The sequence below is a fragment of the Chlamydotis macqueenii genome, chromosome 3 (genome assembly GCF_036417535.1).
Source record: "Chlamydotis macqueenii isolate bChlMac1 chromosome 3, bChlMac1.mat, whole genome shotgun sequence".
NCBI lineage: Eukaryota > Metazoa > Chordata > Aves > Otidiformes > Otididae > Chlamydotis > Chlamydotis macqueenii.
In genome coordinates, this window is record NC_141558.1 from 12505138 (window position 1) to 12577226 (window position 72089).

The window sequence follows — 72089 nt, forward strand, 5'->3', positions numbered from 1 at the left end:
GAGGTTCAAAGTCATTGAAGCCCCACAGTGTTATTAAAATTTTACAACTCCTAAGACATCTGCCTTGTCATCATTAAAGATATTCTGTACTCACTGAACTATTTTCTTGTTCTATTTTGCTCAGAATAGCCCTTAAAGTCAACTTAATTTTCATATTTGAATGCCTTTATCCCCCAGGATAAACAATAGAACTGTTGTGTTTCTCATTTTGGATTATTCACAATCGCCTGAAACCTTCTTGAAAAAAACATTTTTCATTGGTAAAGATCAGTATGACATACTTCAGACTGATTTTTTTTTTCAGAAAGATTTTTAATTTCATTTCCATTAAGACCAGGTTCTTGTGAACGCTTTACTTTTTCAGGTCAAAATGAGAAAGTATCCTGTAGGTCAGTGAGTGGCATCATTGCCCACAATGTTCAGCAGTCGATGGTGAAATCCATTATCTGAAACCAACGCCAAATTAATGGTTACTTTGTGATGGCCCAATGCCTGATTTTGTTCTTTTGGGTTTTGTTTTCTTTTTTTTTTGTTTCCGTGAATACTCGTAGATTTTCCCAGTTGTTGAATTAGGTAATATTCTTTGTATATAGATCAGAAATTAGAGTACTTTACTAACCTAATTTCCATTCTCTCATTTTATCTAGTGATTCTTAAATGGCAAACACATGCATTATCCCCACAGTAGAGTCACAGGTGTGGACCAGCTCCCAGGGAAGACAATCAGTTATTGCTGTGCTAAAGGAAGATCTCCTTTCATCTTGTATGTTATTCAGTGTCCTATCCCTTCTTTCCCTTCTTAGTTGGTATTCTGAACCCTCAGTGGAGGGAAGCACGGACTTCATAACTTGAGAAATTTCCCTAAGGTAGGCAGAGTACGGCCATTGTTTTCTTTAGTTTTTATAGGTACAAGGGTAGCTATTTCTTCTTAAGTGTTTGAATTTGCATACATTAAGAGTTCAATGCTATTGAACTGTCAAGTTCTTGTCCTTGAGGTTAATTCCTTTATCTAATTGAAGCCACTCAGTCAGGACGAAAATGAGATTTGCCTTCTCTGAGATAGAATGCTGGTTCCAGTGTGGAAAAAGCTTTACAGACTTCAGCAGAACTATTATTTCACATCTGATTCATTGGAACAGGTTGCCCAGAGAGGTGATGGATGCCTCACCCCTGGAATCATTCAAGACCAGGTTGGATGGGGCTCTGAGCAACCTCATCTGGTTGGAGATGTTCCTCCTCCTTGAATTGGGGTTGGACTACATAACCTTTAAAGGTCCCTTCCAACCCAAACAATTCTATAATTCTATGATTAGAAAGTGCTATTTTAAAACTACATATTAAGTTTTTTGGTGATGGACAAGTGTAGGAACTTTCCCTAAACAGAATTACTATCCAGTAGCCAAACCAGCAAAGGTGTTTTTTTTTTCTCCTTGATTATTTCATGTTTTAATATAATATTATATATAATATATAATATGAAAATAATTTTTTTTTACTTTAGATTTTTCACAGTAATAAATATATTTCTCTACAGCTTTATATGCTAACTAGTCATCAATTGACAATCTGTTTACAAGATTTTCTGCCAATATGAATATTTAGTTCATATCATTTTTCCATTTTGTTCCTAGCATAAAAAATAAGGAAAAAAAACAGTAATGAAAAAGCATATTAAGGGAGCAAAGAAAGCATAAATGAGAGGTTCATACTAATTATCAGCAACGTGCTAGCAATATAGCAAATAGTCTCTGATTTATGTGGCTGAAGGTAACGTACAATTTCAATATTTCTCGTAGTATCATGAGGATGATAGATGACTTATTTGGCTGTTGCAATTTCAATAATTGCACAAAGCCAGGGTAAAATCCATTTCTCTGACTCACTCTGGAGATAAAGGTATGAATAACCGTGGCCATTTTGACATCACAAAAGAAGTGCTGTTGTACCCTTTCTTTATAAACAGGAACCCAAACTCATTTTTCTTCAAAGCCACCTGTCTTCTGTCTAAACCAGCCCAAGATTCTATACAACTTCCAAAATTAACATCTGAATAGCATGTAGTATGTAGACTACAATCTATGATGCAAGTAGCTAGTTTGCATATTTTTACTTTATTTATCTGAGAATACCAATATTTCATTATAAGCTTGGAAGTGACCTTTCAAAGGAGAAGAAGTGGGATTTATTTAAGCCATATTGTTTTATGCTGAACTGCTTCCTTATTTTTAAGTTTTGTTGATTTGAAGCTGAAAAATAGAATAAAAATATACTCTCCATTCTTTATAATAAAAATACACTTATTATAATACAAATTTGGGGAAAATTCAATAATGACATTATAAATGAAATCATATTAAAATTTGCAAGTTATTTTCTAGTATTTGACTGACATAAATGAAGCTCAGATGAAAAAAAATGTTTAACTAAAGAAAACCATGGAAAATAAGCATGCCACAATGATTTGTGATAGTGACATTTAAAAAGTTATAAGGAAGAAACTTAGTCAGTATTTCAAGTTTGTTGCTATTATGTTAAAGATGAAAATCTTTGATTTCATAAGAATGATAAAATAAATAATATTCTAAAGAATATGAGGCAAGCACCAATATTCACAAAAAAAAGAGATTTCTTATTAAATTCTATCTCAAAAATTGATTTGTTGAAAGTAAGTAAAACTCCAGTAAATGAGGATGTGACTCCAGCTAAAGTAAGAAAATGTTTATCTCAGATTGTTTCAAAGAGGCTGCTGGACAAAAGGGGTCAAAACCGTAAGTATCAGAACACAGATGACTTTTTAAAGGCAGATTAGACAAGCATTAAGGATACAAAGATCAACTTAGCGCTATTAATTACAGGATAGGTTATGTTGCCAGCCAGCTCCATCAGTTGGCCTCTGTATTGTTAGTGTGTATGCAGTGTGTGCAGCTTTTAAATATTTATTACATTGGAAGAAAAGTGGGCAAATTGCTCATAGTCCATAATCTGTGTAAATATATACACATTATTTTATACAGTATCATTTCTAATTACAGGTATTTTAAAGTTTTCGACCTGTTCTGTAGCTTAGAAGCAGCCAATGTGAGACAATTTGTTAGGATCAGTTCATCTTTAACAGAGGATGAAGAGTCATAGGTATCCTTGCCTGGTCTAAAGGTTCATTGACAAATGCTGAGCTTTTTAAAAAGCAAAGGGGAATTATTATGCATTAATGTCGTAGTTCAGCCCCAACTGGGACCAGATTACGCAGTCTCTCTCTCACTCCCCTAACCCTCCGAGAGAATAGGGGGAGATGATATAAGAAAACTGGCTCGAGGTTTGAGATAAGGATGGGGAGAAATCCTTAAAGTCACTGTTATGGGCAAAACAGACTCGACTTGGAGAAAACTATTCATTTATTTCTAAAAACAGCAGGACAATGAGATAGAGAACAAGATAACCTCCCCCCACCTCTCCCTCTTCCCGGGCTTAACATTATCTATACTACCTTCCCCCCGCAAGCGGCACAGGGGGGAAGAGGGACTGGGGGTTGAGGTCCGTTCATAGAATCATAGAATGGTTAGGGTTTGAAGGGACCTTCAAAGGTCGTCTAGTCCAACCTACACGTTGTTTCACACCGCTGTTTCATCGTCGGGGGAAGATCTCCTCGCCTTTCTCCTGTGCTCCTTTGTGAGGTCCCTCCCATGGGCCACAGTCCTCCGTGAAACTGTTCCGGCATGGGTCATCTCTTCCACGGGGTGCAGTCCCTCAAGAACAGCTGCCCCAGCAAGCCCCCCACAGGCCACGGCCTCCTTCAGGCCTCCACCTGCCCCGGTGTGGGGTCCTCCACAGGCTGCAGGTGGATCTCTGCTCCTCCGTGGACCTCCATGGGCTGCAGGGGGACAGCCTGCTCCTCCGTGGGCTGCTCCATGGGCTGCAGGGGGACAACCTGCTCCACCATGGGCTGCACCATGGGCTGTAGGGTAATCTTGGCCAGGAACTGCATTACTCCTCCCCCTCCTTCTTCACTGGCCTTGGCATCTGCAGCTGTTCCTCTCACAAGAAAAATTCTTCACAACAGGCTGGCAGATTCCTCTCAGAATCCCTTCACATCATCCATCTCATCTCCTCTCCACTTCTTGCAGCCGTGCTGGCCAGAGTCAGGCCCAGTCGGCCGTCTGGTGGGAGGCCAGAGGGTGAGGCCTGCAAGGCCCACAAGGCTCGCGCCTCCCCCTCTCTGCCCCCACTCATCTCCTTCACATCTTCTCTCTTTTTTTTTTTTTTTTTCTGTTTTCCCCTTCTTAAATACATTATTGCAGAGGCGTTATCATGGGACATTCTGCTACCAATCAGCTTGGCCTTGGCCAGCAGTGGCTCTGCCCTAGGCCCGTCCGAGTCCACTGGACAAAGGGGAGTGACTTCTAGCAGTTTCCTACAGAAGCTACCACCTTAGGTCCCCCACTAAACAAAACCAGAACAATTAATCATGTCAATTTTTTTTCCTGAAAACTCTCCCAAATGTCAGGAGTCATTAGTATACTGTTAATTCACAGAGTTGTCTGTCATTATGTCGAATCCTGGCGACTTGAATGACATAGTAGGGTAGTCCAAAGAGTAGGAGCTCAGTTTTTCAGCATATGCAGACAAGGCTAACAAAGCACTGGAGCTACCCTGCTGATATTCACTGGAGTTCTCCAGTCGGTCCAAAGCTCCAGACCTATGAATCTCTGACTGCCTCTGAAATCAGTGAAACTCCTTCTGAAATGGTGAGTGATGGTGAATGGGAGGGGAAGAGGCAAGACTGACACAGAATTTAGGCTGTGTGAGTGTGACTTGTGCACACAAAGGCTTTTGTGAACCTGGGTTTTGATGAGTGTGAATAATGCTGCACCTTGCAAGTACAAATGGGCCCCGTTATTAGTTTTTTGTTGCAGTACAGTTCTGAATAGCCCAAGACAGTACCCAGTGGTGCTATGCTTGCTTCTAGTGTGGGAAAGGGGCAGCCAGCTCAGCTGTCTGTGTGACCGGTGCTCCAGAGACTCATCACTGAAATGGGCTCCTGTTGTCTCTTCTGAAGTCTGCTAAAGAGGTTGAAACTGTTGATGTGGGCCTAAGATTAAGCCCTAAACTTGAGGTAGTGTGAAAGCACTGGCTTAACAAGTTGTTGACATTTAAAACAGACTTTTTTCAATAAAAAATATGTCATAACTCTCTTGGCATTGTTGCTGCAATGAGCTTGGATGACTAGATGTTCCAAGTACTTTCAAAATCAAGTAACTCAAAAAGCGTTCAAGCTGTGTACTCTGATTTCTACTTCTTTTAATCTTAAATTTGGGTTTCTTAAAAAAAAAAAAATTGCTTCTAAACAGTTCCAATAGCCTAAATGATACTGATGCTACCAAATAAATTACAGTTGAACACAGAATGAAAAGCAGTGAATACTAGCAGGAGAAAGAATCAGCACAGAAATACAATGATGGAACTTCCCAGTCAGATCAGATACAAAAAGGAGAATGGGTGTAATTTTCTTCAGTAGCCAGGAAACAAACAATTGAGCTAAATTGATCCTGCAGGATTATTTTATTTTTTTTTTCAATCAGAACTGAATAGTTATTCTTTTACTTCTAATATCTGTTTTCTATGTCAAACAGTGCATGCCAGGCACTACAACTGAAAATATGGGGACTGTAGTCCCTTCGTTAGGACTGCCTGATGTGCCTTCTTCTCCTGGTAAGGTGGTGGGGAAGCCTCCAGTCTTCCTGGAGGCATGCAGGAATTGTGTCTAGCCCTGAAAAAAAAAAAGGTAAAAATAGATAGACAGACAGACAGACAAATAGATATGTACCATAGGCATATATGCATGTCTATTCATATATATATATGTAAATAAATTCAGATAGCTGAAGAGTTAACTGTAGAATGATTTCTTTTAGCTGTGGATATTTTTTTTGTATTTGAGCTCTAAAAGCCCCTAGAAATTGAGCTTCCTTGTTAGCTATTTAATTGAAGAAAAATAAATTTTCTCTAAAGAGTGTATAATATATGCTACTGAGGGAAAATCCTTCTGAAGAAAACATGATGGTTTTTTTGGAGTTCAATTGCAAACAAAGGGGATCAAATTCCAGTCAAGTGCAGATCAGTAAGTTATAGCAGAACATGACTAATTTTTTTTTTTCTGTAGATGGAAATCAGTTGCTGGATAATAATAATTATGAATAGATATGTGTTTAACAGCGCTATTAAGGAACTATTAATACTCTCAAGTCCTCTCCTCTGTGGTGGGTAAGCGCTGGTGGCAGATTACAGTGCAAAAAAAAAAGAGACAGAGAGCAGTGGATAACTAAGCCATGGCAGCACATGATTTTAGCATAAGGATTCAAACAGAAGATGTCTCAGCTTCAGATTGTTGGTCAATTTTGATTTCTTGTTCACCAAATATAGAATATGCAAACAGTAGTTGTCAGCTAAAATACAACAGGATGGAAATATCTTAAACAGAGGCCTGAATGTGGGTCTAAACTCTCTGTAACTTGTATGGGAGGAGATAATGACCTAAAAATGTCATAAATGACAGCCAACACAAATGATCATTGTCAGAAGTCTCCACAAGAGGCAGAAATGATGGTAAAAGGTCATAAGCCATTTTCAAATAGGCTCCTTTCCCTCTCTTTTAGGTGCTGTGGCCCTGTCTTTCGAAATCCTACACTCCCAGTTAGTGGAAATAGGAGGTAATAATGGTTGTCACTTTATCTAGTGACTCAGGAGTTAAAAGGTCCAGAGGGTTGAAGTACCTTTTCATATAAGAATATAAAATTAATACCACAATACCTGGTGGGGATAGCTCAGGAATTGCAGATTTTCTGTTTACTATTTCTAGCTATTTTCAAAAGCCATTGATCATCAGCTCTCTCTTCAGCTTAGTTGTCTATGTTTAAATAGACAAGATATTTTCAAAAGAACCTGATCTTCACTATAAATTATATAGGCATTTTAGGTGTTTTCTTTAAAATTCATACATTAGGATTCATACATTAGGAGTCCAAACTTTAAGCATATCCTGGCTTCCCAGAAATTTTACCTTCTCCAAAATAAGCAACAGCTGATTAGCTTTTACAAGAGAAACAGTTTTGACCCTAAGCTCCTAAAATGTGAGTTTTGAAAAAAAAAGAAAGGCAGTTTTGCACTGTCTTGTAGAAATGGATGGAGCTGATATTTTTAGCACTTATTTCAAAGAGCTATCTGAAGCTCTGCACTCCACACTAGTTGTAGACGTAACTGAGAGGAAATGAACAGAGCTGGAAGTTATTTCAATGATGACAATTGCCTTACAATCAGAGCAGTTTTCCTTCAGTTACTTAAATGCCTGCTCCAATATTAAATTTCAGTGGGAATTAGAGCAAATCTTAGGTTCATGATGTGATTCTAACCTAGAACCCTCCATTTTGATTATTTCTTTTCCACAATAATAGCACTTTCTGCTTTTTGCCTTTGTGCTGTATCTTTCTCCCAATCTGTTTGTCAGAAGTCTATAGCCATTTTCTCAGATGCTGACCTTGAATTACAGATGACCAGAACTGACTGTATCACTGGGCTTTATGTGAATTTATTCCTGCACAAAGCCCACAGATAAGCCATGGACAAATGGTTTCCCAACCCACTAATTCTGTGGCATTCAACAACCATGGATATGAGAAAGTAACATAGAGCTGACCCTAGGGGTAAGTAAAATGCTTATTTTTCTCTTTCTAAAACTTTCCAAAGTAAAAGTTTTTGGAAAGAAAAGATTTCAAAAATATCTTGGAATGGGATCTGAGAGGAAAGATGCTACTTCTACAGTCATAAGTTCCACAGACTGTATCACTCTGAAATGAGTCGTACAGCATCTGCTGTCCTGGCACAGGCTGTGAATCAGATGCTTTCAGTCAAGCATATACTGACAGAAAAACCCACACCTGCAAGATGACACTCATGATTATGTTTGGTTAGCCACAGGGACACCAAAAGAGGTGGTGAACTCTAGACAGATATTAACAAAGTCTTTCTAATGATCACCTAGAGCTTGAATAATGCTCTTTTGTCCTAAAAGTTCAGTTTGACAAGCTTTCCTTTATTTTGGCTGATTTGAGGACTGCAATGGGAACTCCTTATGTTCAACTAATGAAACAAAACAATTTTCAAGCCCATGTTGAATAGAAAAGTAGATTTTCATAAATGATAGCAAATTTTCACTTTTGCCTGTAGGCCTAATCTGACTGGATTCAGAATGTAATAAAATTATTTCAGAGCTCCAAAAAAATGTTCTCTGTTTCGTGGACTGTAAAACAAATTACAGGAAATTGGAAAAAAAAATCTTCCTAATGAGAAAAAATAAATCACAGCAATATTCAAGCAGACTCTAAGTTCGTGCATATGAGTAATTTGAAGGATTTGAGGATTTGAATCAATATGTCCAAGACAGATTCAGATGTCTGTCTTTGATATATGTTGTGCATTTCACAGTTTCACTGTTGCAGACATTCATTTTACTGTATGTGTAGTTTGCAGTCACTTTTATGATATACATATTTTATTGCAAACGTACATTCATAATTCACCTTTTTCACAGAATTACCTAGGACCATAAATTCTATTCCTGTTATAATTTTAATTGCTTGCTTATATTTTTGTCTGAATACTGATGTGTTTTGTAGTACTCAACTTAAGCAAGGCATGATGGTATTAGTTACCAAAATTTAGATAATTTTCTCTTATTCTGGCAATAAATTTAGGTCCAAATTCAGAAACTTTAGCTCATTTTGCTCCTCTAGTGGACCCCTTTTGACTACTCTCAGAGCCACTGAAGCCCCTAAGATTCAGGGATAAATATAGATTGCTTCCATATTTGGCAAAACACTGTGAAAGATGAGGCCGAGTCTGATTTCCATCAGTAATATAGCTTTACAGTGCATTTTTTCCTTAAATATAGGATAAGAATACTATTGTGTGCTAGGGTTTCAACATTGTACTGAAATTTTTGTGAGACTGACCAAGCAGCTTCCTCCTACATATCAACATGGCAGGCCAAATTGTGGTAAGATGCTTTTTTTAGCCCACTACTTTAAATTAATTTTCTATTCTTTTGTGTTACAGCTCAACATTGGGACTTTGCAGTTAAAATCTTAGCTTTTTACTTAGAATGTCATTCTAGTATTAAAATATATTTTGGCTTCTACCAATGTCTCTCAAATAACTTCTTATATTTATTTAATGACAGCCCAACAATGGGCACAGCTGCACTGCAGTTTGAAGCAGCACCTCAGGGGCTCATGTCACTGACTCACAGCAGAGTTAAGTCCAGAACACACCAGCCAAGGTGTTGTTCACAATCCAAATAAGTAAGTAATATGTAGCATACTATGCTGCAAACACTGGGTTTGTATTCATTCCACTGTTATCTCCTACTGAAAATTAACTTAGCTAGTAATAAGCTTGCCGTAACTCCTCTGTTCAGTCCTTGCAATGGAGAGCAAGGATTTTAGCTGGGACCTCTTCAATCTAAGGAAAAAAAAAAGACCTTCTGGCAGGACCCTTTCCACAAAGTTCCCATTGCTGTAACATTTTTTTTAAACTTTCCTCTGAAATAACTCTGCTTTTCGTGCTAATTGCAGCTTGCAGCTCATTATTTTCAGGGATGTTTAAAATAGGCTGCTGTTATACAAAAGGGTCATTTTGAAGGAGGAGATCTCTTCTACGCTCTCTGCCTCACTACTCCCAATTATTTTGTCATTCTAATTGGTTATTACTCAGAGATAGAAAATTTGTTGCTGTTTGATCTTTTGCTTGTTTGAGTTTATTCTAGTGTTTCAGGTGCTCTAAAAATGGTCGAAAACATCTAGAGATCAGGAGAGACATCCTGTTCTGTCTGTTGGTGCTTGCAGCTGTGCAAAACACAGCCAATCACATCCCAAGTTCAGAGACCACTTGTGCCTTCTCCACTGCAGCGGCAGCTGTCATTTCTCTCCAGTTCACTAAATCTGCTCGAGACTGGATTTTGACTCTCTCCAGCTTCTGAGATGAGGATATGAGGAGAAAACTCTTTTTACTTTACTCAGTTACCACATAAACTCTGTGTGCAGGACTATAGATGCTCCTTCATTCTCTGCCTTCCATGAGTGGCACGACATCCTTCTCTCTAAACTAGAGAGACATGGGTTTGATGGATGGACCACTCGGTGGATAAGGAGTTGGCTGGATGGCCGCACTCAGAGAGTGGTGGTCAACGGCTCAATGTCCATGTGGAGACCGGTCACAAGTGGCGTCCCTCAGGGGTCCGTGCTGGGCCCGGCCCTGTTCAACATCTTTGTCGGCGACATAGACAGTGGGATAGAGTGCACCCTCAGCAAGTTCGCCCATGACGCCAAGTTGTGTGGTGCCGTTGACACGCTGGAAGGGAGGGATGCCATCCAGAGGGACTTTGACATGCTGGAGAGGTGGGCCCGTGCCAACCTCATGAAGTTCAACCAGGCCAAGTGCAAGGTCCTGCACCTGGGTCATGGCAATCCCAGGCACAAATACAGGCTGGGCGGGGAATGGGTTGAGAGCAGCCCTGAGGAGAAGGACTTGGGAGTGCTGGTGGATGAGAAGCTTAACATGAGCAGGCAATGCGCCCTTGCGGCCCAGAAGGCCAACCGCATCCTGGGCTGCATCAAGAGAAGCGTGGCCAGCAGGTCGAGGGAGGTGATTCTCCCCCTCTACTCTGCCCTGGTGAGACCCCACCTGGAGTACTGTGTCCAGTTCTGGAGCCCCCAACATAAGAAGGACATGCACCAGTTGGAGAAGGTCCAGAGGAGGAGGGCCACAAAGATGATAAAAGGGCTGGAGCACCTCTCTTATGAGGACAGGCTGAGAGAGTTGGGGCTGTTCAGCCTGGAGAAGAGGAGGCTCTGGGGAGACCTGATAGCGGTCTTCCAGTACCTCAAGGGGGCCTACAAGAAAGATGGGGAAAGGCTGCTTAGTAGGGCCTGTTGCAATAGGACGAGAGGTAATGGTTTTAAAATAGAGGGGGGTAGATTTAGATTAGAAATTAGGAAAAAATTTTTTACGATGCGAGTTATAGAACACTGGAACAGGTTGCCCAGAGAGTTGGTGGAGGCCCCATCTCTGGAAACGTTCAAGGCCAGTCTGGATGAGGCTCTGAGCAACCTGATCTAGTCAGGGATGTCCCTGCTTCTTGCAGGGGGGTTGGACTAGATGACCTTTGAAGGTCCCTTCCAACTCTAACCATTCTATGATTCTATGATTCTATGAACAGTGAAAATGAGTGGGCATTTAGTGCCAGCGAAGAGAATGAGTCGAGCTTGGAGTTCAGCATTGGCGTTTTGGAGTAACACAGGGCCAGAGTAACTCTTTCCAGGAAAGGACCTTATAATAGGCTCTTTTAAGGAAATTTGCGTTTCCAGAGTTTACAGGAAGGTTGAATTTCTTTTTGTTGCTCTTTTCCACTCCTTACATTCTGTTTAAACTTTAGTGATGTGGACATGATGAAACAGCTTACAGTCATAGTCGTTTTTTATGTCATTAAGGTACGCATGGGCAGCAGGAGTACAAGAGTGGTGAGTAATACGAACAAGAAATGGGAGGAACTGTACCACTCAGTAGAGAGAGGGCTGCAAGATAGTGCCTACTTGTAAAGCATTACGGTACTAATTCTTGCAGCCCTCCCACGGACATAAGTGGACCTGGTTGCCAGTAGCCAATAATGAATGCACCTGTTAACACAGAGTGGGAGTGGGCCACCTCTGTGTCTTTGGTGGCACAGTAGTGACAATAACGTTAAGACTTCAAATATAGATTTATACCTTTTTGTTTAAAATTAGCTATATCATTCTCCACTAAGAAAGAAAATGGGTTCTTGTGGGGAAGGTAAGACAGTAGAGAGCTTTTTTAACAGGAAAATATTCTGGGTCATTTGTATCAGAATCAGAGGAATTCTGGATCAGGAAAAAGGATGGAGAAATCTGTGATCCCTATTCTCTTCAAAGGGGAGAAATATTGTGGAAGAAAGGAAGCAGTATCCAATGCCTTTCCTGAACAAAACCACCCCACCAAGCCTCCTTCCTGAGTGAAGCAACAAGGAGCTAGGAAGTGAGTATACAATCTTGGTCTTACTACTATCAAAACAATATGGCCATTTTTATGAAAATAAAGACAACAAATTTGCAAACATGGTTGGTCACCAAATGTTTAACTCGAGTTCATGACAACAAGTGATGCAGAATGCAATGGTAAATCCGAAAACCTGGGACTCATTCCTACCCTTGCAGGTATATGTGAAACAAACTCATCTTCTATTCAAATGCCTGACAGCTACCCAATGTCACCATATGTTTCAAAAAAATTTTTCCAAATGATTCCTCAGTAATGTGTTGTAAAAGTGTGTTGTAAATTAGAATGAAGAATTGCAAAAATAAAGAAATGCCTACTTTCAAGATTTCAAGGGATCTGAATTGCCAGGAAACAGACATTTCAAACAGGCTTCTTGGCACAATGTTTCTTAATCCTTGATCTTTCAGAGGTCTCTTCATATCTTTATCACAGATAGCATGCTCTTTCCTTTGGGAAGCGAAGCTATAAGGATGCCAAAGATTTTCTTTTGCCTGACCCAATATCAGTGTAATGCAATACCCTTAGAAATGGCTAGTTTCTCTTTAAAAAGCATGAAACCTGTTGTTCCTAAAGAACTTCTTTTGATGCAACCCAGGATGCGGTTGTCCTGGGCTGCAAGTGTACATTACCACCTCATGTCGAGCTTCTTGTCCACCAGCACTCTCAGGTCCTTCTCCTCAGGGCTGCTCTTGATCCATTCTCCACCCAGCCTGTATTTGTGCTTGGGATTGCCCCAACGCATGTGCAGGACCTTGCACTTGGCCTGTTTGATCTTCATGAGGTTGGCACAGGCCCACCTCTCCAGCCTATCAAGGTCCCTCTGGATGGCATCCCTCCCTTCCAGCGTGTCGACCGCACCACACAGCTTGGTGTTGTCGGTGAACCTGCTGAGGGTGCACTCTGTTCCACTGTCCACATTGCTGACAAAGATGTTAAACAAGGGCTGTCCCAATACAGACCCCTGAGGAACATGACTCGTCACTGGTCTTCACATGGACATTGAGCCATTGACCACCACTCTCTGAGTGTGGCCGTCCAGCCAATTCCTTATCCATGGAGTGGTCCATCCATCAAGCTCATGCCTCTCCAGTTTAGAGAGAAGGATGTTGTGCAGGACAGTGTCAAATGTCAAATGCCTTGCACAAGTCCAGGTATATGATGTCCATTGGTCATCCCTTGTCCACCGATGATGTAACCCTACCATAGAATACCACCAAATTGGTCAGGCATTATTTGCCCTTAGTGAAGCCATGTTGGCTGTCACCAATCGTCTCCTTGTATTCCATGTGCCTCAGCATGGTTTCCAGGAGAATCTGCTCCATGATCTTGACAGGCACAGAGGTGAGTCTGACTGGCCTGTAGTTCCTTGTTTCCCTGTTTAAAATGAGGGTTATGTTATCCCTTTTCCAGTCAGTGGGAACCTCACCAGACTGCCATGACTTCTTAAATGTAATGGACAGTGGCTTGGCAACTTTATCCCCCAGTTCCCTCAGGACCTGTGGATGCGTCTCATCAGGTCCCATGGACTTGTGCACCTTCAGGTTCTTTAGATGGTCTCAGACTTTCTGTTCCACTACAGTGGGCAGTTCTTCATTCTACCAGTCCCTGCTTATGCCTTCTGCGACTTGGGCAATGTGGCTAGAGCCCTCACCGATGAAGACCGAGGCAAAAAAGTAATTGAGTAGCTCAGCCTTCTCCATGTCCCAGGTAACCAAGTCTCCTGTTTCCTTCTGGAGAGGGCCCACATTCTCCCTGGTCTTATTTGCGATGTACCTAAAAAGCTTTTTTTTTTATTGTTCCTGATGTCCCTGGACAGATTTAATTCTGTCAGGGCTTTAGCCTTCCTTACCTGATCCCTGGCCACTCGGACAACCTCCCTGTAATTTTTCCATGCTACCTGTCCTTTCTTCCACCCTCTGTAGGCTTTCTTTTTGTTTTTCAGTGGTCCAGGAACTTCTTGTTCATCCACACAGGCCTCCTGGCATTTTTGCCCAACTTCTTTGTTGGGATATGTAGTTAGGGATATGCTTTCATATCTATTAGAAAAGTCATACTGTTCATTTTCTTGAGGAAGGATAGTACGACTTCAGAACAGACAGTGTAACTTCTAAGTATCACTCACATTCAGGAAATACCCACTGAGATTGAGTTTCAATGCAGGACTGTAAGGATCTTGCTGGATCCAGTCTCGTGCTTGTCACTGAAACCCTCATCCACATATGCCCGCTACTAATCTCCCTCCATACTGGTAGAAACCCATATCATCTCTGTTCCAGTAATTTTTTAACTGATCTCCCTCTTCTCCCATTTACATCATCTTAGGTCTCTTTGTAAGGTCCTGGTGAATTAAAAAGCATACTTATCCCCTTATGAAAAGACAGTTCTAAGTGAACAATATTGGATTAATTTAGCATGGTATATCTTTGCTAATGCAATAATATATCTTATTCCATTTACCTCCATCCCTTGAGTCCTTTTTCAATTTTTTTCCTGAAGTTTAATTTAGATAGGTAAACTACCTGTGTGACATGTTTTCTCTTTCGTGTATAAAGATACTTGCTGTTCTTTAGTCAGCTTTTTTATTCAAACTGGTTGGCTATGATCTTAGAGCTTTTGATATCTAATGAAGGCTTATTTGTAACATGTCCTTCTGTAAGGAAAATAAGAAAGTAAAAACCCCAATTAATCATCCTCAGTGTAATGTAATAAAGGTTTTTTAAATTTAATTGATGTTATTTGGTTCTCATAAAAATAAATATCTTCACTTCTATGGTGCACAAGACAAACCTCAATTTCTTTGGGAAAAAAAAAAAACAAACTATTTGGATTACTTAATTGCCAGGCTTAATGTCCTCTGACCTGAGCAATTTTGGTCAAATATCTTAAAATTTGATGGACTTAGACTTGGAGGAGGACCATTGATTTAAGGGTCAACCCTCCAAAACTGATTAAACACTGGTAGAATTGATCAAGATTTCAGAAGACTTAGTGAGGTTATTTCAAACAATGTGACTGGGCACATACAGCAGCTGTTTGTGACAAACCCAATATAAAAGAAAAAGCATTACAAAGATCTGACTGGCATCAGGTGAAAGTGCACTAATTCAATAGACATTTTCTTATTTCCTTAGGCCACAGTGCTGGTGTGCAAAATTTCATAAAAATGCCATATCTTTACTCATGTCTCTAACTGCAAACAATTTTCTAGGTAGCCAAGAGCACTACTGACATTTTTCATGTATCTGAAAAATTATTTGATTTAGAATTGGATACTTCTTATGAAAATGTAATAATAGCAATGGCACAAAAATATAGTATCAGCTGCTCTGAAATTGTTAGTGACTTTACGTCAAGCTGCTTTTGTGACTGTATTCCTGGAATTACAGAAGAAAGCAAGAGTCTGCGTTTTGAATACCACTGCTTTTGAACACCTCCACTGTGTCCTGCTTTTGTCCATTTAGAGAGACGTGAATTCACTTTTGACACTTTCCACAGCTATTCTGTGTTAGTTTAATAATGATTTGAACTTGTTTTATGGGTAAAGATCCAAATTGGAGCCTCCTACCCACGGAGAGAATGCTTTAGTAGTCACAGTATGGAGTACGTTGAGGTTTGTGTCCATGGATGCAATTTCTTCAAACTTTTTTAATATGTTTCTCATGCATGCTGTTCTTCTGTCTGAGTGGTTAACACTCCAAATTTTCAGTTTAAGCATTTTCAGTCCCAGCTTTAAACAATGTGGGATCTTTAGGCAATCCAGAACAACACCAAGAAAAAAGATGCTAGACCTTTAGGAGCTCAGTAGGACGTTGGGTCATTTTCCTCAGGCAGACAAGAGATTTTAGCTAAGACTTCTCATACAACTGCTTTAGACCCTAAGCTTTGTCAGCTCCATTCTTGGTGAAGCTAGCCCCTTCATCTGTTTAGCTATAAGTGAATTCACCCTTTCAATCAACAAAATGCCATTTGGGAATTTAATTCCATTAAAAATAACAAAGGGACTAAACAAATAACAAAAGGACTTTTTTTTGTTGTTTGCATATTTTCTTTCAGTTCTTGGCTCCCTGATTCCTTCTAACCAACCAACCCAAAAAAAACAGCTAACATTTAGTGCATAACACAGTAGATAGTATCATTTAAATAATTAATAAATACATACAAAATAATATACATGCACAAAAGCTTAGCAATCAGTCAGCATGCAGTCTGTGCCTGATTAAGCATACTTCAGACAACATTGATAAGATCACAAATACAAACAACTAACAGAAAATTTGAACAGATCAAGTGGAAAGTATATATTGCTATGGGAAAAGCATGACAAAAATTATCATTGTCATTATCTTCATCTTCTTCATGTGATGCAATGATAGCGCCTCACTCAGAGGAGAATGCTTGTCTGCAGACTCCATCACTGCTCTTTCTGCTTGGCCTTTCCTTCCACTCCCCCCCACCGCAACCTCTATGTTTATCGCCTAAGGTAGCTTTGAAGTCAACGTCAACCACTACCTGCAGACTCCACAAACAAACATTGTGCATATAAAACTTTCTCAAGATTCTTTGTGTAGCAGGCCTACTAATTAAACTTCTTAATTTTATCAAGAGGCCATCAACTATGGGAAGCTACTTGCTTCTTTTACCGTTCAGAGAGGAGCTCTGAAAATAGGATGCCTCATTCTCTAGTCTAATGCTGACTGGTGCCCATGGAGTAGTAAGCTGATGTCTACAACCAACGCTTTGTGCTTCTCCCATCTCTGAGTATGCTGAGTTTCACAAGACAGTTTACGCTGGAGGTAAGAATGAATTGAAACAAAATCTCTCTCCAAAGGAAGGGAGGGAGGAGTGAAAAAAATAAAGAAAAGGGGTTTTGTTTTTCAAGTAGCTCATTGACTTAATTTCTAGTGATACTCATTTTATGTTTTGGTGTCAATCTCATTGTTTTACGCCATGCAAATTCCAGATACTCCTGGGTACTTCAGATTACACTAGACACCTGCATTTAGACACTTTAACTTGAGTAGCTCTGTACTTTAGCTGGGACCGTGAGTCACTCCACAAGCCCCACCAGCTGTGCTGACTGCAATGTGAATGCAAACTCTCAACATGTTTGTAGACACCTTCGTATAGAAATCTGCAGGAGGCTTAAGTGTGAAGTGAATGCCACCTGCAGTACAGTATTCAATTACCTGAACACAGACATCTAGTGTCGCTGGGGCACAACAAAGTATCTGAAAAACCGGCAAGGAGTGACAATTAAGAAACAGTGCAGAAGAGGTGGCTGGAGGCTGCATGGGAGCCTTGCACAATTCTCATGAGATGCCTACACTTAAGCAACCAAACAGATTCTGCATTGTATATCCTTAAAACTGGAATTCAGCTTCTTCTTTTATGATGTGCTGGGCACTTCCTAACTGGTCAATTTGCCTGTCACTGGTTTCTATCAATATATCCCTTTCCTATGCCTTGCATATTTCCATTATCTTTTTATTAGTATGTCCCATAAACAATCCATCCTCTACCAGTTCTCTGCAGGGTTCCCCAGTACTCAGCCAAAGAAGACTTTTTGCTCCATGCCTTATCCTGTTGCTATCCCATTTGTAAATAAAAATAATTTGCTATCACTTACATGAACAACTTGCAGTTGTCTTTCAGTACCAGAAAACTGTCTTTCTACTCAAATTAAAATTGTAATGTCTTTGATGTTTTCTCATGGTGTAGCTAGGGGCTCAGATTCAACAACAACAACAAAATTGTTTCTTATTCCAAACTTCCTCCTACCTCATTTTCTTAAAAGTGTACCTGTTACTTTACTGAGTGATTATGCAGCTCAGTCATTTAATCATCCTGTTCAGCTCTGAATTTAATGTTTTTAGATTCAAATTGTGCTTGAATTTTGTGTATTTTCTATACAAAATATCTTTTAGGTACAGTTTCTAATCTCTGTCTATGCATACATCTATGCACTCTTACATTTTATTAGAGCAGCCTTTTCCCTGAACTTAGCAGATGCTACACTGTGGCTACAGGCATCCTCCTCATATCCCGCTCATTTGAGCTTGTTATTCCTTTCCTTAAATGCCGACTCTATATCCCTCTTACATTTCACATGCGCTTTCAGAAACTGCCTTTTCAAGGCCTCCCCGTCACATCCATCATCTCCGAATTACAATCGCAAAGTGGACTCTTGCCTCTGGAGCCCATGCTTTACATTTTCAGACAGGTGTCATCAGACTTTTTATCACTTTCACAGCTGGGAGGATGTCTCTTTAAGCATCAACATAGCTAGCTACCTTCAGAGATGCGGTTGAAAAACTATCCATTGCTGTGACGCTGACAAAAACATACAACAGTGAGGGGCTGCTGTGCTCCCGCTGCCAGGGCTGGCTGTGCCTACTGACATTATCTCGTGGTTTCTTTGTGCTCCTTGTCTGGGTCTGTGCTCACTTAGAGATGTAAGCTCTTTACAGCAGGCACCATCCCCTTGCCTTCTGCAACAAACCAAATCCTGTTCCACAGTAACCCTACGCTTATACAAATAATAATAATAATGATATGCGAGTCTGTGTCTCTTAGAGACATTCCAAAGCTTCCTCTGTCCTGATGGTGAACTGTAGCAGATTGCAATGTGTTTGCCTACTGCCAGGTAGTGGTGGTTGTGCTGGCATACGAGTAAAACGCTATTTAGAAGATCTCTGTTTCACCCAGGGATCTAGCAATGGAATGCTATCCAAGCAATTATTTTAATTGGAGATAATAACTTGGGAAATGGATGGATGAATTGATCAATTCCAGCTAATTGGGATAATGACATTATTTATGCTGGTCACCTTTTTTTTTTTTTTTTGCCACCATCTGTAGGAAGCTTTCCAGTTGCAAGGCCAAATTCTTCCATGATACAGATCCACTGAGGCTACTGCATTTAAAGCAGAAATTAATTTGGTGCATTGTAAGTATAGATTAAATTGACTCACTTACTTATTTTTGGAGAAACCATGTGTGCAGCTGACCTGAGAATACTACAAATTACTCTCTTTATTCCACTGTTGCTATCCTGTCATTAGTAGTGTTGCAACAGGAGGTGTTCTTGGCACTTGTTCTAACAGAAATATATAACTTTTGTTTTGTTTGCATACTTATGCAGCTCATTACTATGTGAAAAACAATCTGCAGCTTAGCATTTGTTAATGGGGTATGGAACAAGGAAACAGCAGATGGAGTATTGGGATACTGAATGCATAATAAATCTGATCCTGAAAGTCTTTGTGTGATTTTTCAGCTCAAGATGGTTGTTAAATTCCACTCCAAAGCTGAGCAGGTCCTATAATTGTGTTCAGGCAGTGAAGGCACAGCCCTCCACTCTAAACAAGCTTAAGGGTCAAGCATTCTCTGCACCTGATCATCCCTTAAAGGGAAGCAAAAGACAAGGTTTTGCTTTGTGATTAATTTTTTTTTTCTTTTACTGTTCAGAGAGGAGCCCTGAAAATAGGATGGCTCATTCTCCTTCAAGTGATTGAAGATAACCTTTGCTGTGATATTGCCCTACCTATTTCTGTCTTCAGCTGAAGTGAAATAGAGTTCTGAATGTCATCCTGTGCTCACTTGTATGTCTAATGCTGACTGGTGCCCATGGAGTTGGTCAATCTGCGGACAAGTAAGCAAGGCTATAACCACTTTGTACTGAGATGCATCTTAATGTAATGTGTTATATACAGCACCTTTACACTGCTCAGAATAAGGTTGTGGGGCAAAATGATCTCTGTATAATCTGTTTGTCCATCCTCATCTCTGTGTCAGACTGAGTGGCTCTTCAAGTCTGATAGAATAGACTCAAATCTTTTGTCTTGCAAAGATAAAGATCAAATGATTCTGTGATTCTTCTTGGATCAGGATATATTGAGCTGTGGGTACATCCGTGACCACAACGTGGACTAGACATACTTGCCAGGCTGCAGTTAGCTAGCTCAGATTTTAAGAGCCTTTTAGTGCAGCCGAATGACTTTCTGACTCATCTAACACACACTTGTTTAATAAATCACAACCTTTCAAACTTTTGGAAAGTGGTGAGGTGTGGCAAACAAGAGTTAACAGTCTTAGGATCACTACAACCAAATCCTGAGTAGCTACAGTACAGTTTACTGCAAATGTTACATGAGATGAGAACATGACAGATGAGAAATCTCCATGTTTTCAACAGCAAATGAAAGTACTGCTCCAGAAAACTGTGATTTTGGTGGGGAAAAAAAGTTGGGAAATGTTAGGGCCAGCATCAAACCTGGGATTTCTCACGGACCTTTGGTTCCTTCATTGCAGAAGCCCCCTCAATTCAAGTATGATGTCTTGTGTAAGAGGCCACCTGAGTCACTGCATGCAGGCCTTAACCTCTCTGCTAACAAGTAACAGCTAGGTCAGGGGGACGACACAACATTGTCCCACATGTCTGCAAACATTGTGGGCCAGGCAATGCTTCCTGACACCTACCAAAAAATTATGGTGTAGAAAGCAGGAGGAAGTGAGAGCATGGACCTTTGTCAATAATGTATCTGGTGATTGGTTTAACACGTTTAGGTGAGCAGTAGAACACCAGTAAGTATTTAATGTCACTAAGATTTAAATAGATTTAACTCTCACTTATGCTCATGGTTTGAAGTTATTTAATGTTCTTAAAGTTTTTATTTATAAAGAATCAGTATATCTCATCTTAACCTTTGCTTGACCAAACTAAACAAATCAAACTCATTCAAACATAACTCAATCATCTTAGTACTCTGTTGGCATCTTTTTCCAGTTTTAGTTCATTTCAGTGTTGGTGACTAGAAAAGTCTGAACCATTTGAAATGAAGATTCATTAGTATGTTCTACAGCAGTACTAATAATTTCCTGGTTTTCCTAAAAAAAAAAAAAAATCTGAAGAAGCTGAGATACAGTTTTAACACTGACTTTACTGAGGTCAGGATTTCACTCCCACATTCATTAAAAAAAAATCTTCTATTTTACCTCCCTGAAGTACGTGAAGCACATCCTAGAGTTTAATGCCAAAGCCTTTCTCCTAGGAGCATCTTGTTCCAACAAGTGTTGTGGAATGAGGGATGGTTTGGATACCACAGCCAAACAGAAAACTGAATACTTGCATCTTGAAATAAAATACATTTTGATTAGCTTTACTTTCTCTCAGCTCATTAAACTTGATGGAGCAAACACATACATTCAAATGAAAAAAAAAATACTGAAAAATTCAATTCAAATAAAACATACAAATTTTCTCAATCATGGTTACATGTTTCAAACACTACTCTGTGATTGAGAAACTAATTCACAAGTAAAAGTGCTTACATAAATCATCCACATTCTGATGTTCCACAAAGCATCATTTTTATTTTGAATGCAAAGGAGTGAATGAGTTGAAGTCATTTCATGCTGAAGATGACAGTATTTGTTTGATTTTAGATCTAGAAATAAATAAATCTGAAATGCAAATGAAGCCCAAACTCAAACCCCAGGATCTCAACTATACAGTGCTTTCAAGTTTCCTCAAGCATCACTGGAATATTGTGAAATTTGTGTGAAATTCTTACACATTTGTTTGTTTGTTTTCCCCTTGTATAGTTTACAGAGTTTTAAGTTTTCTTCAGGAAATCGCCATTTATTTTCTAGCAAAATGAGATTCCTAAAGAAGGGAGATGCCTTCACTGTGTGTTCCATCAGCTGCTCAAGCAAACACTGCACCCGTGGAAGGGCTGTTAACATCCATCTCATCTCGTGGCGGCTGCTGTGCTCGGCTATGCCCTGTCTCCATGGAAACATTTCAGCAGACGCGGTACCTACTGACAACCGAACAAAGATTTTCCTATTGCTTTGCAGAAGAGGCAAAATGTAAGTTGCATCGAGTATAGAATTTTTCTTTGACCCTGGATCTGTAAGCGTGGGCAGGCCAGAGGCATCATATCTGTCTGTTCCTTTTTCTCACATTGAAAAACAAGCAGCACTTGGGAAAGAAAGGGGATTGGTAGTTTTTTTGACAAAAATATATATATATATTTACAGCAGGATGCAAAATCTTGAAGTCAAATTCAAAGTCACAGCTCTTCCTTTAGAGTAACAAAGAGAAGCCCTCAAATCAGTCAGTCACAGAGTTCAGAGAAGGGTTTTTTAAATTGCAACAGCTTGTTGAAATTAAGATTGTAAGAGAAAGAAATAAGAATAGTGAATATACCATTATATGAAAGAACAGTAACCTCCACTTTAATTTAAGCTTCCTTAAAGTGACAGGAGTGGTTTGTGCTTTTGAACAGTGTTCAATTCGAGACAGCATAGAGCTGCGTTAGAAGAACAGGAGAAAACAATCTACATCAGATCGAGAAAAAATATAGGAAGAAAGAGGCCAGCCGAAATAATCTTGTCTTTTGTTCCAAGTTACAAAACAGAGAAGTCAGACTTACAGCATACTTAGTTTAGCCCTTGGGACTTTAGGGACTTCCAAGTTTGAATAAGGAGAAACTAATTAATAACTGGGATTTTCTGCACATTCCTTTCAAAGCCCTGTGCTGGTCATGTGGGAAGGAGCATTACTTCTCCTTTTCCCTATATCTTCTATTCATATATGAAAAATAAACACAACCATAAAAGGAATTCAAATTTTACATTGTAAATTAGACAGGGGAAAATATCTCTGCCTTCTTTTCGGTTTCCGAGTTTCATTTCAATAGGGAAATTGTGATAAAATAAAAACTTCCATAGTGTTCTCATGTTTCCATATAGGAAGGATATCAGTATCATCTGTATTCTGACACAGATGCCAGTAGTATGCCTACTGTGCTACCTTTAAGTTTTCACTAACACAAAATAAACCTTCCCAGTGGCAAGGACAAATCATTAGTTTGATTACCACTAACAGTCTGCAAGCCCTGCATATAAAAGACATCCCACAATTAAATTTTTCAAGCATGACAGAACTTCCCTTATTTATTTTAAAAAATAATTATCACACTGCTATTGTCAGCTTTGTTTACCACAACATTGGTATTTTAGCAATTTATGCTGATCATAGTTTCTTCTTATTGTAGTAGAGGTTTTATTTAGTGTTCTCTACTCAAATGATTTAGAGCAAAAGCTGATGTAGATTGTAGCTGATTGTTCTCATCAACAAACATAAAATTATAGTGCTGATATTCTTTCTGAAGAACTCGTGTTTCCTTAGGAGACCAGAACATTTTCGGACTTCCGGAACTAAATTATTATAATGGATGTATGATAATAAAAGCCAGGTGTGCCTGTGCTCCCTCCTGGGCAGACAGGAGCTGGCTCAGAGCTGCGCTGGTGGTGGTGGTACAGCTTGAACTGTCATGTCATGCTGAAGGTTCCTTAGCTGCAATTTAATGTCACAGATGCCATGACTTTCCATCAAACCTGTGTCCTATGTCTGGTTGTTTCAGGCAGCACAGATTTGTGAGCATCTGCTTGCAGAAGAGCATTTCGATGGAGCTGGGTACAAGAGCACAGTCTGCTGCTTCACTGACCTAAGCAGGAAAAGAAAATCCTTTAGAATTCAAATTCAAGGCATATTTTGTTAGTATACCTTACTTTACCTGGGATCCTGATGAAAATGAGATTTGGCTAAGGCCAGAACATAGTGAGAATGCTCACATTTGGCTTTTATTTAGAATTAATGATAATGTTCATAATTTTCATGTACAAAGATGCAATACTTTCATAAAAGACCTCCAGCTGTGTTGAGCTATTATCATGGTTTAACTCCAGCCAAAACCAATCATTTTTCCACCCAGCTAGCTCAGCCATTAGAACATGAGACTCTTAATCTCAGAGTCATGGGTTCGAGCCCCACACTGGGTGCCAAAAAGGACTGTCATGGTTTAAACCCAATCACCAACTAAATCTCACACAACAGCTCACTCACCCTCCCCAGGGGGGTGGGGGAGGGAATCAGAAAGAAAAGGAAAACTCGTGGGTTGAGATAAAGACAGTTTACTAGGACAGCAAAGGAGAAGATAATAATAATATTTATAACTTAATAATGGTAACAATAAGACTAATAAAATGTAGGAATAAAAAAAATGTACAAAGTGAACAATGCACAATTTCTGCCCACCCAATGAGCCAACGACTGATACAGCCCATCCTGAGCAGCCATGACGGAACAGAACCGAGAGCGATCTCAGAACGATCCTGAGCAGTGAGAGCGAGCTGCCCACTGTCCAGCCCCCACTTACACACTGAGCATGGTGTCTGTGCTATGGAATACTTCCTTTGTTCAGCTCACATCAGCTGTACTGGCTGTACCCCTCCCAACTTCTTGCACCTGCATATTGGCAAAACCTGGGAAGATGGAAAAAGTCCTTGCTCTCTTAGCAACGATTAATAACATCAGTGTATTATCAGCATTCTTCATATAGCAAATCCCATGCTAAATCTGAAACACAGCAGCTATTGTGAAGAAAATTAGCTCCATCACAGCTGAAACCAGTACTGTTAGGACTTTCTCTGTTAGGAAGGCATTTCCTTCAAGAATGACCTTGTTGTGCTTCCTGACATCGTTTTGGATTTTTTGCTGCCTTCATGACCTGGAAAATATATTGCATTAACTCTCTTCACCAAGAAAAATGGTCCCTAGTTTCTACCTTCTATAGACCATGAAAGGCAGGAATGGATAAGAAAACTTGCTGCTTAAAGCCATCTTGCAAATAATGCCTGTGGAGTATAATACTTATTTCTAAGAGAAGGATAACCAATTTCATTAATATTGCAGGAATTTTCCTTTTTGTGCCTACACCACAGTTACCAATTTCTTCTTTTGTTGCCTTCCCCTAGTTGAGTTTAATTCTTAAAAATACTGTGCTTCTTGTTACCACCATATGAATAATGTTAGATCCTTATATTTTGCCGCAATCCAATGGAGAGAAAGTGAGGAAAAAAGGATTGCCCTGCTCCCCCTTTTGGAATTCTCAAAGAAAACCAAAATGTTTGCCTTCATTTCTGAATAGGAAAATTATCTTCAAGCCATTCAAAACAGTATCAAAAGGAGGATATATTTGCAAACTATGCATCCAAAGGAAAATGTTAAAAAAAGTATTTTAATTTTTTTAGGGTTCCATGGTTAGTTCCGAAATTTGAAAATTAATTTCTTACTAGTACTCCATATAGTTTATCACAGACACAAGAAGATTCTTCTCTTGAAAATTGTTCATATATCAAAAATTGAGAGTTTCCATTTTAATAAGCAGCAATATTTTGAAAAAAAACCCATATAATTTTTCTTATGTTTTGGGAAAAAAAAAAGAAAATACATCCTTTTGCATTTCCATTTTGATATTTTAATTTTTTTTTTTTTTTAGTAGAATGGAAAAAATTTGCAAGACAAGGGGAGGGAAAAGTAAAAAATTGAATGTAAAGTGGAAATATAAATCAAAATTGTAGAACATTTAAATATATCTATGTGAAATATATAGATGTTTTAAATAAAATATATAGATATATATATTTTTTATGTAATTTAAATATAATACATAGACTATATATGTCTATAATATGAAATGCTTGTATGTTACTGAATTCATTTTGCCAATGAAATAAATTTGACAAAATTAAGTTTAAAGTGTTCTTTCCAAACATGTTAATTTTGATAGAAATAACTTTTTATAGAAATCTTTTAAAATCAAAATTCTTTGACAATTTCTAATTCTTCTGGAGTTTATCACATCCTGATACAATGAGGAAAAAATTTAAGTAGAATTATAAGAAATCGAGCAGGTTTTTTTAATATAAAAAACTTATTCATATCTATTTGGAGTATTGTCCCCTCTAAACTCAACAGTTTTTTAACCACTAAAGTAGAAATGTTCTTTCTACAGATTGTTGAAGGTGTTCTTTAGTTAGAATTTACATGAAGCTAGTCAACTCATTACGCTTTTCCAACTGTTTTTTTTTTAATTGTCATTCTTTACCTTTACCTCTAAAGGTATGCAGTCTGCTTGATAATCACATAGTCATTTAGAGAAGAGAATATGTTAAATGTTGGTCTTCTAAATAAAGATAATCACCAAAAGACACTAAGCTACTTAAATATTTAACTACTACTTCTTATTCAAAAAACTCCAGAACTTTAAAATAATAACTGACCTTAATGCATATATAAAAAGCATCTGGTCTGTTACAGGTCAAACAGTAAGAAGCACAGGCTTGAATTTGCATCAGGACACAACTATGTTTTAAGGTTCATACTTTAACCTTCCGACAGAAAGAAGGGGATTATGGCAGAATTGTGAGGAACATGATGTGGAGAAGATGTACAAGGCATTACTGGTTAATGCGAAGCTAGAATATGTATAAATATAAAACATGATACTTTGAACAATGTTTAAGTACCTAAACTAAGTTTAAAGCTTTTTTTTCCCTAAAAACGTATCAAACAGAAAATGATTAATTGATGCAATATGTTTCAAAGATGCTGTATCTGAGTTTGAAGGCAAGGGCTAGTCTAGATTCAAGACACCTGTTAGAACTCTAATGACTTCCAGAACACGTTAACTACATATCTTAGTGTTCTGCAGGGTTTTAAATCTTTATCTTCTACAGTGGAAAAACACCATCTTTCCGTTATTCATTCCTTGTCACTAAGCCAATAGAACACAATGGAAAATCTCACTGTTCAATAGGTACTTGCTAATAAAGATGGAAGTTTTTTCTGCTAGTAACCTGGAATTTAAGTTAACTAAAAATATTTCATCACTCTTTTTAAAAAAAAAAAAAATTGGCAGACCAAATATAATTATATTCCCTGGTTTTCAAAGTTTTTTAATCTGTAGTTCTTCGCTTCTGAAGTACACTGGAATTTAATTTCCTCTTCCATTTCCTATTTTAGAGTTTCCTTTGAATTGAAGCTTGGTACATTTTATCTTTTCATCTACATCCTAAGCTGCAATAATTTGAGGCAGAATTGAGCACTATCCTAAAACAAACAAGTATTCTTCTTAAGGTCTCTTTTCCTCTCTGTCTCTTTATTTCACTGAACCTGGAAACAATCATGTGTGAATGAGATACAGTCTACTGAGCCTGTGGTTTTTAGTACTTAAAATTAAAAAGAAAGGAAAAATACTAGTTAAGACAGTCTTTAGTTCAGAATGGACATTGAGACATACATCTTAAATAAGCAAAGACTGTTCTGTCAGGTTTTAGAGTCTTTGCTCTATTGATTAATTTCAAGAGTACATTGGTTAAATTTTAACTATTTTATAGAATTTCTTTCATTACATTATTAATACCTGTTATCTGAGCAGTTATTGCTGGTTTTTCCTCTTCTGATCAATCACTCTGATAAGAATTTGCAGTTGACCTGATCCTGGATCATCTAACTTAACCTTTATCAAATGGAGCCACCTTCAGGAAGGCCTGTGGATCTGTGAATATTTGTCATTCCACGTGTCCAGAGAATCACTCTGGCATCTTCAGTTTTAAGAAACCCTCCGACGCTTAAGACAAAAGAAAACAATGAGCCATAGTTGCTCATGCATAGCCATACTTCAGCATTTCATTTATCATATCTCTGAGTGTATATGCATCACAGGAATTTTAAATTAAAATTCCACACACGTTGTTATTCCTTATTACCCAGGCTTTGCTTGTACAAGTATAAATATAAATTATTGAAGGAAATGGGACCTAACACTGGACTTACACAAAAGGAAATTTAAAAATGTAAATTTTTAAGTGAAATATCAGAAATTTTTTTTGCAGTAAGAACTTTTATGCTTTTACAGGCAGAATTAGTGAAATGGCATTCCACTTCTGCATAAATAATATACAGAAAATACTGTGTAGATGGAGATGCAAGTAGTAATTTTTTCATAAATCAATTTCTTCATACAGTCCAGCTGCTCCTATGTTTCACAGAACAATCTCAATATTTAGAAGTTGCCTAACAGAATAATTGTCATTAGCTCTTCCTTAATAGTTGATTTCTTTGGAACAAATGGCTACTTCATGAAAACCTTTCATATTTTTCTTTCCAGGTAATCATAATTAAAACTAATTAAAAAATAGTTCCACCAAGAAGCAGCTCAGAGACACTGATGGGACACGGTACGCTTCCTTAGCTACATGAATTTCATTCTTTTTCAGTAGTTAATACTACGGAAAAATATTTTTTTCTGTATTTTTACACACACAAAAAAAGGACTGTGACTACCTTCCTGTAGCTCTAAATTTAAAAAAGAAAAACATCTTATGTGTCTTTCAGTAGCTTTAATCCTGTATTTGATGCCTGTACGTTGCAAGTTGGCATAATGTAAGGAAGACCTGAAAAAGACAGAAAGAACAAGAATGGGGAAAAAAGTATCTAACTACATATAGAAAACCAGTATCTCAGTCATTGTAAATGTGGCAAACAATAGGATCAGTGGAAGATTTACAGCAATCTCATAAATTAGATGCCACTGATATAGTCTGAATATCTTGCAATCACAGGGAAATGGAGGAAGCAACTTGATCATCACGGATTTTGCAGCACCGTAAAACTGAATTAAAAACACAGGAATATCGGAAAAAAAAGTCTTGTTTTAGCAGAATGCAGATGGTGCAACAAAGAGAAAGTTTTGAGTGATTTCCCAGAAATTATGACCAAAAGGAATATCTGCTTGATATTCTCTGCTGTTCTTTGTATTTCTGTTGTTTTGTAGGGATGCAACAATGGACAAGACCTCATTAAGTCAATCCCGATAGAAAGAGAACAAAAAGGCAATCCATATCTCTGACTGCTTAGAAGCAAAATGTAGCTGAAAACCAAGGAATAACTACAAGCAGAAAGATGAATGAGTCCAGTGAAATACTGAAACAAAGTTAATCAGAAATAAAAAAAAAAAAAAACAACAAACAGGACAGTGACCTGTGCAAGTTGTGGATTGCCTGTTGCTATAGGATCTGAGCACACATTCTCTGCAAAGATTGCTGCATGAGATCCGATACCATGACCGTTAGCAGTCATTTCCAATGGAGGTGGTCAAACTCATAGGAAGGACCAGCAGCTGTCTGGCTTCTGTATCAGTTAAAGGTAATTAAAAAGGAAGAGAAGAATTTCTCAAAATCTTTCTTTAATTGATCAAAGAACAGCAGATAGGTCTAAAAGCAACAGTTCCTTGTACAGACAAGAAGACACAAGGAAGTAATAAAACTGAACAGATAGGAACAATAGTGCCATTAGTACCAGAATGAGAGATTTATACCCAAAACCTTTAATGAGAACTTGGCTATTAGACTGAAATGCTCATAGAGTGCTGATTCAAGAGACAGATATCATATCTGAAACAACTAGAAATGTAAATGTAAGTTCAATACCTAAGTACTTCAAAAAGTTATTATCTGTCTGTACAAAAATTGATCAGAAATTTAGTGTCATCTCTTTGTCATGCAGTATGAAAGATATTCCAAAGGATTATGGAATAAGGACCAATAAAAATCTCATCTTTCTTCAAAAATTTTACTATTCTTACACTTCCTTTCATGTCAAATATTTCCATTTCAATATCATTATATGTTTCGTACAGATGGATTGCTTGAAATGTTTATGAGCTGTATTGTAGGTTTTAATGACTCATTTCCATACCTGCTTCTATCACCTGAGAAAAGAAGTAGTATTAACGGTTCCACCACAGTTCCATCAAATACCACAAACCTTTCAACAGAGGTCATGATGATAAAATGAGAATAGATGTATTCCAATGCAGAAAGTAAGAAAAATAAACCTGTGATGCAAAGTGTCTCAAGTATCAGTTTGAAATAGACAGTGAATTAGTTCTTGTGTGTCTGCTGTGTGTTGTTAAGTATTTAATTTTGTATTAAGTTACTTTTTATCTTTCTTCCTGAGACACACTATCAAAATATTTTATTCTGTTGGCAGAACATGATTTTCTCTTGTTACTTGCACTTGAACTGTATGAGTACCTTAATTAATCTCTTGCTGAGCAGAGATGCTTTTCTTTCCTGACCAAAAATTCATTTATCTTCTACCCACAAAAGAAAAGGAAAATTTATGACTTTAAAAACTGATGATCTGATTATTGCTAACAAAAAAGAGAAATGTTAAAATAATAGATTTTTTTTTCTTCAGTTAAGACTATTTTGTATGCTTTCTTTATTACATCTTCCAATGTGCTATTGAAGGATAGTGTCATGTCTTATGATACAACTAGAAGAAATTTCATACAACACATTATTTCATAATACATATTGATGCTATAGTTATTCTGATGTTTCTTTTTGAGTAAGTGTCTTGCCTATGGATGGTCATTCACTGAAAAGAAAGCACAGAGAGAAGAAAACAAAGCAGTATCTAACGTATGAATGAGCAATGGTTTGAACAAAATTCACTCCAGAAAGACCTTCAGAAAAAAAACAGTACCTACAGTATCATAATTTATGTCATACATTATGTTCCAAGAGAACACATCACACATTACTGCAGTCTGAATTGCTGCATAAAAAGAATTCACTCCCACCAACTCTTTTCTCCACTGGAAAGTAAATCTGTGCATGCATCATATCCACTGAGGAGAAATTTAAGCTTGGTTTATCAGCAGAATTCTGTCCATCTGCCTCACCTAGTATGCGCCAATTGATTAAGCACTGCTTCTGTAATATGATCTCTAGGTTTATTTTCCATCCTACCAGACTGAGATCACAGGGTTGAGTCTATTCATTACATATAAATACAGATCTCTAAAGCATCATAGGTTTTTTACAATATTATAGTTCTTCCCCATTGCTCTCACAGACAACTTTGCAGATGTCTAAGTTAAAAAGGGTCACAAACAAGAGCAAACTGACTTATTTAGTGAATCTTGTACTGTGCCTTAGTGAAAGTAAATATATTTTCAAAAGTTTCTGCTGTCAAGACGGGTGGAAGGATTCCATGTAAAGGCACTTTGTAGTTCTCAAGCTTCAGCTTTTTGTAGATGAGATCGAGATACATTAAGAGGACTGATTCAGTGAATTTTCATCTGCCTCTTTCTCTCCACATGCCTTCTCCAAGCTCCAGAACATTACCATTCAAAAGCAAGTGAACATCAGTTGGCTTAAGGTAACCATTTTAAATCTGAATCACAAAAATGTATATGAAGCCTGGAAGAGGATCTCGTGGCCTCCTGACTTTGGCTTAGATACTCACATTCTGGCCAGAATACAATTCAGCACCAAAATGTTTTTGTGGATCTAGGCCATGTGTGCTTTTAGTTAGAGCTGTCAGTGCGTCAGCTGGAAGGTAACTGGAATTTTGAGATGACTGAGGAGGTGATAAAATGAACTTTGCAGTTTAGCCGCTTAGAAATTCGTCAATTTTCTATATATCACTTGCAGTTAAGTAGAAAATGCAGACATTATGAAAAACTGGCTATCTAAAAATTGTATAATCAATACTAAATGTTAGCCCTACTTCTTTCAAAACAAAGGTAACTGCTTACCTTCACTGGGTAGCCTGTAACTAATCAAGAGCTAGTAAGGTGAAGCACAATGGGCTCAAGACAACAAGTAAACTAGCATCCCCCTTTATGGATGATGGAAATTGCTTGTCCAGTTGAGAATATACAGAACCCACTGTACAAAAGGGCACACCTTTTGCCCTTGTTGCTGCCAAGGGACTCAAGAAAGGGAAGGGTATACAGAAAACTGATTTATCAGTTGTCTAATTTGGGCAGACTAGATCCCTTACTTGGTCACACCTAATATTTTTATCTAAATCCCAAGGGTTAATTAAATTGTAAGACTAAATAACTCATTTGTTTCTTAGTTAAGGAACACTCTTCAAGGAGATGTAATGAGAACTCTGGAGATTTGGTCTTCTAATTACAAAAGCTGAGAAACAATGTGGTATATAGTTCTTACAGAATCATTATTCCAGATGAGGTATCTGCCTTATTTTCAATATATTTGTCATATTTTTTCATCTGAGTCCTTCATAAAATGTGATGTTCTTTCCTGTGCTCCTACATTTGCTCTTCCTCAGCCTTAGGCACACTATGTCCTTCATCTCTCTCACTGCATGTATATTTACTCTACATCAATCAATCAAAGAATCAAGTAATAACATCTTTCATAAAATCACAGAATATCAGTACAAAAGGCCACCAAAAAAAAATCTCACTAGATAAAATGAGTAGATGTAATTTCTCTATCTGACAATCTATTTATCTAGCCTGACCTTTATTAGAAATAAGTGATCATAACAGCTAGAGGAAGTCTGAAAAGATGTAATTAAAAATTTCAAATAGAGTATGTAAGAAAGTAACAGGTGAATACCATCTCTGCTGAAGTCATCAGCACTTCCAAACACTTTTTTTCATTGGTAAACAAGAAATGAAGATGTACTGAAAAATGCACTATTCAGTAGATAAATGATTAAAACTGTCCTGAAAGGTCAGCATTTTATAGTTCTATATGTTGTAGATTCTGACAAGGAAAAGGTCCATTTTAGGAGCTAAAATGGTATTGCTAGCACTTGTGACCCACAACCCGAAGTACAAAAGCAATATTTCTTATCATAAATTTCACACAAGGGGGGAGGGAAGGGGAGGACACTAGTGATCATCCTAGATCAGTCATTAGATAAACCTGAAATTTTTTTTTACAGTTCATTCAAAAGTACACATGAAAGACTATGAAAGTTGAGAACTATATAGGACACCAAATATTTTTTCTAATTGTTTTCTTCCATACAAAATGGAATGGCTATCCATAGGCTTGCCATTATTAATTCTTCTGATTGGAATGAAGATAAGTTTCATTAGATTAGCTTTATTTCCCTTGCTGCTTTGTTCTGAGATATTTTAGGGTAGAAGAAGCTGATAAAAGGAAGCTATGTGAACTTACAAATCAAAGTACGACAATGCTCTATGGCTAAATATTGGAGGGAAAATCTGCAAAGAGAAAACTCATGAGCAAACCATAATATTTGCAGAAGTGGGAGTTTTTCTGAAAAGATAGATACCAGTTAAACCTTCAGTTTAAATACTGAATTAAGTGCAGATGCACTTAGACTTTTTTCACATAAGTGACTACATTAAACTATCATCTCTCTCTTCTGGCCCACATGCTACCAATATACACTTTCTCTTAGAAAATGGATCAAAGTTTCTAAGTCAAATACATTTTTCCTTTCTTTGGAGCATTCCTCTGAGTAGTTACAAAGAATAGATGAAAGATATGAGGAAATAAAATGACAAGCATAGCAAAATAGATATCTCATTACAAGGGCTGGAAGTAAGGTCCATCATAATAATGGTGAAACAGGTTGCATACTTAAAAATTGCATACTTCCAAAAGAATTCACAGAAGTTATCTGTCCAGAATGTAGGCAGACTCCATGAAAAGTAGATTTTCTCATTTATATTTCCTTCTTTTCCTTTCATTAGAAAAGGACAGAAGGTCCAGTAAAACTGATTATTTTCTAACTACTAAAGACTGTAGTTCTGTTAATTTTAAAAAGAACCATTGGAAATAATACAAGCATATTTTGCTAATATTGTCACTAGTGGCTAATTTTATCCCCACAAAGAAAAGAAGTTTTCAAGTTCCCATGAAGGCATTTTTTTTCAATAAAGGAACAAAAAAATATTTTCATATTTAGTAAAGTTCTATGCGATTAACTGGGGAACCAGTTTTTTTGAGTAGTATATATGAACACAGATCAAACCCTGTAAAACCAAGTAGAATCATATACTATCATGTACAAGAGTCCAGGCCAATATGCAGGGCATGGAAAAGGAAGGACAACACAAACTCAAGAGTGGTGTTTTGCAGACGTTTGTCCATGAAAATGTGAAAGAGTTAACACTGGCAGAGTAGCATCTCCCAGGCAACCACTCCTTAGACAGAAATTACAACAATACAAGATGATGATGCTGTCTATGGCATATTGATAACATTCTATTTCTTTATACATTTGCTTGGGTAAAATACGTATTCCTGCTGAAAATATCAATGTGGTTTCTAATTGCTTGATATTTAAATATCTTTATATTAGAGTACAAATAAACCTTCATCAGCTGTATATAATTTACATCTTTGTGTTATAATTCCCCTAGAAAACTGCTATCCAGTCCAAACAGTAAATGGGAGAAAAGAGTGAAGTTTATATGCATATGGAATAATTACTATAATGCGTGTATATATATGTATGTACATGTATAAGCCTATATCTAAGATATAGATATATCTGAGATACAGACTTATGTTTTTTTCACTTATGTACATGCTTATTTATGTTAATCATGTGTGGGCATATATATGTGTACACAAACACATGTATATATGCCTACATATACTTACCATATAATCACAAAAATAGTTGAGGATGCAACGGAGGTCATCTTTTCCAACTCTTGTTTTCAAGAAAGGCCTCCCAGAGCCAGTTGATTAGGACCATGACCAGATGGCTTTGAATACCTCCAGTAATGGAGATTCCATCACTTCCCTGGGCAACCTGTGCCAGTGCTTGGTCACCCTCACAAGTAAAAAATGTTTCCTGATGTTTAGACAGAACTTCCTGGGTTTCAGTTTGTGCCCACTGCCTCTGGTCCTGTCACTGACACCGCTGAAAAGAGCCTGGCTCCATCTTCTTTGCACTCTCCCTTCAGGTATTCATAGACATTGATAAGATCTCCCCAGAGCCTTCTCTTCTCCAAACTGAACAGCCCCAGCCCTCTCAGACTTTTCTTATAGGAGAGATCGTCCATCCTTTAATCATCTTTGTGGCCCTTCACTGGACTCCCTCCAGTATGTCAGTGTCTCTTCTTGTATTGAGGAGTCCAGAACTGTATACAGTACTCCAGGTGTGGCCTCACCAGTGCTAAACAGAGGGGAGGGATCATCTCCTTCAATGTGCTGTCAATACTTTGCCTAACACAGCCTTGTTTTCCACAAGGGTGCATTGCTGGCTCATGTAAGTATACATGTATACATACTTACATACGTGTGTCCTGATTTATCCTGTTCTTGATAGAAAGGGAAAAGAAAAAAAAAATTAAAATCTTACATGGAATAATATGCAGTGTTTTTCTCCTCTCAAAGATATAGGGTTGTTTGGTATACCCTTACTGTTTTCAAAGGGCCAGTTCTTACACAGAGAAACACATATTCCAGTTTTATTTCACCAAATTTTCACTCACTGACAGCATGAAGTTTAAGAGCAGCTATAATATTCAGTTTCAATAAAACAAGCTAAAATATCCTCTGGGGAATAGAAATCTAAAGGGAATAGTATGTAACTATCAAATTTTCAACCTTGGAACTCAGCACAGATTTATAGTGATTAATTCTCTGAATCTAAAAGTGCCTAAGTTTCACTTTAATTGGAATTAAGGATTCAGATTCTCAGTGGCACTTAGGAGCTTACGTCCCATTTAAATTAAACCTAAGTGGGAGTTAGGAACCTAAAGGACTTTGTGAACCTATGTGTAGGTACATAACATAGAGACAGAAGGTAAAATCCCTGCCTAGCCATCTAAATGCCCCAGTGCCAAAGATGCTGTATTTGTATTAGAAGACTTTGCAGACTGAAGTTCTTCTACACCCTGTATTTTGAGACATGCTGGCACCTCAATTTATTCCCGGTTGAAAAACCTGCTTGTGTTTCTATCAAAATTCTCCATTTAAATTATCCACATGCATGCTGTCAATACAAAGCCCCTCTGTCTGGTGAGTGAAACATGAGCTAAGGAGCAAAAGACCTAAATTTTAGACTCTCATCATCAGGAGGGACTTTGAACCCTGATCTTCTGCCCCCTGGGAAAGTTCATCAGGACTACGACTAGAAAGAGGTTAATAAGAAAAAAAATTATTGACTCAAAGATGGTGTCAAAAGAGATGGCTCTTGGTTTTTTTTAAATAATAATTGAGTAGAGGAACGTGCAGACCAGGAAGCCTGCATTCTAAACTTCATTTCTACACTCGGGCTTTTCAAACCTACTGCCCCTAGGAGCCAGGATACTGTCCAAAGTCACCCATCAGTCTCGTATGGGACCTCTGCAGCCCCATCGGGACACCCATGTAGAAAGGAAAGAAAGATGCCTGGAGACAGGGAGAGACTAGACAAGGGTTAGCCTAGCTCTACAAGCAATGGTGGTAGTACATCGTGTCTTGCAACTCTGGCTTACAATCTCTGTTTAAGGAAGAGAACCTAAAACTTTTTTGCCATCATCAACCTCTTAGTAACTCCATCTGGACTTAACATCAGACTTCTTCCTTTTCTTAATAGAGAATAATCTCACAGTTTGTGCTAAGTGGTAGCCTGTAAAGGTCTGGCAGAAAATGTTCTAATCCTAGTTTTTCTGAAAGCCAGTTAGTGGATGCTATGATGAAGTCCAGCTCTGTGTGGTGAAGTTGTAGATTCACAAAATCCCAGGCTGAGGTCAGTCTAAATCTCACTATTTCTGCTTTTTGCAAGGGCATTCTAACCAGAGGCTTTTTACATGAAAGGTTCGGTCTGCTACTGAATTTACATACACAACTAAGTTCTAAGGTGATTTCAAACTGACTTATTTCATAGATGTATTTCACTACATCTCAGGTAAACATCCAAATCTAAGCAAGTGGTGGATTTCCAGATACAATCCTGCCGTCTATTCTTATTTCACACCTATGTACTTAGTATCTAGATCTTATTTATCCTCTTCAATAATTGTTTAACTTTCCCCACTGACTATGGAAGACTTGAAAACCTGACACAAAAATGTTAATATCAGTCCAAAAGCCAGATGTTTCATTTTTGATTATGGTAATACTCAGTAGGTGAATATCTAAATCTGTGAGACTCTGAACTGAAAAAATTTTAATATATGTGGAAAATTTCTAATATGTGACAGGAGATGATGATCTTAGCTCAGTTCCTGGAAATTACACCTACTCAAAAGTAACATGACATTTGTTTATCTTTTCTTCATGACTCTATAGGAAAGGTCTATTCATTTTGAAAATCTCACAGAAAGATCAAGGATAGATTGGACTCACGGGCTGTTTTTCAACTGAGGAGATAAGGCTTATGGAAAACAAATGAAAAATCCTCAGAAGCCAATATTTTCAGACTGGAACCATCCACAAGCAGTAAACTTCCTTATTAACTCCCTTTGTAGTTCAGACTTGTGTTTGATTTAGTTGAGGCCAGGTTTTTTTCTTTTGACCTTTATGTTTTTAATAAATGAAGATCTGTTGTGTGTTCTTCTAGACAAATACAGTGCTCACAGTGTAGAGGTGTGTAAGTTAATTAGTTTCCATGGCTTAAAGTCAGGTGAGCCTGAACATCTGCTTTGTTTCTATTTGCCATACTATGAACTATTCACCAAGTGACCAGCCATCTCTTATGCCAGCCATTTTTTTCAAATGTCCTTAAGGAGTTTGAGTTTGGCCTGTACAGAGTACATAGAAATATAGAATCATAGAATCATTAGGGTTGGAAGGGACCTTTAAAGGTCATCTAGTCCAACCCCCCTGCAAGGAGTAGGGATATCTCCAACTAGATCAGAATTCATGGCAGCAACCAAAGTTGAATTAAACTGGGTAGACAAAGAGAAAGTGTCAGTATAAAATCCCACCAGGCTGCACACAGCACATTGCAACACACAAGTGTGGAAGATAAATGAATTCCAGCATCAAAAACTGTTGCTCGTATTTGGTGGAAGTCCTCCATTCCCTAGTGACCTTGTGTACAATACGTATTTCACAGGACAGACAACATACCAGATCTCTGGCCATTATCATTATTATCCTTTTGCAGCTATGGGTAAGGGAAAAAAAAAGCTTCTTGAGTAATGTTATCTTTTCAACACAGGGCAGAGGGGAAGATCAAAGGCTCAGTGGGATACCCTAGCCTAGTTTAGTGTTCCTGAGTAAGTACCTGAGTGTACCAATTCTTGCAGATAGAAATGGGAAATGAATGCAGAGACCTCAAAAATAGTCTCTTTAATCAGTTATTAAATAAGGTGTAGGTGTTTCAACACCTACAATACTCCTAGTGAGTCACAGGAGTAAGTCAACTCCCAGGCAATTGTGTAGCCTCAGCAACCAAAGCAGCAGAGGTAAAATAGCAACAGACTGCCAGAGATGCAGAGTAACACATTTCCTGGGATCTCTCATGCCAGTGGAAAGCAGGGCTTCTGCTACTGTAAAGGAACAATATAGACCTATGGCTACCTCTGAACTTTGTGTGTAAACAGAATTTGGTTCCCATCCCTCAGCTCTGTAACGACATTGTCCTTGTTGTTCCTTCAGCTTCGCCCCTTTTCTCCACACAAACGGCTCAATTCTGTCTAGGCTCTTGCTCTTGCTCTTGCTCTTTAGAATGGCAAAATTCAGCCTGGTCTGCAGTGCTTAGAAGCTTAAACTGCTGGTGAGCACTTTTCCCCACTTCCCCCAGCTGAGTCTAATAGTTCTTTTCTTTCAGTGCACAACTTTTCTCTCTCTCTTTTTATCCTTTTTTTTTCCTTTTTAAATTTTTTTTTTGTGATAAAGCATAGTAGCTTTGACAACTACATCATATCCCTAAGTGTTCAAAAAGTGCTCATTAAAGACTTCCTTTGGGAATTACCAGGTTTTATTCTTACTAGTCACTTACTGCCTTTAAATATTCAGTATCTTTTGATGAAAAGGGAGTGTTTGAGCTAATGGGGTGGCAAGGGGGGGCGGTGGGAAATCTCACCAGCTTTCTTTGCAGCTTTCTCAAATTCTTCAAGACATCATTGCAACTCTTCACTTCAAATGTTTGAATTTAGTTCTTTCTGCCACTGGAAATAAAAACCAAGGAGTCATATTACTAAACTTTACTAATACGATCAGGAGTTCCACAATAGGACCTTTATTTTTAAACTGAGTTCAGGAGACATAGAAGAACCAGCTTCTGATATGTCATATGCTTCTCCCTTCAACAATTTTAGTGGCCCTTTGCTGGATTCTGCAGTTTCTCAGTACCTCTTTTGTACTCAGACATGAGGGGACCAAGGTGGACTCTTTTCCAGGTGCTAACACCTGAATGTGATCATGTCCTTTGACAATCTGTCTGCCTATGCATTTGCTAGTTCAGCTTACTACATGTTTAGCCTTTACTGCTGCCAGGGCACACCACTGACTAACATCCAGCTTGTTGTCTACCAGGTCCTTTTCTGCTGATTTATCACTGAGTCAGCTCCCAGCCTGTGTCACAGTTGCAAGACTTTACCTTTCTCTGTTAAACTTTATGTGGTTCCTGCTGGCCCATTCCTCCAGCTTTCTGAGGTTCCTCTGGATGGCACCCATGCCCACCAGTGTATTTTTTGCTCACTTATCACTTGTTCGAATTGGCATGCTGGATGTGAGGTAGATGCTTTTGCCCACTCCCAACTGTAGCCAACAGTGTTATTGAATACATATTTCGAGGATGTCAGTATGCCTTGGAAAGCTTTACCCAAGGATTGACCTGTCTATGCCTTTCAGTGGACTTCAGAGTGCAGATTTGCAGAACTAGCACTGTGCATGGAGTCCTAAAAGTATCAGCTTCCCAGTAAAGGCTAGTTCATATAGGGGCATTGCCAAAGCAACCGTTGCTGTTTCTACAGTGATGGATATACGTAGCTAGTTAAAGGACCCTTATACAGTACCTACTATGTCGTCCATGCTGCCTTACATTATCTGCTTACATCTACTAGAACTGTCAAGCATTCATTTCTGCAGGATGATTTTGTGCCAATTATTTAACTATTAACCCTTATAAATCTATTATTTAAAATTCTTTAGAATTTACAATTGTTTAAAATCTCCCACTGAAAATAAATGGGTCATCTTCATGCCTGAAGTAGCCTCAGTGAAAGCAGTGATACTAGGACTTAACTTTAGCCAGGATTTCAGTTGCTCTCCGAAGTAAAAGAAATAATAGTCTTGCATTTACAGGCATAACTGAAATGAGATATCATCCCCGAGTAAATGTTATTGAATGTCTCTAAGAAGCACATTCTTTGTAACAGAGCTTTACTATTTAGAACATCTACGACTTACACAATCTATGAAGAGTAAACGGACATATACAATCTATGAAGATTAAATGGAATTTTAAAACTTAGAATCTAGGAGTCTCAATAAGCTCTTAGTCTGTATTTTATAATATTTTCAATAATACACTTCTTTGCAATTCTAATTCCCTGAATAATAATTTTATTGTATGATACAGATTAGTGCATAATTTACTAGAATAACAACAGTAATAACTATTATTATTATCTGAATATATTAGAATTCAGCTTAGATTCATATAAACATGAAAATTGTCTCTATTTTCATTGGGATACCATGTCTCAAAAAAAGGTAAAATTACAAATGCTCAATAGAAATAACTATGTGGTTAATACAGAATGTTTTGGTCATTGCACTGAAGTTGGTAGAGAGCTGTTGGCACAGTTGGGCGGCTATTGTTTGTCTTGGAATCATAGCAGGAGTAATGATGTGCTTTTGACACAAGGGAAGCCTTTTTTTATTAATTACGTAACGAGCAAAAATGTACTGTGCTCTGTCAATCTGTAGCACTATTGACTTTGTTCAAAGGAATATGAGGAAGTTTTGACACTGCGATGAGCATGTCTCAATACAGTATATATCAAGGATTCGTGATGATACCAATTGTGATCAATTAAGTTACCACAACCCTAAAAGGTTTTGATAAAATTTTAGAAAGTCATTGTGACCATTTTGATATTTTAAATACTTGAAAATATAAGGTAACTGAAATTTAAGCAGTCAAAGAAGCAGACAAATTTTATTGTGTAGCGTGTAAACATGCACAAATTGCAGCAATGCATGCATTAGAGGTTTTGTAATATCTAAAGGAATTTTTGACAAACGGTTCTTTAACATTTTTAAACTTTTTTTTTTTTACAATACTTACATTTAGCACCTGTTAGGTATATTATTTTGTCATCCTAAAGAAGTTACAAGTGTAAAACAGAAAACAAACAAGCATTAAGTCTTTGCTCTTCAGGAGTAATGAAAATAATTATCTTTGCCACTGATTCAGTTAAATTAATCTTGCAGTTTGGATTTATGAACATTCTTCCCAGTAACCAAAGAGAATGGGGCTCAGGAAGCTTAGTATAATTTAGAAAATGGTTTGGCTTCATTAGGTTCTTTCTGTTTATACTGATTAATTATAAAAATTTTGCTAATGGAGTTTACTTGGGTTATGGGAGTAAACCCCCTAATTCTTTAGCAAAATATTTCAAAAAAATAATGAGCTAGGGAGCTAGTTAATTAAAACCATTAAAAATTCAACAGAATTCAGATAAATAGCAAAGCGATTTCCTTACTTGAAAATAACTTTAACATGCCATCTTAATGCACCTCTTAACTGCAATGCACACATTGTTCCCTCACTGTAGTTCTTCAGGGACCATGCAACAGTGATCTAAGTGCTCTGACAGTGAGCAGCCTTCACAGAGTTATTTTTTAGAAATTATACAGGGTAAAATACAATCAACTATTTTATCTGTAGTGGCACTTAATAAAACACAGGTTTATTTCAAGCTCCATTTTCTGCAGTACAGCTTGTCAGACATGTTAGATTGTGGTACTCTTGAAAGTGTCAAACAGAAATTTGAATATGCCTCAGGCATGTCACATGCTAAAAGGTTTCCATCATGAGCCTTTCATAATAGCTGAGTTTTTTTTCTTAGAATAAAATTTAACTGTTACTTTAAGACTTCAAAATGCCCTTTTCAGTCCTCAAAAATATAGACATTCAGCAGTGCTATAGCTGCACATTCCTTCTCCCCTTCTGAGGATTAAAAAAAACATATTGTATAAGAAACTACTTATTTCTATGAAAATACTGCACATTTCTTAATGTGAAATGGAGTGCAAGCATCAGTTTGTCTTGTCACTTCAGATTATCTCACATTCATTGACTCATTATAATCTGATGAACTGTGACATACCATACCCACCATCTGCAAAGCTATTACACTTATTTAAAATGCTGCCTGCTCATCTCTTTCATTCAGGAAATATATTGCTTCTATTGCAAGTACATCTTGACAGTTGTACAAATAAGTCAGATGAGTTTTGGGAAATTTTTGTTCAATGACTTTGCTTTTGCAGAATCCTTGAAAGCTCTTGGATATTCAGATTTTAGGAGCCAAACCTCTTGGCTGGATTTAGAAGAAGAAAGCTCAGGTATTATCACAGCCTGATGGAATTTCCATGCTCTCACCAGCTGAGGACTAGACTGCAGGTGCTTAGAGCTAGGAGAGTTAAAAAAAAGCTCCCAAAGCATCTGGTAAAAAGTACTTAGCAATATGCATTTCTTGACAGTGTTGCCACTCCCAGGAGTTGTGTCACAAAGACTAGCATGTGGTCCTCCAGTATCACCGGTGGCCACTCTTTCAGATGTGGTTGGTTGTTTTGCAGAGCTGTCCAGCAGCGACTCGGCCAACTGGGCCAGAAAGGTCTTTCTTACTGATCAAATAACCAAGTAAGAGATAGGATTTCCAAGTTATAATTTAACAGAATAATAAAATACTCATTTAACTGTAAGTACATGGATGGATGGATCCTGAGGGCTTCAGTGTAGCTTCCTAAATGAGAATATAACCACTTAATTCTTTAGAGCTCTTCCTTGTTTATATTTTCTTGTTTTCTTGTTGCTTAAATGTTGATCTGTCATTATGATGAGCAGATGTTACTGTTATCAATGGTTTTCTACACCTGCATTTTAAAGCATAATCCCTTGTCCAGTTTCTAGTCAAGCTTGTATCCACTAATCTATTAATTGCAATTAAACTATTCCACATTTTTTCCACCTTTTTTCTTTATCTTGTTGCCCTTTATATCCCTTGCACATCTCGATTCCAGCTGAGCTTTTACTTTTATTGGAGCATTCACCCTTGAGGAAAAATAAATGCATGTTTGTGCTTAAATATTTATATTTATATATATATATATATATATATGAATAATGCATTGGAAGGAGTCCTACCACCATAAGTAATTCTACAAGGAGTCTGAAAAGATGCCGGCCAGATCCAGGAAGGAGTGTAGGTCTCTCAGAAGCTTCCTGGTGGATTTCATGCTCTTCTGTGTGAAGTTTTGCTACCCCCAACCTAAACAAGACTCGTATCTGAGCTAGTTAGGTGCCTTCTTGCACCTGAGGTTGATGTCCTTGGACTCTGAGGATTCTGCAATGGAGATAACAGCATCCAGAGTAAGGACCTTAACCCCTTGTCATACAGTAAATAAACATTTTGAAAGTGCCATTCTTCAGAAATGGTAAGTACATCTTAGGTTTGTGAGACAAGTAAGATGAATAATCTTCTAGTTTCCATTTGCCTACACTAATTACAGAAAGTGCCTGGATGGCTTAAAGTAGAAGGGTTTTTTTAGAGTTAAAGTTGGATGCAATAAATCCAACCCTTGCAGTTTTATCTTTATCCTGTCTTTATCCAAGAGGCAAGATATCCAGCTCCTAACTTGAATCCCACTTTCATCTGCAAACTAGGTAGAGCAGTGTGGGTTTTTTTAAATGCCTTAAGATCCTTGGATGAAAGGCACTACAGAAGTGCAAAGCCATTATCGTCTTTTACTACATGTCTGCAGTTCCTTCTGGCATATTTGCTATGTTATTATTTCTAATGTCATTGCTCTTTTAGTCTCAGATGACATCTTTGATGTTAACATGATATACTGTCTAAGGTTATTTTATTTAATATGCATGTCTCTGTGCTACCTTTTAAAAATAACTGATGATTTCATGGTGCTCTTTGATCTGTGTTCTTTTGTCAGAAGTTAAACTATTAACTTTCTCAAACTGATTAATTTTAATAGAAGTAGTTCTCTAAATTCTTTCTGCATGCTTCTTTGTGTTGATGTATTAAGACAATCTATACTACAATTAAAGAATATTCTGAAAAGTCTGTCATGACTTCAGGCTAGAGAAACTCTTCAGTGGGGCCTGTTGTGTAAGGACGAAGGGTAGTGGTTTTAAAATAGAGGGAGGTAGACTCAGATTAGATATTAGGCAAATTTATTTTTCCAGTGAGGGTGGTAGAACACTGGAACAGGTTGCCCAGAGAAGTGGTAGATGCCCCATCCCTGGAAACATTCAAGGCCAGGTTGGATGGGGCTCTGAGCAACCTGATCTGGTTGGAAGATGTCCCTCCTCCTTGCAGGGGGTGGGGGGTGGACTTCCAAACCAAACCATTCTATGATTCTATAAGTTACAGTGAACAGAAAAAGTCTTCCACTGTATCATGAACCAGGTACTTCAACTTGCTTTGAAACTGAATTGATGCCATATAAGAAAAAGGGCTGAATATATTGAAATACTTTCAGTGCACAAAGAATGCTCTCTAAGGACAGAATACTACAATATTTGCCCTGGTGTTCATTTTTCATAGCATTTTTTTAAATGTAACTTCTAAAATATTCCCACAGTAGCAGATATCCAAAAGCTAAAAGAATGACAGTTTTATCCAAATATATCACTAATTTTCAATATTTTGAATGTATGGGACCCTAGCTATTTTGAAGCAAGCTATGAATGCTCATAGAGACTCCAAATACACAGAATGCTATATAGCATATGGGGTTTTTTTCCCTTTGGATATTGATTATGAACTCTAAGAAAATATTTCACAAAGTATCAGGGATATATAAATCCAAAGCTGTAAATGATGAAGATGTATGTATGATTGTCAAGAATTTGTCAATAGTAGTGCCCAATTTTGCCCAGTAGTGGACTGAAAATTTTTAGATAAATATTTAAGAGTTAAGTAAGATTTTTAAGTATTTACTTTGTTCTTGACAAGATACTACAGTACTGTCAGTTAATATATTGTCATCTTTTATCACAGACTGCTAGATTTTGCTGGAATATAGAGTGTCTGTTCTTCAAAATAACTAGATTTTACTTTTAATGACCTATGTCCTCCAAATTGGGACAAAAGGTTAAATTAAATGAAAAAAAAAAAAAGGGAAAGAAAAAAAAAGACAAGACATAAAGAAAATTCCAATTCTGAAAATGTCATTTAATTTTTTTTTAGCTTGATTTTGTCTACCAGTTTCCCAATCTTCAGATACTTGAAAAGGCAAGCGGCCTGGAGAGGTGAATGTTTGAGGTGCCAGGAAACTCCTGAGTGACCGTTCCTGCACATTGCTTCATTCCCAAAGGGCTGGAATGCTGGTCAGTGAGCTAGGTGGCTGTGGCGATATATCACCATGATGGCCAAGGAAAACCAGCAGAAGGCCACTAGCCACCTAACCTGGTTTCAATCAAGATTCAGAAATATACATACATCCTTCTAGGACCATTTAGTTCTATCATACTATTGTTATGCTATAGTGGAAAATGTTCAATGAGTATGTTCAATGAGTACTGGGTTTTGATCTTTGAAAGCTGGAGACCTTTATTATTTCTGAAGAAAGAGGGACAGGTTCCATCTTTTTTCCACTATGAAAACTGTGAAATTCTTTAGCAGCCATGGAGACATGAAAATACTTACTATCCACATAGCAGTGTCTGATCTTTAAGTCATTACCAAAGTTGACATCCAAACCTAACCTGTGTGAATAACACATTACTCAAATTTTACGTGTGTAAGGAACTAGATCGATCAACGAAATCTAGCAATGCCTCAGTTGCAGCATTTATTGTCCTTTCAGATGAAATAGTTAAAAATACACCATGAGTGGACAACTGAATGTTGAAATCTCTTGGCTATATTTGAGCATCTGTTGAGCTCCAGAATGACAAAGTATGATTCTTTGTCCAAAATCAACCCCACCATCTAATACAGAAATATTGTCTCCAGGAAAAACAGCAACAACTAAACAAAATTAAAATGCAATGTTTTGAGTACTGTTAATGTCCTAAAATAATGCAGCATGAAACATTTTGCCTTTAGTGAAGCAAGTCAGAAGCTAGATCAGCCAACGAGCAATCTTTCATTCATAGAATCATAGAATCATAGAATGGTTAGGGTTGGAAGGGACCTTCAAAGGTCATCTAGTCCAACCCCCCTGCAAGGAGCAGGGACATCCCTGACTAGGTCAGGTTGTTCAGAGCCTCATCCAGCCTGGCCTTGAACGTTTCCAGAGATGGGGCCTCCACCACCTTTCTGGGCAACTTGTTCCAGTGTTCTATAACTCGCATCGTAAAAAATTTTTTCCTAATTTCTAATCTAAATCTACCCCTCTCTATTTTAAAACCATTACCTCTTGTCCTATCGCAACAGGCCTTACTAAACAGCCTTTCCCCATCTTTCTTGTAGGCCCCCTTGAGGTACTGGAAGACTGCTATCAGGTCTCCCCGGAGCCTCCTCTCCTCCAGGCTGAACAGCCCCAACTCTCTCAGCCTGTCCTCATAAGAGAGGTGCTCCAGCCCTTTTATCATCTTCATGGCCCTCCTCTGGACCTTCTCCAGCTGGTCCATGTCCTTCTCGTGTTGGGGGCTCCAGAACTGGACACAGTACTCCAGGTGGGGTCTCACCAGGGCAAAGTAGAGGGGGAGAATCACCTCCCTCGACCTGCTGGCCACTCTTCTCTTGATGCAGCCCAGGATGCGGTTGGCCTTCTGGGCTGCAAGGGCGCATTGCCAGCTCATGTTAAGCTTCTCATCCACCAGCACTCCCAAGTCCTTCTCCTCAGGGCTGCTCTCAATCCATTCCCCGCCCAGCCTGTATTTCTGCCTGGGATTGCCATGACCCAGGTGCAGGACCTTGCACTTGGCCTGGTTGAACTTCATGAGGTTGGCATGGGCCCACCTCTCCAGCCTGTCAAGGTCCCTCTGGATGGCATCCCTCCCTTCCAGCGTGTCAACACCACACAACTTGGTGTCGTCTGCGAACTTGCTGAGGGTGCACTCTATCCCACTGTCCATGTCGCTGACAAAGATGTTGAACAGGGCCGGGCCCAGCACAGACCCCTGAGGGACGCCACTCATGACCGGTCTCCACATGGACATTGAGCCGTTGACCACCACTCTCTGAGTGCGGCCATCCAGCCAACTCCTTATCCACCGAGTGGTCTGTCCATCAAACCCATGTCTCTCTAGTTTAGAGAGAAGGATGTCGTGCGGGACAGTGTCAAAAGCTTTGCACAAGTCCAGGTAGATGACGTCAGTTGCTCGTCCCTTGTCCACTGATGCCGTCACCCCGTCATAGAAGGCCACCAAATTGGTCAGGCACGATCTGCCCTTGGTGAAGCCATGTTGGCTGTCACCAACCACCTCCTTGCTCTCCATGTGCCTTAGCATGGTTTCCAGGAGAATCTGCTCCATGACCTTGCCAGGCACAGAGGTGAGGCTGACCGGCCTGTAGTTACCTGGGTCTTCCTTATTCCCCTTTTTAAAAATTGGGGTTATGTTCCCTCTCTTCCAGTCATCGGGGACCTCACCAGACCGCCACGACTTCTCAAATACGATAGCCAGTGGCTTGGCAACTTCATCCGCCAGTTCCCTCAGGACCTGCGGATGGATCTCATCAGGACCCATGAACTTGTGCACCTTTAGGTTCCTCAGATGATCCCAAACCTGCTCTTCGAGTACAATGGGCAGTTCTTCATTCTCGCAGTCCCTGCTTGCACCTTCTACAGCTTGGGTGGTGGGACAGGAACTCTTGTCGGTGAAGACTGAGGCAAAAAAGTCATTGAGAACCTCAGCCTTCTCCATGTCCTGTGTAACCAGGACACCAGTTCCCTTCTGGAGGGGGCCTACATTTTCCCTGGACTTTTGTCCCCTACGTACCTATAAAAGCTCTTCCTGTTACATTTTATATCCCTGGCCAGATTCAGTTCTGCCAGGGCTTTGGCCTTCCTTACCTTATCCCTGGCCACTCGTGCAGCCTCTTTGTAGTCCTCCCAGGCTACCTGTCCCCACTTCCACCCTCTATAGGCTTCCTTTTTTACTTTCAGTTGGTCCAGGAGCTCCTTGCTCATACACGCCGGCCTCCTGGCCTTTTTGCCCGACTTGTTTTTCATCGGGATGCACCTCTGCTGAGCTTGGAGGAGGTGTTCCTTGAATATGGACCAACCTTCCTGGGCCCCTCTTCCCTCCAAGGCCGCCTCCCATGGCACTTGGCCCATCAGGTCCCTGAAGAGGCCGAAGTCCGCCTTCCTGAAGTCTAGGGCAGAGAGCTTGCCATTCAAACTGGCTTTCATTCTCCAGGTTGCTGATGAGGTCAAACATGCTTACTTGATCAGGCTATTCAAAAAGAGTGCTGAATGATGGCAGACACATCCTCATGGTAGACACATTCATTGGCACCTTTTCGATGTGGAAAGAGCTACATGCAGCTGTGATTATGAAATGCTGTGTCAACCTGCAAAGATATTGGGAGATGAAGTCAAAGCAGAGAGTAGCAAGGAGGAAAAATGGCTTCAGGACATTTGCAGAACAGTCTGGCAGTCTTCAGCTTTCTAGTATTTTGAGAAAATGTGTAGGAGAAAGATACTGTACAGTCGGGAAGCAGTAGAATGGTGTAGGAGCCAATGGCTTAGGTCTTTAAAATTAGACTCAATTATTAATTTCCAAGCATCAGAGACTGCTTCTATTTCATCTAACTTTACACTTTTTAAAATAGTGCCTAAATAAGTATCATAATTTCTTATAGGTTACCTCTAAACTCAGTGGGAAAAGGGGAAACATTTGACCTGCCTTCTGGATATTACCAGCTTGCTTCTCTGACTGCAGCATAAACATAGGATCATCCTAATTTAGGATGCTAATTGAGGTTTCTCATACAAGCATATAACACTGGGTAGATTAATCCAGGGGTTTTTTTCCCACTGTGGATTTCATACCTACGTGTCACCTATGCTTCATACACAGCACACAGAAAGACATAGTATCTCAGAAGGGCAGTTCAAGAATATCCGAGGTTGTGTAAGGAACTGTCAAAAAACAACAAAAGTGCATAAAGCCATGCTAGAGGAGATGGCAATGGTGTCAACACAACACAAAGACAAGAGACCACATCTGTATTCCCACCTTGAGATAACTCAAGACCATGTCCTCTGCTTCCTGGTAGAAAGGCCCATCCATCAGGGTGCAGAAAGGGCAGACGGACTGGGGAAGTGAAGCTTCACCCAGCTCCTTATGGCTTGGAGCCAGCAGCAAGCCAAGCCAGAAAAAGGTTGATACCAGAAGAAGAAATATAAACCAGGGCCTCTGCAGGTTAGTGACTGCACTGCAGCTCCATCAGAGATCACTTGCAGACATGGATGAAAATTGATGGGTGGAAAGGGTTTTTGCTTCCTCCAACTATTCTCCAGAATTTTGCATAATTTTATTAATTAAACCAGAGTCCAAAATAAGACTCTGCAATGCAGAATTATGCTAATAGCATAGGGGCACAGGGACCTCCCCGCACTTTTGGTATGCAGCAGCCATTTTTCAGCACTCTCAGACCACAGAGTGCTGAGTTATGAGGTTGGCAGCATTTGCCAGCACTCCCTTATGTCTGATTTGCATTTCCTTCACTTCAGAAATAAAGGGAATTTAACAGTGATAAATGGTGACAATATATCAAGGTCTGATTTTTTTTTTTCCGGAAATGTGTTTGTTCTGTAGAATATTGTGAGCAAAAACTGCAATTATAGAGGTTTTAAACCTTGCCTGCAGTGAACAGCCTTTTTGAATATTAATGAGAACACAGGCACAAGATAAAATTTCGGGCAGAAATTACAATTGGGCTAAAATGAAAGAAAATAATTCTTTTGTTATAAACAATGAACAAGATGACCATCTTTCATGGCTTATGATAAATAAATCAAATAAGCAAATGTAATAGATGAGTAATTTAAAAAATATTTAGGAAAAAGTAGAAATGACTGATTTAAAAAATATTATTTAGGAAGAAGTAGAAAACTCAGGTAAATATGTTTCTATCATACAAAGCGATATATTACTTATACCAGCAACATGATCCATGAGAAAGAGTTTACTGCAAAAAAAAAAGAGGTTCATATGCTAAGCAGCATCATGACATTAAATAAGGACAGCAATGACACCTTGCACATAGTGGCAAACTTGCTTGTGGTAATGTCCCAGGTTAGGGCAGCTGTACGACCTACACTAGCTCATTTAGTCTCTCTGCTTTTTCTACAGCTATAGAGCCTGGGATTCCAAGTGGCTATGAGGTGAAACTGCCAAGAATACCAGTTTCACGGAGCAGCTGCAGAGAGCCCTAGAATTACATTTCCTTTCAGAAGAGCTGGAACTACTTTTTTTTTTTTTTTTGTCAAATTTCGTACATTTTTATATCATTCTGATTTGCACTGGACAGGTAGTCCTGCTTTCTGGCCAGCTATAGCCTGTATTGGCAACTCGGAATACACTGATATTTTCTTTGCTTTTTACCAGTACAGGTAATACAGGGTTTTGAAGGATATGAAGGATAATGTAGGCTAAACAGATTATTCCCATGTAGTTTAATGATTAATATCTTGCAAAAAGGTTTGCTTTATTATAGATAAACTGTACAGTCTTATTTATTTATTTTATGTATACCATGTTGTTGAACTTTGGCTACTGTACATGAATAAGAAAGGTAGTTTGGGCATCTGTACTTTAATGTTGACATGATTAGATGTGACTACAGTGAGTGAAGTCAAGGGAAAAATGTTGTTGATATTAAACAAAAGAGAAATTCCTCTAGAAACATCTAAGATAAAGTGAAGACTGCATAACTTAGAGCTGCCCATGGTCACATTGAATTTTCATTCTGTCTGCTAAAAATGTTTGATCACCCTGTAGTGAAGTTTGTGACTCCTGCTGGGTTCTGCAGTGTTGCTATAGAAATATTTAGACAATTTTTCATCACGCTTCATGGAGTCCAAGATCTAAATCCAACTGAGACCCCCACACTGTGATTATCGTCTTCTGCAACTCGTCATACTACAGACAACTAGAAATTTTTCTTACTTCACATTGCTGATGCAGTTTCATGTGGTATATCCCTGCAGAGGTCAATAGCTGCATTGAAACTTTGCTTTCTAGAGCACACATATATATTTTGCGATATTCAGAGGTGCTTCCCTGGTCTTGCCCCTATAAATTGTGGTTTTGAAAGGAAAATCGTGTTTTCCTGTAGGGTTTTTTTTGCCATTTTGTAACCATTTTATGAAAATACAGTTTCAGAAAATAGTACTGTACTATGAAATGAAAAGAAAGGGAGAAGTATCATGGAGGGAAAAATAAATATTTCATATGTTGAAAACACATTAAATTCTGAATAAAGACATTTCACTTGGGAAAAAAAAAACTGAAAATAAATCTGAGACAACTATTTTCTAGTGTAAAATCAGGCACATTATTGGTGCTATTAAAATAATTTTTCCATAGTCCTTGGTTCAAGAGCTAATTTGTTTCTTTCTAGGGAACAACGAGCAATGGAGTAGAAAGGAAGGATGGAGAGGGACAAAGCCTCCAGCTTTGTGCAGGAGGACTAGGAGCAGGGATGGTAAATCTCCTTAGTCTTTTTAGATGGAAGATGGAAGACATTGGAGTCAAACTTGGTGAGGAGAGAGATCTGATAATCCACATGCTGTCTCAGAGGCTCTGGACCACCTGAAATGGTGCTCGATGCCTTCATGTGGAGCCAGTCTCTTCTCCAGACACTTGACACATTTTTAAACAACGACATTTAGACACTTCAGTTTAGCTGTGTTAAACTAAACTCTCTGCTTCAACACAGAAGCTTAATGCCATCGTAAATATTTGACAGCACCTCTCTGGGCCTTCAGCAGTCTCCCAGTAGGATTCAGGTCCTTTGCGCATCCAGCCTCAGGGAGGTGAATGTGCTACAGCAGTTGAATTGAGTCTCTTGCAGCTGGTTGGCTGAAATTCATTTAGCAATTTGCTGACTTCATTAGCTGTATTGACCATTGACTGATCACTTGTTAATGCTGACGTCTTTTTCTAGTTGTCCACATACACATCTACAACATCATGTGAAATGCCCTAGGATGAAAGGGCTATCTGGATGGGACTGGCACACAGGACTTGTGAGAAATCAGCTGGAAGCCAGGTGAGCTACCTGATGCAAAGCAAGCGACACAACACAATTGTGTATGGGGTTCATGGGGAGCTAAATCCCACAGGACTTGGCAAGGAAGAAAACAATGACACTATCATTTGAATATATTTTGATGCCCACTTATGGTCTTTGGAAAATCAGACTTTGATCAGCAGTCTCTGAAAGCATCCTCATTTGAGATGCACAGCTTGGTACAAAAGATTCGTATCTTTGAGTAGCAAAGAATTTTTGTAAGGAATTATGTGATCTTTTACTTGAAATATTTAGTCCCCATTGATATTAACATGAAAGGATTCTGTCTAAAAATAGATTTCAAATGTGGCTTATTCAGAAAGGCAAGATTAATGAGATCAGAAATACATACTGCAGAATGGAAAATCTTTAATTGAAATGAAGATTAATAATTTTTCTTTTCAAGTAAATGTTTGAGAAAATCTTTCACTTACTCATTTTGTATATGTCAAGTTCATCAGAAAACAGAAAAGCCTTGGGTCAAAAACTCTAGGTCAAATCCAATGGAGAGTGGTAGATAAAAAGGTAATACCCACTTATTCCCTCTTTCGTCTGTAGTTCACCTACAATTTGCCTGGAGGCCTGATCTCACATGATTTGTTTTTTTGCTTTTTGAATCTGTGTCTAGATGAATCTACTACAATATTTTTTTATTATTATTTTGAACTAGCATGCATTGTTCAGATAAATTGAGTTGTTTTCCTGTTTAACGTTTCAAGATTTTTTTTTTAATGTTCTCAGAGCCCTCTAGGCAGTGGGACAAATTGATGAAAAGTAAATTATTAATGTACTTTCAGTCAGGCATATCTAATCAGCCTAATTTAAAGTCATTATGTCTTATATAAACAAGTACTGTATACATTTAAATATTTAACATAACAGTTTTTGGAGTGACTAGGATGCAGAATAATCAGTCTGTTTTAAAGAGTATACAACTCCAGCAGTGGTCAGCTCAAGGTGTCTAGAAAGAGAACAATGAATAGATGACAATGACCTTCAAAGGCCCCTTCCATCCCAAACTATTCTATGATTTATGGTAAATTCAGTTGTGGTGGCTGAAAAAGGTCATAATGATCTGTTGTGACGACGAAGTTAAAAAGCTTATTCCTGAGAGAATCATTGATTTCTCAGGGCATTTCGTTTCTAATTTGAATCTTATCAACCACTTTTTCTGAAATATGCTTAATGACTGGGTGAGAACTAGAGAGCATGTAGGGCTACTTCTTCATTTATTAAAGTTTACTTGAGACTAATACTAAATTAAACTAAATTAGCTGTGTGATAGAATTGTGGAAAGATGCCCATATTTTAAAATTTGGCAAAATTTTCTCATTGATGTATTCTAGGAAAGCATACCATGGCCAACATTTTGTCCTTAGAAAAATATTGCAAGGAAACATGAATCGATATGCAAAACTGCTAATACGTTCTTTGAGTTCTTCTTCGGAAACCATATTTTTTTTTCAGAAGAATGGGTTTAAACTTGTAATAGAAAGGATTTTATGCACATAAAATCTTCCAAGGAAAGAAATCAAATTTAACAGAAGCTATAAGTCAATGCTGGAATCCTCTTCTATTTCTCTTTGTGAAATTCACTGCTTCAAAAATATTTTTGAAAATGTTGGTTAAATTGTAATTTTCATGTATCAGCTTTAAAACTGAAACAGAAAGAACAAATACATTTGTTTCGTGGTTTGGGAGTACTTGATTTTAACATTTAAGTATTCTATTTGTATTATAAGTAGTTGTTGATTCAAAATAAAAACATTAGTAACTAACATCCCAGTTTAAGAAAATATTTTTGTAATTGTTTTTTTTTAAAAAACAGCATCGGTAAATTAAACTCAAGTGTTTGAAATTCTAAATTCCTTTTGATGCTCATCTTTGTATTATTTTCACGTTTAAAAATGAACACAGTTTTTGACACTTTTGAGACAATACCTGTTAACTTAGTTTACGTGCTACTAGAGATAGAAGGAGTAATATGTTAGACATCTTACATCACACACTAAAAGAAGCTGACTTTGGATTTCATATTATGAGAAAGAAAATACACATCCTAGAGATTTTAGAGTGGTTGGGAAGGACTCCTCTCTCCTAAAAACTCTGTCTAAGAATTGCTTTTCTAGGATAGTAAGGCCTTTCCTACATAACACGGAGAAATGGATATAGCTCTGGAGTGAGATTCATCCCATTTGTCTTAGCTACCTATTCAATCTCCCTCTAGAAATGTCCATCTCTCTCCTAAAGGCTCCCAAATGATGTGGCTTAGACTTGGTTAGCTGAAATGATTTTATTTGCTGCTTTCTTTTTTTTTTATGGTGTTTTGTTGTTTGGGCTTTTTTTAAGCAAGAACTTAATAAAGGTGGCCATGAGAGGTAAAGATGACAGTGTTTCTTCCCTTGCAAAATAAATTAGTGGCATTACTAAGATTCAGTCCGTATCAGGAAGTAAATGGTTGTAGTCGTTGACAGTTTATGGATAATTGAAAGGGATTTCTAAAACCCACATATTTCTATATTTTTAGTGGATGCTTTGCTGGGTTCTAAATCCACGTCTGACCATGTTTTAAATTAACGTTTCAGTGACAATAAAAATAATGTTGTGATATTTGTAGGAGAATGATTGGCTGTGAAGAGGTTCATGAATTTTTCCTTGACCAAGCAGAGTTAACAGAAGCACTTGCTTTCTGCCACAACTATGAGACGTAAGGCTTGAAAGGAAATACTTTGAAGGGAAAATTTCAGTTTTTTTCTGAAGTCAGATCAGGTAACAGGAAAGCATAAATGGAGAGAGTTTTTGGAGATGTCTTTGAAGTCTTATAAGGGTAAAATTTTCTTGTTAAGCTGAAAAGTTTAACTTGAGCTTTTAAAGACAAGCAGATCTCTCAGCCAACAGTGAAAAGACTTTAATCAATTATTTCAGGAGGGCTATTTGACTAGGCACCAAAAGCTTACATAAATATTAGAGACCTGTGGAAGGTGACTGAGTCCCACCTGCAATTTCCTGCAAACTCACAAGTGTTACAAACTACCCAAAAACCACAAATCAGAAGCAGAATAAGTGCTAGGTCTGCTCGTTCTCCAAATGAGGTAACTGAGACACAGACATAACATAAGGCTAGACACTAAACATTTCAGAGTGAGAAAGGAATTTCTGCTAGACTAAGTAGTCTGTGTGCCTGTGGAATAATAAAAAGCCTTGTAGTTTCTCACCTCATATTTCTGGCTCTTGTTTATTAGCAAAACATGCGAAAGAATTAAACATTAGATTGACAAAACTGAGTTTCTAATTGCCTTGAGAGTTTACGCATCAATCTTTTACCAAGAGAATTATTATAATTTCAGTTAATTCTTTCAGGCTGCCTGGGCAGGGCATTCAATGTCTTCAAACAAGTTACCCTGACAAGTACTGCAAAATTAAATACTACACAAAAATGAGCAATGCTGCTGAGGGGAAAAATATATTTTCATAATTTAAAATTTAAAGGTAAATTTCATTCTCTTGGAAAAAGACAGGTCTATGGGTCCTTGAAGGATGAAACAACAACAACAAAAAAAACAACCATGAAAAGTTGTTTGGAAGGCTAAAGGCCAGTTTAGATTCACCCAAAAATCTTTATTTTTTAGTCAGGATCTCAAGAAAATATGCTCCATGAAACTCTTACTTTAAAAATGTACCCTTTGTCATATTTTCTCTCCTAAAACAAACAATTAAACTTAGTCTTGCAACTCAGCTACTGGGAGACCTCCTGCTGAAAATATTTGAGCAAATCTGACAGGAGAGGTAAGACAGGTTGTTTACCCATGGGTTGTATTGAGTTTTCATTTCTTCTGCATTACTGAAAGGAGCATTTGGAGGTTTCTGCCTTGGAAGATCAAAAAGCTGACAGGGAAAGTGGAGACAGTGCATTAATTACCATATTTTTGCAAGGTCATTCACTCTTCTATTCTTCCTGCAGTTCTTGAGGTACATAGATGAAACATTGATATGATTCTCTGCTCATCCCTTCCTTTTTGCAGTGACAGCCCTAGAGGAATATGCAAAAAAATATTTCACAGCCCTTGTACATATCAGGTTGCAGTAGCTCTAGTTTTTTTCTCAGTCTGTATTTTATACAACTGATAAAAGGTGTGGGAATGGAAAAGGAGAGAAGAACTAGGGTAATTTCCTGCCATACACACTGTAAACATGCATAAAAACTGGGAAGAATCAGGTCTTACAGTAATAATCCTTCCATCTATAAGAAGAAAAGACAATCCAGTACCTGGGCTGTGAAAAGATTACATGTAAGTTTTATGCATTTAACTTGAGAATTGTGAACATTTTTTAAACCTCAAACACTATTAGTTGTTGAATAGAATGTACTAACATTTGGTCTCACTCCAAATTATTTGCAAAGTAGTTATTTGTCCAATAGCTTCAGCTGAGATACAGACTAGCAGATCATAACTCACACTATTAAAATAGGCTGGATGAAATCAGTGTATTTCCTGAGGGGCTGATTGATTGTTTCCAGTGAGGTAAAGGACAGATCCTGAAGGAGTCTTGGAGCCACGTTATGTTCCCCTATTTGTTACACAAATTCAGGGTGCAGAGACTCTAGCTAAACAGAAGAGGAGACTGTACGCAGAAACGTACAGAACCTTATACTGTGCCAGTTAATACTAATGGGATAGTTTGCTTTGCCCAAAAAATCTATAATTCACTTTCCGAGGGCACCAGATTTGAATTTTAAAAACTAATTTTAGGAGGTCAGTTCCATTGGGTCTTCAACAGGCTCCCAGTGCAGGACAGCAGAACGCAAGCAGCTCATTCAGAGCCTGGACTTCCCTGGCAGGAAAGGGAAATTGTTGCCAAAGAGTAAAATTAATAAATACCAAATAGTGAATGCTCAGAACATAAGCCTCCCTACGTAGGATTCTGAACTAATGTCAGTGGCCTCTCCCTTCTCCTGCACACCTTTTTTCTGTTGCTGCAGACAAAATTTTCTAAATAAAAGAGAAATAAGTGTTAGCAAATTATCTGAACAATATCTTTTTTTTTTTTTTTTAGTTTCTCATATATTTTCAGGGAACTATTCCCTAACTGTATTCCCTTCTCCAAATACTTGAAAATCTGCACTTACAGTAAGACTTGTGTGGTATTAGTTGAAGGAAAAAAGAATCATTCAACCAGTCCTTGCTGGTATTTGCATCATTCACTGACAAAGATGGTAATAACCTCCAAACCTATGAGTTAAGATAAATTTCTCCATATTGTTTCTGTTACAGTCACAAAACTTCCCAAACTTGGTATATCCAATTAATAGTTCTGTTTTAATTAAAAAGGGCTACGTAAAATGTTCTTTACTTGCTATGGAAGCTTTGTCCCATGATAACTTGCATTTGAGTGTGAGGAAGCAATCAAACAAAAATTAATCTCTAGCAGCAATAGATTAGCGGAGACAAATTAAACAAAAAAAAAAGTTGCCTTTTGAGTGAAGAAAACTACTGAAAATGCAACTTCTCAGGCAGAAAAAGAAATATTAGTATTTGGCAAACAGTATTCTCTATTTAAGACAATATATCTTGTAAAATGTTTGCGAAGTCTAGCAATTATTTCTTTCCATATTAACATGGCAACCTATGCTACAGGATGTAATGCAAGGGTAATGCCTAGGTAACCTATAATCAGTGTCAGAATTTGGTATAAATGTGAATGCTAGAGCAATGTCTCCCTTGTAGTTGTTATTATGACAAGATTTAAATACAAAAGTTCTATATGTAATTGGAAAAATATGTGCTAATTCTACTTCCTAGCTGTAAATCTTTTCAAGGATTTTTATCTTTCCTGGATAGCTTGCAAGATAATAATTGGTTTCCTGATGAGGCAGAGAGGAGTTCAACATTAAAAAAAAAAGTACCTATTTTTATATTCAGTTTATAAATAATTAATGATAAATACCTTCTTAGACTCTAATAGATAAATAAACACTAGATGAATCTAATAGATAAATAAATACTAATTCATGCTCAAAAAATGTAGCATACATCTATACGGGGAATAAAAAGAGGCAGCGATTCTTATTGTTTAACTTCCCTGTCGCCCCTCCTGGCTGATCTAGGAGATGTGGTAAGCTTTAAGATATGTTTTCAGGCTGAAAGCATTTTATGCCTTTTTTGCCCTAGTCTTTACTAATACTGATAGACCTTGGGCTGCTCAGTCCTCTGAGTTGGAGGACCACAACAATGGGAACAGTGATTTTTCATTTGCAGACACTGAAATTGTAAGGGACCGGTTGTATGAGTTAAAAGTTAAGTCCATGGGGCCTGATGGGATCCATCCCAGAGTACTGAAGTAGCTAGCAGAAGTTACAGATGGATCCCGCTCAACCATGCACCAAAAGTCTCAGGAGTGTGGGGAGGTCTGCAGCCGCATCCTGGGGGGCATTAAAACACAATATAACCAGTTGATAGAGGTGATTATCCAACTGTGTTTAGAGTTGGTGTGACCTCACCTTGAGTACTGTGTGCAGTTCTGGGCCCCACAACTTAAAAATGATGTGAAGGTACTTGAATGCATCCAGAGGAGGGCAACAAAGCTGGCTGAAGGGCTAGAAGGCATGTCCAAGGTCTGGGTATAGGGTCTAAGGGTCTAAGCACTCTGAGTCTGTCTAGTTTGGAGAAAAGGAGGCTGAGGTGCAACCTCATTGCTCTCTACAGATTCCTGAGGTGGGGAAATGGAGAGGGAGGTGCTGATCTTTTCTCCTTGGGATCCAGTGATAAGATGCATGGGAACAGTTCAAACCTGCACCAGGGGAGGTTTAGACTGGACATTAGGAAGCATTTCTTTACCGAGAGGGTAGTCAAACACCAGAACAGGCTTCCTAGAGAGGTGGTCGACGCCCCAAGCCTGTCAGTGTTTAAGAGGCATTTGGACAATGCCCTTAACAACATGCTTTACCTTTTAGTCAGCCCTGGAGTGGTCAGGCAGTTGGACAAGATTGTTGTAAGTCCCTTTCAATTTAAATATTCTACTCTGCTCTGTTCACTCATGCTTGCCAATTTGCCTTTGCCAGAAACAAGCTTATTGTAAAAACTCTTTCTGGGAACATGAACAGTTCTAATTTACACTATTGCCAGAAAAGGAGGATCTTTTTCTGTGTTTGGGACATAGCTATGCCATTAGACGTGCAGTTCCAATGTGTGCTGAATTACAGCTGCAAGATATCTAATTTTAGGGAAGGATTAAGGTTGCCCGTCTGTCTCTTCTCAGAAAAAAGACTGTATTATGTCATCACAGAAACTGTACTTCATCAAGACATACAAACCATGCAGGTGGTAAAAAATGGTCTTGCTCTTGGTAATATTAAAAAGTACAAAACTATAGAGAATGCCAGGTAGATATCAACAGTATCTCTTTAGTTTTTCTCATGCTCCAAACAGAATGCATAATATCCCATGTTAAGACCTCAGTTCTCTACAGTAGATTTTGCATCCAGCCAAAAAAGCCCCAGTATGTGCCATCAGGCAGAGCATGAAGGGTTCACTTGGAATCATTGGCAAAATACTCTGTTTAGAATCTGCTGCCTAAGATAATATGATTTCTGCTGCTACTAATGTATATAGTCTTTATGCATATACATCAAGCTATAAGAGGCATATGATTTGTTTTTATGTCATCAATATGAAGTCTTAGGCAATTCTTAGATGAGAAAAGCAGCATGAAAAGTTAATTATTCATGCATGCTAATAAGTTTATAAATTTGTGGAAAACATCTTTCCTTTTTGCAGTAATTTTTTTTTTCCAGAAATGTTTTATCTGTAAGAACTCCAAGATGTAAGAAGCAGAACTTCAACGGTAATTAGGTACTTAATCAACCAGTCAGCTGCCTGAGAGAGGCAGAAGCTCTTAAGATCTTCCCCTCACTGAAAGTTAAGTGTCTAAGAGTTAGCACCTAGTTTAAGCAAGCCATGATAGATCTTTCCATTGCCAATAGAGGTAACAGAGGCTCTCCTCAAGGGTTGTTCACCTTACCTGTCTACAGATCTTTCTTAGCACAGGAGGAGCCTTGTTGATAAGTCTTTTGTTTATTTTTTCCCCTTCATTGATTATAAAAGAAACATTTTAGCAGATAGATTAATTGACTCAAACCTTGAACTGGCCTAATTAACACCAGGTCTCACCAAATTAAATGTTTTGTCCAATTCCTAGATGTCTTGGAAAAAAATAAAATCCTCCACTCTTGTGTCAGTGTTGTGGTTTTGTTTAGTGAGGGGGGGCCTCAGGCGGTAGCTTCTGTAGGAAACTGCTAGAAGTCGCTCCCCTTTGTTCAGTGGACTCGGCCGGGCCTAGGGCGGATCCGCTGCTGGCCAAGGCCGAGCCGATTGGTAGCAGAATGTTCTGTGATAACGCCTCTGTGATAACATATTTAAGAAGGGGAAAACAGAAAAAAAAAAGAGAGAAGAGAAGATGTGAAGAAGCTGAGTGGGGGCAGAGGTGCAGAGGGAGAGGCACAGGCCTCATGGTGGAGCAGGTTGTCCCCCTGCAGCCCATGGAGGTCCACGGAGGAGCAGAGATCCACCTGCAGCCCGTGAAGGACCCCACATCGGGGGAGGTGGATGCCTGAAGGCGGCTGTGGCCCATGGAGGGCCCGCTGGGACAGCCGTTCTGGAGAGACTGCACTCCGTGGAAGAGATGACCCACGCCAGAGCAGTTTCATGAAGGACTGTGTTGTATGGGTGGGACCCCACAACGGAGCAGGGGAGAAGTGTGAGGAGTTCTTCCCCCGACCATGAAGCAGCGGCATGAAACAACGTGTGATGAACTGACCGCGACCCCCATTCCCTCTTCAACCTTGTGCCACTCGTGGGGGGAAGGTAGTAGAGATAATGTTAAGCCTGGGAAGAGGGAGGGGTGGAGGGAGGTCATCTTGTTCTCTGTCTCATTATCCTGCTGTTTGTAGTAATAAATGAATACTTTTCCCCAAGTCGAGTCTGTTTTGCCCGTAACGGTGACTTTAAGGATTTCTCCCTGTCCTTATCTCAAACCTTGAGCCGTTTTTCCTTATATTTTCTCCCCCTATTCTCTCGGAGGGTGGGGGGAGTGAGAGAGAGAGACTGCGTAGTCTGGTCCCGATCGGGGCTGAACTACGACAGTCAGTATTCAAGCAATGTGTGGAAACTATTAACTACAAAAGACAAGTTTTCTCAGAGAGGGAGACAGGCATTGCCGACACAAAGCGGAAATTAAATGAAGAGTAAAATGATACAACTGCTTAGTGAAAATGAATAGAATGTTTAGAGGTAATTGAAAGCATGTGTACTTACAAATGTTTGGTATAGTTAGTGATTTTTTTTATTGATAGTACTGATGGCTTGAGAATATATTTATTTCTGTCTGACAATTCTAGAGTTGTTGAGGGTTAACCCCCGTGAGCAGCTGAGCCGCTCAGTCACTTCCCCCATTAGCCCCAATGAAACAGGGGAAGAGAAAAGGAAGAAAAAAAACACGAAAACTTGTAAGTCAAGATTCAAAGGAAAAAAAAATGTTTAATAAGTAAAGGATAAATGGAATAAGAGAGAAGAAAACAAAACAAGTGATATAAAGGCAATCACTCGACATCTTCTATGGGTAGACAAATCCATAGCCATTTCCTGAGCAAAAAATGGCTAACCCTCCCAACATACTCTCTTTTCCCTTTTTGTTGCTGATCATGATGTCATGTGGTATAGAATATCTTTTTGGCTAGTTTGGATAGTCTCCCTGGTTGTGCCTCCTCCCAAGCACATCTGCTGGTCTATTCACTGTGGGCAGGAAGAGTGAGAAACAAAGGACTTGATGCTTTGCAAACACTGTTGAGCAAAAGCTAGAACATCAGTGTGTTATCAGTACTGTTCTGGTCAAAATTTCAAAGCACAGCACCATATGAGCTGCTATGAAGAAAATGAGCTCTGTCTTAACCAGTCTCAGTACAATAGTCAAACTGTATGTACATACATTCTTAAATGTATGTACTCAGGGTTAATGAACACTATACATGATAATGACCTTGAAACAAAAGATAATGCAGTACAACACATTAATACATCCAAAAATTACTTCAATACCAGATTATCACTATTTGTGGTCTGTTTGACAATATGCAAACTGATTCCCAAACCATCGTTATCAACAGGTCAATTTAAATGATATTACAAAATTTACATTACAAAGAACCCTTTTTTTATGTCAAGTATCTGTAATGGAAGATTTTAAAACCAGTCAAAAATACTATTTTAACTTGCCACTTGTAACTTAAAATTATGAAAAAGTGAGGTTTTAATCTTAAAAAAAATCATCATTCTTTGAAGGATGAAAAGATCAACTGTAGGAAAAGCACATCAGTTTGGTTAAGCGTAACAGTGATCTGTGTCTGACAACACTTAGACCAAACTATAACTATGTAGAAAAACTACACAGCCCTGGTATCATCAAATTGAGTGGTTCAACAGTTCCTGGAGCAAAGAAATCCCTGTTTGTGTTGGATTCCTGCCTCACTGTTGATTGTTGCTTACCATTGAAGTTTCCAATGTTTGAGGCATTCAGAAAGCCTTTCGTCAAGACTGATGTTTTTGTAGGACTTGATTCACACTGGAGACTCCCCACAAAGAGCTGGGACTTTCCAAGGGCTCCTTCTTTGCCTTGACCTTTTTCACTAAATTTTACTTGAGACACTTACTCCTGTGACACATGTGGAATAAATTGGGCCACAAAGTAACCAATTTACTATGAAAATTGACTCCAACCCTGCCAAGCTCAGTATATCTAGTGAAGGAACAAACAGGCAAACACATGTACAACATGATTCCTAAGCTAAGCTTAACATTGCTTTGCCTGTCTAGGTTCAGAACAAGATGTCTAAACTTTCCTAAAATCTAAACCTTTAATTAGCTTTACATAAACTACACTAAGTGTTAAACAGCAGACCAAGAAGACATCCAGGAGAAAATGAGTTTATCTGTCCTAATTTATGCATCTAAAGGTTAGACATAAATCTGCACTAGCCATTTAAGTTTCCTCTATAGTCGGTGGAGAAAAATAAGTATGCCCAGATAGCAACTTAATTAATCCAAAGATAAGTATCTGTGATAGATCTAAAGCCTACTAAAATCAGCAGAAAAAAAATACCTCTGGATGAAATTATTTTTCGTTCTGATGTTAACATATAGATTAAAATTATTTTAGACCCATAACTGAGAATAATAAATGTATCTTGTTGCTTTTTGAGTTTTCATTGCCATACACAGTTATTTGAGCAGTAGATGCAAAGAAACAATACAAAAATTTTGCAGGTGTATATACAGAACAAACACAAAAAAGGAATCAGTGAGAAGGCTTGTCTGAAACTCTAGAAGCCTGGTTTTTAGAGAACTGAAGACAATAGGTTGATTAACGCAGTGCTTGTAACTATTACCATAACATACTACATACCATGCAAACCTTTAACAGCTGAAAGTACAAAGAAAGAGTGTTATACTGGGTGACAAAAGCAACAAGATCCCTCTGTTGGAATGTAATGCCTATAAAACAGATACAGTATTTTTTTTCCTCCTTCAGTAAATGCTTTGTATTTAGAAAAAAATATAATGTTCTGACATTTGTATTAAAATCAAAAAGGTGACCCTGTGATTAAGCAAATTGAACAGCCGACTTGACAGAAATGTAATAAGCCTCTTGTGGTTGTTGTCAGGTCAGGAAAAGTACGATTTATAATCTCAGAAAAGATATAAACGCGAGTAAGGTCTATCATTCATCTTCAGTAAAAAGGTGGCAGATATAGCAGGGGCTATGATCAAGTACTAAAGTAGTAATTATCCCTTACGTTAAGCCAAACCAATTGATCATATTATTTTATATTACATAGTTATAACTGATAAGGCAAGTCATAGGATTTTGAAGTGTAATTTCAGATCTGGCAATAAAACAACTGGGGATAAAGAATGAGGCATGTAGGTTATGAATAACTTCATAATACTTATTATGAAGTTAGGTTCAGATTGAACAGGACTAAATAAACGTGCTACATTGTTAGGTACATCTCTGACCAGACACTGGAAAATTTGTCATGGAAGTCTCAGGTTTATCAGAACAGAATGTGAGATTTAACATACCTATATTTAAAAGGTAGAACACACGGCAATAGACAAAAGTGGTTAGCAAATTCTTAATTGTCTCTATGCATAACACAACCTCATAAAGTGGATGTCTTGGTATCAATAAACACTTCCTCAAGAAATGCAGAAGGCATATCTCTTCCTTATGTATCTTTTGCATCTTACATTATCTACTTTATGTACTTATTTATTTGAAATTTCCCAGGCTATATTTATTCAACTAATTAGAGCACTAAGTACTTATATCCTCTCTTGGAAGGTTGGACAAGATGATCTCTAGAGGTCCCTTCCCACTCAAACCATTCTATGCTTCTATTTTAGACCAATTTATTAATTTACTCACTGCTTCCTTACTGCTTCTTAACGCTCTGTTAGAGGTGCAACATAACCTCACAAGTGACCTTGTTTTACAAAAGTAAAAGTATTTCTAGAAAAAAAAAAAGACTAAAACTTCCTAGATATAAATAAATTTTTCTTTTCTAACCACCACAATTTTTCTGTAAGGTAAAAAAGCATCTGCATGCCCATACATTAGTCTACCTGTGTCAAGAAAATTTTTCCTCCTTTTTCACAAAACTGAAGTGTCAAAAGCATCAACAATAGCGGAGTCATTCTAGGGCACCTTTGCATGTTTTGCCAAAGGTAGTTAAACTGTCCTGCTTCAACCTGTATTTCCTAGTGACAAAGTTTACTTGATTTTCCACAGAAAACTATATCTGACACATTGCTTGGAGGGAGTATTCCCTTAGGTGTAACACCCATCTCTGTCCCCACATAGCTGAAGGAAAAACAGCAGAAACCATGAGGACTCTGGAGATGTATCTGGACATTTGTTCTATAGATTATACATGCTGATGGCCTCCCAAAAAATTCAAGTGATCTCATACTCTTTAGGTATAGATCTCCAGACTAAGTCAGAAATCCTTCAGGTTTGCCCTTGACCACTGCGTAGGGCGGCAGAAATATTTAAATGGAGAAAAGTTCTATTTTCTCATAACTTTGTGATTTTCTTAATGATTATAGCCCATATTGAAATCAAGAACCTCATTTGATTGCCTATTTTAAATAATACTTCTGATGTTGACATTCTCCACTTATTCATGTGCTATTAAAAAAAAAAAAAACCAAAAAACTTACTGGATACTAAAATCTACAAAATTAAAAAAAATGCAAACCTATGAAAGAAGGAGTAAATGAAGGTCTCATCCTGGAATTTTTATCCTCGCAAGCTATCTTTTCTTATCTTTATAATTCTTTTGAGATGCAGGTAGAGTTTTCTAGGACCTTATGAAAGGCAATGAGTTGGACAAAGTGGAAAAGACGGTAAAAAGATTTTTTTTTTGCACTAGACTTGATGACTGGATCTTTTCTGTTTGGTATAGACCAAAGTCAAGCTGCCCAGTTGCGTAACAAACATAGAAATATTCTATATTACGTCTTAAATCTGATAAATGATATTCACAATCTGCTGATGAAATGAAACTGCTGACAGTCATTAAAACCCAGGAGAGGCAAAGGTCTTCTGAATCAATGAGATTTTTTGCATACACAAATTTGAATACAGGGGCGCATGCTGATTTGTAATGCTTATATACTGCTTAAGGTTAACTTTCAATATATTTGGATAAAAACACATGGAATTGTTTTTATTTATGTGGGTGAAAACTATAAATATACATATAAGCTATTAATGCATATAAACACATATACAAAATGTATTTATCCTTTACATATATACCTGCACAACTGTAATTACAGAATTCACAAATTCATGCTAGTGCTGCCATGTTGCTGCTGAACTGGATTTGCAGTATTCCTAAAGGTGAAAAATGAGGTTGTTAACCGACTATCTTGGTTTTGATAGTTTGGGTTGAGATAAAGACAGTGTACTAGGATAGCAAAGGAAAAGCTAATAATACATGTATAAAAGTAATGATGATAATAATAATAGAATAATAAAATATACAAAACAAATGATGCATAATTTCTCATGACCCAACAACCTGATGACCGATACAGCCCGTCTGGAGCAGCAATCACGGAGTGAAAAAAACCTGAAAACAAACTAATGACATCAGTGTATTATCAACATTTGACATAGAAAATTCCATACTAAATGGAAAACACAGCAGTTACTGGGAAGAAAATTAGCTTAATCCTAGCTGAAACCAGGACACCCCTTCAGGAAAACACTTAGACATGTGGTCAGGTACAACCAATTTAAGCATCGTTAAAAAGCATTTAAGCACTGTTCAGAGATATATTTGCATTGAAGCTGTAAACAGACGACAAACTGGGAGAAATGCACGTTTTGGTAAATTATTGCATGCACACTAAATGCAGATAATAAAATCTGCACTGACTTCAAATAAAACAAAATCTAGGGTAAAAGGTGCATATGCTATAAAATATTTGAATTAAACTCAAAGCACGTGGACTACATAGCAGTAAGGTATCAACACTTGACATTAATTATACCTACTTGAGTTTTGCTTTGAATACTTTAATTTTCCCCTTTCCCAAGCTCCATGAAAAGAGTGCTTGAATTTTGCTCATCATTACCTTGATATTTGAAAAAAAAAAAAAAAAAAAAAAAAGTCATTTCCTCAATGTTTTTGTTTAGTGTATAACAAAACAGGGATTTGGCACTAATGTTTGTAAAGGTCATAGTGTTAGATGAACACAACACAAATTCACATTTACCAGTGGTTCCTAATATAATTTACAGGCAATATGTTCTCTGCAAGATCCTCCAACAATATCAGGGGCCAAAGGAAGGTGTTGCTGGTAAAACTGAAATAAGCTTAGGCAGAGCAAGGTCAGATGTTGCTGGCAGCACATTTCTTCCCAAGTACTGTTGCTAGCAAGATAGAAGAAGTTGGAGATCACTGACTGAAACAGAAAAATAATTTTTCTATATGTAAGCTCATCTGATTCAGTGCCTGTTTGAGGATCTCTACCAACTGATAGACAATCAAGACAAAGAAAGGCAAAGAATTTGTTCAAAGACTCAAACCCTGAGACCAGTCCTCTGCTGATTAAATGTGATCTGGTTTTGTCATCTTAAACTAGGTATATACTTGCTATTTAGTAGTCTAGGAGTACAATCAGAACATTACAGAATTAATGACTGAAGGATGTTTGATGAAATTCAAGTGTATGGTACACAGCTGGTGTTTGGCAGTGGCAGTTGTTCTGTTCTGTCTGATCATCTATAACATAACACGTTGCATGCAGAGAGGAAAAAAAAATACATCTTTAAGAAATTTTACTGACATTTGGTGTACAGACCATTCCTTTTTGAGCCTGCTATTCAAAGTCACTCAAAAATAAAATGCAGAGTCTTTATCTTTTCTCCTTCACAGCATTCACCACTTGACAGGCAAATTAAGAAAAATCTCATTTATATGCTTTAGCAAAGGTACATAAGCTTCTGGGCTGTCTCAGAATAACAAGAAATAGAAACTTGCCTGATGCAATCACAACAGAAAAACAACAGGTTGAAGTCTGGTCTAATGTCATAGTACCAGGAAACATTTAATTCCATAAAGTTTAAACGCTCACGCTGCTCTAGGGGACTACTACTACCTTTTCATTACTGCTGACTGCATTCAGTAAACTTTCAAGTATCTGTAGATCTCATTAAAAAGCAGACCAGGGCTGCAAACTTTTGAGAGATGGATAAAGGGGAGGCACAATTTTTTGTTTCTCTAAAAAGTGATCAATGACATGGGTAACACAGGTGTTACAGTATCAGCTAAAGAGAACAAGAACTCATTTGAAATAAAAATATGCTACTGCTTTCAGTATTGTGAAGGACCACACAAAAGAGTAGGTTTTGTTGGTTTTTTTTTTATTTTTAATAGAACACAGATATCTTCCTTCCTCCAGCCTTAATAAAGAATATTCATCACATAGCTGCATCTAAAGATGGACTTAGGTAATCACAGCTTTAGGAAGGCTGCTCTCTTGCATGCATATACAGCTAACCTATGCTAGGATATTGCACAGGATGCACAACTGCACATATAAAAACTATTAACGCAATCTAAGTCTTCACTAAGATGTCATTAGCACAGTTAATGAAATAATTGTCTGTTTAGCTTCCCTCTCTGTTGGCTGTTTGCATGCGACGTTGTACAGAGAGCCCTCTGCCCTGCCCTTCTTCTCCAGAGAAGAGTGCTGTGACCCGCTGTATGAACCTCTGCGCAAGTGTGCTGTGCCTGTCACTTTATTCTAACTTGACAAGTCGGATGAACAGGGACAGAAAGCTATTGTTATCTTTCTACACAGGGGGCAAACTGAAGCACAGAAATATTAAGTAGTTAATGTAAGAACTCACAGGAAAACTTTGGCAGGAACTAAATATAGATCTAAAGACCCTGATAGCCCATTCTCTCTGTTGATGCTCATAAGTTCTAAGATGTTTTGATGTGCTGCTCTTGCTAAGGGAAATAACAAAACAAGATTAATACACATTGAACAAATTTATTCTGGGTTCAATAGAGTTCAAGCATGAAATAAACTTAAATAGGAGTTCAGATCCAAATCCAGTAAAGCTTTTATACAAGGCTATAAGAACCACTAAGAAAAATAAAAAAGCTTTTGATACTAGAATAACTGGTCTTTTCAAGATCTTTCCATTTTCTACCTAGTTCCATTGCTCTGCAGAAGTTTGTTCTGGTTTTGTTAGTGAGGGGGGGCCTAAGGTGGTAGCTTCTGTAGGAAACTGCTAGAAGTCGCTCCCCTTTGTTTAGTGGACTCGGACGGGCCTAGGGCGGACCTGCTGCTGGCCAAGGCCGAGCCAATTGGTAGCAGAATGTCCCGTGATAACGCCTCTGCGATAACGTATTTAAGAAGGGGAAAACAGGAAAAAGAGGAGGAGAAGATGTGAAGCAGCTGAGCAGGGGGCAGAGAGGGGGAGGCGCGAGCCTCATGGGCCTTGCAGGCCTCACCCTCTGGCCTCCCGCCAGGCAGCCGACTGGGCCCAACTCGGCCCGGCCCGGCTGCAAGAAGTGGAGAGGAGATGAGAAGTGAATAAGATGTAAAAAGGATCCTGAGAGACGTCTGCCAGCCTGTTGTGAGGAACGGCTGCAGACGCCAAGGTCAGTGAAGAAGGAGGGGGAGGAGTAATATGGCTCCTGGCCAAGATTCCTCTGCAACTCGTGGTGAAGACCATGGTGGAGCGGGTTGTCCCCCTGCAGCCCATGGAGGTCCACGGAGGGGCAGAGATCCACCTGCAGCCCGTGGAGGACCCCACGCCAGAGCAGGTGGAGGCCTGAAGGAGGCTGTGGCCTGTGGAGGGCCCGCTGCGACAGCTGTTCTAGAGGGACTGCACCCCGTGGAAGAGATGACCCACGCCGGAGCAGTTTCACGAAGGACTGTGGCCCGTGGGAGGGACCCCACGCTGGAGCAGAGGAGGAATGCGAGGAGTTCTCCCCCTGACGATGATACAGCGGCGTAAAACAACGCGTGATGAACTGACCGCGACCCCCATTCCCTTCCCCCCCACCCCCGTGCCGCTCGGGAGGGGAAGGTAGTAGAGATAATGTTAAGCCCGGGAAGAGGGAGGGGTGGGGGGAGGTTATCTTGTTCCCTGTCTCATTCTCCTGCTAATTTTAGAAATAAATGAATAGTTTTCCTCAAGTCGAGTCTGTTTTGCCCGTGACGGTAACTTTAAGGATTTCTCCCTGTCCTTATCTCAAACCTTGAGCTGTTTTTTCTTATATCATCTCCTCCTATTCTCTCGGAGGGTGGGGGGAGCGAGAGACAGACTGCGTAGTCTGGTCCTGATCAGGGCTGAACTACGACAAAGTTGTATAATGAGGTCTCTGATTAAAGTAATTAAGTTTTAGAATCATAGAATCATAGAATGGTTAGGGTTGGAAGGAACCTTCAAAGGTCATCTAGTCCAACGCCCCTGCAAGGAGCAGGGACATCCCCAACTAGATCAGGTTGCTCAGAGCCTCATCCAGCCTGCCCTTGAATGTTTCCAGGGATGGGGCCTCCACCACCTTTCTGGGCAACCTGTTCCAGTGTTCTATAACTCGCATCGTAAAAAATTTTTTCCTAATTTCTAATCTAAATCTACCCCCCTCTATTTTAAAACTGTTACCTCTCGTCCTATTGCAACAGGCCCTACTAAACAGCCTTTCCCCATCTTTCTTGTAGGCCCCCTTGAGGTACTGGAAGACCGCTATCAGGTCTCCCCGGAGCCTCCTCTTCTCCAGGCTGAACAGCCCCAACTCTCTCAGCCTGTCCTCATAAGAGAGGTGCTCCAGCCCTTTTATCATCTTCGTGGCCCTCCTCTGGACCTTCTCCAACTGGTCCATGTCCTTCTTGTGCTGGGGTCTCCAGAACTGGACACAGTACTCCAGGTGGGGTCTCACCAGGGCAGAGTAGACGGGGAGAATCACCTCCCTCGACCTGCTGGCCACGCTTCTCTTGATGCAGCCCTGGATACGGTTGGCCTTCTGGGCCGCAAGGGCGCATTGCTGGCTCATGTTAAGCTTCTCATCCACCAGCACTCCCAAGTCCTTCTCCTCAGGGCTGCTCTCAATCCATTCCCTGCCCAGCCTGTATTTGTGCCTGGGATTGCCATGACCCAGGTGCAGGACCTTGCACTTGGCCTGGTTGAACTTCATGAGGTTGGCATAGGCCCACCTCTCCAGCCTGTCAAGGTCCCTCTGGATGGCATCCCTCCCTTCCAGCGTGTCGACAGCACCACACAACTTGGTGTCGTCGGCGAACTTGCTGAGGGTGCACTCTATCCCACTGTCCATGTCGCCGACAAAGATGTTGAACAGGGCCGGGCCCAGCACAGACCCTTGAGGGACGCCACTCGTGACCGGTCTCCACATGGACATTGAGCCATTAACCACCACTCTCTGAGTGCGGCCATCCAGCCAGCTCCTTATCCACCGAGTGGTCCGTCCATCAAACCCATGTCTCTCTAGTTTAGAGAGAAGGATGCCATGCGGGACAGTGTCAAAAGCTTTGCACAAGTCCAGGTAGATGATGTCAGTTGCTCGTCCCTTGTCCACCAATGCCGTCACCCTGTCACAGAAGGCCACCAAATTGGTCAGGCACGATCTGCCCTTGGTGAAGCCATGTTGGCTGTCACCAACCACCTCCTTGCTCTCCATGTGCCTTAGCATGCTTTCCAGGAGAATCTGCTCCATGACCTTGCCAGGCACAGAGGTGAGGCTGACCGGCCTGTAGTTACCTGGGTCTTCCTTATTCCCCTTTTTAAAAATTGGGGTTATGTTCCCTCTCTTCCAGTCATCGAGGACCTCACCAGATCACCACGACTTCTCAAATACGATAGCCAGTGGCTTGGCAACTTCATCCGCCAGTTCCCTCAGGACCTGCGGATGGATCTCATCAGGACCCATGAACTTGTGCACCTTTAGGTTCCTCAGATGATCCCGAACCTGCTCTTCGAGTACAATGGGCAGTTCTTCATTCTCGCAGTCCCTGCTTGCACCTTCTACAGCTTGGGTGGTGGGACAGGAACTCTTGTTGGTGAAGACTGAGGCAAAAAAGTCATTGAGAACCTCAGCCTTCTCTATGTCCTGGGTAACCAGGACACCAGTTCCCTTCTGGAGGGGGCCTACATTTTCCCTGGACTTTCTTTTGTCCCCTACATACCTATAAAAGCTCTTCCTGTTGCATTTTATATCCCTGGCCAGATTCAGTTCTGCCAGGGCTTTGGCCTTCCTTACCTTATCCCTGGCCACTCGTGCAGCCTCTTTGTAGTCCTCCCAGGCTACCTGTCCTCACTTCC